The sequence below is a fragment of the Perca flavescens genome, chromosome 22 (assembly GCF_004354835.1).
Source record: "Perca flavescens isolate YP-PL-M2 chromosome 22, PFLA_1.0, whole genome shotgun sequence".
Lineage (NCBI taxonomy): Eukaryota > Metazoa > Chordata > Actinopteri > Perciformes > Percidae > Perca > Perca flavescens.
Genome location: NC_041352.1, coordinates 18209007 through 18265147, shown reverse-complemented (window position 1 = coordinate 18265147; position 56141 = coordinate 18209007). Strand labels below are relative to the sequence as shown.

The 56141-nt window shown below is 38.7% G+C and overlaps 5 protein-coding genes across 12 annotated transcripts; 3 read left to right on the top strand and 2 right to left on the bottom strand.

Moving 5' to 3' along the window:
* Positions 1-2796: 2796 nt before the first annotated feature.
* Positions 2797-6305, top strand: LOC114549293 (kappa-type opioid receptor). Of its 3 annotated transcripts, none has more exons than XM_028569540.1 (3): positions 2797-3041; positions 4911-5263; positions 5624-6305. In XM_028569540.1, exons 1-3 carry the CDS (start codon positions 2797-2799, stop codon positions 6151-6153), a joined length of 1128 nt encoding a protein of 375 aa, XP_028425341.1. In that variant the 3' UTR covers positions 6154-6305. The 3 variants fall into 3 exon arrangements, with proteins under 3 accessions (XP_028425341.1, XP_028425342.1, XP_028425343.1); XM_028569541.1 differs by having other exon boundaries at positions 2834-3031; positions 4898-5263; XM_028569542.1 differs by having other exon boundaries at positions 3007-3026.
* Positions 6306-9640: 3335 nt separating this feature from the next.
* On the top strand, positions 9641-13018 carry chmp5b (charged multivesicular body protein 5b). The gene is made up of 8 exons (XM_028569727.1): positions 9641-9826; positions 10546-10650; positions 11043-11089; positions 11240-11333; positions 11435-11506; positions 11912-12020; positions 12459-12574; positions 12672-13018. The coding sequence occupies exons 1-8, from the start codon at positions 9758-9760 to the stop codon at positions 12720-12722; spliced, it is 663 nt and encodes a 220-aa protein (XP_028425528.1). The 5' UTR covers positions 9641-9757; the 3' UTR covers positions 12723-13018.
* Positions 13019-13061: 43 nt separating this feature from the next.
* On the bottom strand, positions 13062-17027 carry fastkd3 (FAST kinase domains 3). Of its 2 annotated transcripts, none has more exons than XM_028569726.1 (7): positions 16743-17027; positions 14905-16411; positions 14560-14645; positions 13881-14055; positions 13730-13799; positions 13520-13634; positions 13062-13318 (listed from the first exon to the last, which is right to left on the bottom strand). In XM_028569726.1, exons 2-7 carry the CDS (start codon positions 16358-16360, stop codon positions 13220-13222), a joined length of 2001 nt encoding a protein of 666 aa, XP_028425527.1. In that variant the 5' UTR covers positions 16361-16411; positions 16743-17027; the 3' UTR covers positions 13062-13219. The 2 variants fall into 2 exon arrangements, with proteins under 2 accessions (XP_028425527.1, XP_028425526.1); XM_028569725.1 differs by having other exon boundaries at positions 14905-16389.
* A 3835-nt stretch (positions 17028-20862) lies between these two features.
* Positions 20863-23860, bottom strand: myl12.1 (myosin, light chain 12, genome duplicate 1). Of its 2 annotated transcripts, none has more exons than XM_028569162.1 (4): positions 23747-23860; positions 22161-22362; positions 21767-21928; positions 20863-21410 (listed from the first exon to the last, which is right to left on the bottom strand). In XM_028569162.1, the coding sequence occupies exons 2-4, from the start codon at positions 22342-22344 to the stop codon at positions 21238-21240; spliced, it is 519 nt and encodes a 172-aa protein (XP_028424963.1). In that variant the 5' UTR covers positions 22345-22362; positions 23747-23860; the 3' UTR covers positions 20863-21237. The 2 variants fall into 2 exon arrangements, with proteins under 2 accessions (XP_028424963.1, XP_028424964.1); XM_028569163.1 differs by lacking the exon at positions 23747-23860 and adding an exon at positions 23662-23746.
* Positions 23861-27204: 3344 nt separating this feature from the next.
* On the top strand, positions 27205-54370 carry myom1b (myomesin 1b). Of its 4 annotated transcripts, XM_028569157.1 has the most exons (38): positions 27205-27354; positions 27800-28020; positions 29984-30118; positions 30243-30417; positions 32647-32804; positions 32978-33070; positions 34325-34413; positions 35002-35043; positions 36595-36756; positions 37707-37868; positions 39211-39352; positions 39908-40107; positions 40546-40599; positions 40699-40823; positions 40905-41088; positions 41181-41355; positions 41441-41562; positions 45773-45969; positions 46073-46199; positions 46451-46635; positions 46728-46842; positions 46930-47086; positions 47170-47276; positions 47380-47424; positions 47513-47649; positions 47759-47903; positions 48532-48591; positions 49051-49118; positions 49216-49329; positions 49922-49981; positions 50233-50320; positions 50406-50444; positions 50532-50637; positions 50913-51076; positions 51305-51341; positions 51557-51579; positions 51952-52007; positions 52591-54370. In XM_028569157.1, exons 2-38 carry the CDS (start codon positions 27869-27871, stop codon positions 52849-52851), a joined length of 4461 nt encoding a protein of 1486 aa, XP_028424958.1. In that variant the 5' UTR covers positions 27205-27354; positions 27800-27868; the 3' UTR covers positions 52852-54370. The 4 variants fall into 4 exon arrangements, with proteins under 4 accessions (XP_028424958.1, XP_028424959.1, XP_028424960.1 ...); XM_028569158.1 differs by lacking the exon at positions 49922-49981 and having other exon boundaries at positions 27206-27354; XM_028569159.1 differs by lacking the exon at positions 27800-28020 and having other exon boundaries at positions 27207-27354.
* Positions 54371-56141: the final 1771 nt, after the last annotated feature.

Below are 56141 nucleotides of genomic sequence, written 5' to 3'. Positions count from 1 at the left end.
TGGGAAAGCTTTTTTCCCTTCCTTTCTTAAGATTTCACCTTTTTCTTCTTCTTTCAGAGCCCCAAGACAGTTCAGTCAGCGACTGTGAACTTGCCCCGACATTACAGAGCTATCTATATTACAGCCAGTGAAAATTGCCATTCCATGGAAAACAAATGAAGTAATGTCTTTGTGGAGCCAGAGGAAAATAATTGACAAATTGAAGTTGTCTAAATAACATTCAGCACATTTAAAGATCAGCTAGCTTTAGGGAAAACTTGCTGCATGTTTATAATGGCTGAGATTTGCCTCAATCCATCAAAAACTCAACATTAACAAACTATATAAAAGATAAATACATTCATAAGCATAACAGTTAAAAAAAAATGTTTTACTGGTAATAAAATAAAAAGAAGAAATTTCACAAAATGAAAATCAATTATTGTAATGTTAATATGTATATCCATTTCCCTAATTCAAATAACTCCAACTAATTGGCCTGATTGCTGCAGCGATAAATGTCTGAGTATAAAGAAATGTAATGGAAGCAGATACTCAGAGCAGAAATGAACTAATTCAGTACTTAGTTTGAGTCAGCAGCGGCAAAACTGTTTAAAGTAATGTCTTTCTGCAATAATAACTTTTGACTTTTCATTGGTTTTCTCCTTATATTCACCATAATTACTGACAGAAACTCAGAGATCCATTTATTCTAGAGGGCCTTGAGGAATCAGCAAATGAGACCTTTTTACATCCTTAGACATTAGCTTCGCTGTAGTAGATATTACTTTGCCGAGCGATGACATGCTGAGGATGACTCACATTATGATCCACTATAAATCACTGTTGCATAATATTCACAAAAAGCATCAATCTAATGGATCCAATGTAAACATTAATAAGTCACTTTTTATTTTTAGTCTGATTGTTTCATGTAACCTCTGCAGCCCGTATCTTTGATACAACTGATGAAAATGATCTAATGTGATGAAGAAATTATGAACAAGACGAAGAAGTTATAAACAAGACAATCTTGGCTTTCAGGATAGAAAAGAAATCCACTTGCAATAAAGTTTTAATTAAACAACTTAACCCTTGTGTTATGTTGACATTTGCCATACTTCTTCATTGTTTGGGTCCCACAGACCCACTGCTGGATGTCTAAAATATACATTTTAAAAAATATTCTGACCTTATTTAAACCCAATAGGCTATGTGGAATATATTGAAGCTCTTCCTTTTGACACAAACAGCTATAGTCATGTGACATAGAGCATGTTATTACACCAAATAGAAAAATATGTAATGGTGTAGGATATATGTTATATGAGCATGAATAAATATATATGTTAAGGGATTCAGAGAATGCCGGACCCAAATGCAGAGACAGCAGGCATTGATGAGCTTGAGGATTTAATTCAATAAAATCCATACAAACAAAATGAGTCCTAAATACAGCAGGCAAAAGTAATCCAAAACATAGTGGGAGTCAAAAAAATGGGAATCACAAGAAACAGGAACACCGAGACAAAAAGGTAGACTACACACACACAATCCAATACAGAACAATGATCTGACACTAGACAAAGACAACACAGAGACTAAATACAAAAGATAACAAGGTGAAACAAGGAACAGGTGACACAAGGACTCAGGAACAGGTGAAACACATCAGGGTGGGGCAGATAATAACAAAGCCGGGAAAACACAAGGCAGGAAGTAAAACAAGACATAATGCACCTCACACATTTGTGCAACACACTTCACTTACTATCATAATACTATGTTCATTTACAGCCTGTGATGCCAGTATTGCAGAATAGAGAGTTGTTTCCTGGCACCTATACTGCAGGGCATCCTTTAAAAAAGACTCAATGCATCAGGTTGGGGGAGATACAAGCAACATTGTGCATTAGGTACAGTATATAAAGCTATTTTTCCATGCACCCTTGAACAAAACGTATATGTTAATCAGCATTTCAATGTGAACAAATTTTTTAAAAGTAAGAAAAATCAAGAGAATTACAGTAGTAGGCGATGTTAACAAAGCAGCAACATTCAGAGATCTGAGGCTGATTGTAATGCTCAGGGATGTCTTGGTTAATGATGTTAACAGTCGTTACTCCCCTGTGACATAGGATTGTAGAAAGCTGTGTGCCTGCCTGCAGGTTATTGTCATTGCTCTGTCATTTCATATTTTGGGTGAAGGTTGGTTGGCTGGTGTGTGTGTGTGTGTGTGTGTGTGTGTGTGTGTGTGTGTGTGTGTGTGTGTGTGTGTGTGTGTGTGTGTGTGTGTGTGTGGTGGATCTAGCCTGACATGCGCACCGCCTCTCCATCAGTGCGTGTGCACGAGTGTCCGCAAAGCCGCTGCTGCTCCTCTCCGCGCGCAGTACCATCCAAAAACTTTGATGAGCTGTAACCTTTACCAAGGAAACAAAACAACCCGAACTGAATACATAAACAATATATATACATATTTTACAGGTTGCGTCCGCTTATTTGGGTCGATCAAGGTGAGTAACCTGCGAGCTTCAAATTTGATGTGTTGTCGTTTTTCCTGAAAGGCTATAGAGCTCTTATGTGTTTATTTCCGACTATATGCTTTGCATGATCTACAAGTTTGCTTCTGAACCGAAGTTAAGTCTGTAAGGCTGTCATGCTTTTGAAGTAACGTGATGATGTAGGCTATTTTTTTTTATTTTAATTTTTTTCACGTGCAGTCACACCGATGTGCACCACATCACTTATTGCCATACAAGCATTTTTTTTATTATTTAATGTCTTATTTTAAAGCTTCTTTTTTTTAAAGGTGTGAAAATGGAAAGCACTCCGGTTGAAATTTTCAAAGAAGACAATAAGTGCTTCTCCGCGCTGTTGGAAGACTGTCCGGTGAATTCTTCAGCCTGGGTGTCCGGATACTCCGAGAGCCGCAATATGACCCACGATGATAGCTGGGAGGCGGAGGGCATGTCTCCCATCATCCCCATCATCACTGCAGTCTACTCCGTGGTGTTTGTGGTTGGCTTGTTGGGCAACTGCCTCGTCATGTATGTGATTATCAGGTAAGGTCATAAAAATCCATACAATAGTGTTCACAATGGCAATGCACTTTATATAGGAATATAATAACAATGTTGATTTAAAGTTGCAGTTTGAACTTAAAGGAACATTTTTAACAAGAAATGTTCTGGAAATTGAGAAAATATGGCTACTAATCTATTTTGCCATGGATGCCTAATTATGTGTTTTTAGAAACAGAAAACAACCGAGGTCTATGCAGAAGAATGTGTTCCTCCAGTCACTGTAAATGTTATTACTTGCGGAGAAGGCACTGGCACCAACCCTTGGGCTTTTACAATGACCTCAATGCCATCTGGTCTATGTCATAGTTGTTCTTACTGCCTGGATGCTCTCTAGAGAGTGGTCCTCTGCTCTAAAGCCCACTTCTACATCTCATCCAATGAGCTAGCATGTTACCTGTTAAATGGCTGGGATAACATCTACATATATACATGCATTTTGCTATAAGTCAGAAGAGACAAAAAGTTGCATTTTGACAAAAAAAAGGGTTGAGATCAATGCTAATGCATGGCAATTGTTTCTGCCTCCTTCAAAGTGGCCAATTTTATGAATCCAATAACCCCCAAGCTCCACAAAATAATAATAATATTCTGTACATTTCTCCTGGTGGACATGATATTAATCATAGTTGAAAGCAGTGGTGCTTTATCAAGCTGATAGCCTGCTTGTAGCTCATTGGCCATTATTTATGGTGTGAGAGCCAATAAATCTCCTTTGATGTAATATAAAATGCAGCAGTGGCATCCAGAATGCTTCAGTTGGTAGACAACAATTACCTCAAATCAGATTGATTGTGTCTCTTGTCGGTAGAAGCCAATTTTATCACTTCAGTTACATAAAAGACTGTATGTTATACTGTTTAGTTGCTCCCTGGTGGAGGATTAAGTCAAAGTCAAAAAGCATTTTATGTTGATTTAGAGTAAACAACACCTGAAATTACCCTCATCTAAACTCCTACAAAGTCAACATAGGCCACATATTAGATGCTGAGCAAAGCCATTATTAGAATTACCTGACAGGGAAGTGCACCCTTTATGGCTTTAAATGGTGTACTGTTAAAGCCGCTCTAATACATTTTTTTACAACCACAACAGTGGATCAAATACTACATGAAGGGGGTCGCTCCTGAACCCAAAGATAATTATCCCCCGACTGCAGTCCCCCTCAGCTCTAAGTAGTGTTTTATCATCTCATTGTTTTGGTATATGTTTTGATTCACTCTCACGGCTCTCATCAGTGTCGTTTCTAGTCACAGCAGGCAGATAAAGCTCAGATGAAACCACTGAACACTACCTGCTCAACACCAAACTACATTGAGATGAAAGGCCCTCTTTAGAGCCAGTGTTTGGTTTGTCCGTTCTGGGCTACTCCAGAAACATGGCGGTGCAACATGGTGGACTCCGTAGAAGAAGACTTGCCCACTCCATATGTAGATATGAAGGGCTCATTCTAAGCTAACATAAACACAATGATTCTTAGTTCCAGGTGATTGTACTCTAATGAAAACATAGTTCTAAATATTATATTCCCTTTCTGCCAATAGATCCCCCTAATTCCCACATGCTGGTCCTTTTAACGCTATCATAATTTAATGAAGGGGAAAAAAAAGTTGACCACACATGGCCTGCAATCAGCAGCATACTATAAATAACAATAAAGTGTGAGTCAGAAAAATGGCATGACGGATTCAAGGAAGCAGCGGGGAATAATGGACAATGTTTAATTTATAATAAGACAAGAAGAGCCAACCAAGCAATAAACGGCTGCTATATCTGGATGGGTGGTTAGCTCTGGTCATCTATCTCCTCCTCACTATCACAGGACAACCTTGTGTTCTGCGTGTTTAACAGGTACACAAAGATGAAGACAGCCACCAACATTTACATTTTCAACTTAGCCCTCGCTGATGCCCTTGTCACCACCACAATGCCTTTCCAGAGCACGGACTACCTGTTGAATACCTGGCCCTTTGGTGAGGTGGTCTGCAAGGTCTTCATCTCCATCGACTACTACAACATGTTCATTAGTATCTTCACCCTCACCATGATGAGTGTGGATCGCTATGTGGCTGTGTGCCACCCGGTGAAAGCCCTGGACTTCCGCACTCCAATCAAAGCCAAGATGATCAACGTGTGCATCTGGATCCTGTCCTCAGCTGCAGGGATACCTGCTTTTATCCTGGGTGGCACTCAGACGAAGAGTGGTGAGGAAGTGCTTTAACCATCCCTGAATAACGTTGAAAAGCTTTTAAGTATTGGTGACTTACTCAAACCATATGCCGATAATATTTTAAGAGCAGAAATATATTCTTTCATCCGTCAGTGCGGAGTTTTCCATTAGCCACACATCATGCACCTTCCTTCCTAAATACATAGATGATGTCAGAAAAAAGCAGAGTTTAGAGCAAAATGTACCCTTTTGAGTGTAGATTAGCTGTTCCATAACCGTTTGCTAAATTGACAGCAGAAGGGCACAAAGTGGGATTTTATTTGTGATAAAGCAAATGTGCACTTCATCACGTAATTCACATCTCCCTCCCTCCCTGTCTCCTTTGCTCCTGCAGACATAACTGAATGTGCCTTACAGTTCCCAGAGCCATACGTTTACTGGGACACACTGATGAAGATATGTGTGTTTGTCTTTGCCTTCGTCGTGCCTGTGCTCATCATCACCGTGTGCTACTCTCTCATGGTCCTGAGGCTGAAGAGCGTCCGAATGTTGTCCGGTACGCGGGAAAAAGACCGCAACCTGCGGCGGATCACGCGGCTGGTGGTGGTCGTGGTCGCTGTGTTTGTAGTCTGCTGGACTCCCATTCACATTTTTATCCTGGTCAAGGCACTTGTGAGCGTACCTGAAACCACCGCCATCATGGCCGCCTACTTCTTCTGCGTGGCTCTGGGCTACACAAACAGTAGCCTGAACCCTGTCCTGTATGCCTTTCTGGATGAGAACTTCAAACGCTGCTTCAAAGACTTCTGCCTCACGGCCGAACTGAATGGGGAGAAGGTGTCAGGAAGCAAGAAGAACCCCAGCAGTGTGCGTGAGGCCGCTGTTGCCCTGGAGAATTCAGATGGGACTAGAAAGCCGACATGACTAGCAGTGGAACTGTCTTCAATTTCCCACATTGGAAAAGAAGACTCACATGACCTGGGCCTAACCCACGTCACATCTGCAATGTAGTTTTGACTCTATTGCAGAATTCATTTGTATTATCACTTGGGGTTTAATCAGTGCCACCATTTATATGATTTAATTTTAACAGATCAAATTAATTATAAGTTGTGTTCCACTTTGATTCATTTGATCACAATGTGATTAAAGTTTGTCTTTATTTGTCTTTGCCATTCTCTGTCCTGCTAGAGAGTATAGTATTAAGAAATAACTGAACTTATTAATAAAGATTATAAGTCAGTATAGGTGATTTATTAATTTTTAATAGGCGGACGTTTACCCATGACTAGCAAACTGCCCCATGATCATCTCTTTTGGAGAGAAAGTCACAATTGCAATGCTGTCTGCTACTTCAGTACCATGGACAGCATCATGAATTGGTCAGTACACAGTACAGTTTCAGAGTCATGGTCGGTGCCATAGATTATAATTTGAACAAACCTAGTCAGATAAAGGATCAGTGAGACAGACTAGACTAACATATTCAGCCACTAAGGGATGGAGAGGGATGGCAGGTTAATATGCCTTCATTTTGGTCATTTTGCTAACAAGAGGGATGGCATCCCCCCTCAAATCTCCTACGGACTATAAGTTTTCCTATAAGTGGGACATCCCCAAACCACGTAGCACATCCCAAACAATATTGCAAAATGTCAACATTTCTCAGGAAAATTGTTGATTATTTAATAGAAAAATTACAAAGAGATGGATGAAAAATGTAACCTGATTGGATCCTTCACAGTATACTTGTTACATCAGTGTTTTTATGCTCATTTATTTGCTTTATGTTTCTCCAATTCTATCTTTTCCTGTAATTTCCTCCAATAATGTTTTTATTGCCAAATGTGCCTTTGACAGTCCAGGATAACACGTTTGTAGAAGCCAAAAATGATTTCAGTAATGATTACTAGGGTCAAACAGCAGCTGTTTTTTTATACCACAATGTCACAGAACTGAGTCATGTTGGACTTTGATGTCACTGGGAGGTAAACAAAAAAAACATAAGTATCCAAACTGCATCAAAGGAAGTTTATCGATGAGAAAACTTAAAAAATCCTGGACTTGAATGTGCATTTAAAATTTGACAGAGGGCTCTCTATCAGCTTTGATTCTGGAGTTGTGTACAGTTTGATAAGTTGTTCAATTAATGGTATATAATTTAATCACATGTGCTTTGTGAAATGCTTGTGCTATTATTGTAGGGAGATGTTCTCATCAGTGCAATCTGAAAACATGAGTATAGCTGTTTAAAGTTGGTTAAATACAGTGTATTTATTCATCTGTACAGTTTGATAGTATGTATACATTATTTTGTATAGACAACAAAATATATTGCACAGACATCATTGAAAAATACTGTATGTGTAGCATGTCAATGATCATTGCTATGATAGTATAATGCAACATAGGCAGCCTGTATGCTTGATGGACTCTGCTGTTATTTCGAATGTACTGCAAATAGATTCTGTATTATATAAACATATGATTACCCATGGTATTAACTCCTGTAACTCATAGCTAATTGTTATGTAATTCAGTAGTTAAATCCATTTTCATGAACATTTTGTTTCCCTCTCAAGTCCCTGAACCAGAGCTTTGTTGTTTTGGGGCTTACTGTTAACAAATCTCTATGTATACTGGCATAAAAATATATAAAGCACATAAGTTCTGTTACTTGACAAAACAATAAGAGACATTATCCTAAGGAACCACACTGTGACCAAGACATTGTTATTTTATTCTTAGTCTCTGTGTTACTGTTTAAATCTGTTGCTGCTGTATATTGTCTTTGACTGCTGCTAACCGAATGGCAGATGTATTGATCAAAACATCCTGTGTGTAAAGCACTTAATATTAAAGCAAGTTTAACAAATCCACTTTGATTCTCTTCTCTTGCAGTGACAAGCTCACATCTTGTTATCAGTTTTCATTTGTAAATTATCTGCAGTGTGTAATTGTGATACTCCCCTTAGACACCATCAGAAACGTCTTTCTGTGTTTGCACTGCATCATTACTTTTTAATATTTTATTCTAAAAGAAAGAACTGTCCCTCACAGTGGCTTATTTAAATTACAATTTGACAGATGAAGAGCAGTTTTTGTTTGTAGAGATGAGTTTAAGTGGGAGGTCGGGAGCCCACTGTAGGTGTAGATTTAATGTTTTATTGTTTGCCCACAGCTCCCTCCAGAGGATGGAAACTGTAATTTCAAAAAAAAAATACATGTGGTCTGATTAAAAAAATAAATCTTCCAATGATTGATAGTTGCATGCACATAACTTGACATAAGCAGATGGTTCACTACAGCCATCTACAGCAGCTTGCAGCAGGTGGCCAGACTGAGGAGAACATGGACGTATTTGCCATTCTTCTCCTCCCCTTGCACAGTGTACATCATTTCTGGCTCTAGGTTTGCTGTGAGGTAATTCATTAAACACATCAAATATAGAAATATGCAACAAATAAGCACAACATCAGCTAAAATAATGAATGTCTTAATTCGATATAGCCTAATTAAGCAGAAATTTCTGTAAGGTCCTTATCATGTCAGTGATTTATCTCCACACTCCACAACAAAACACAAACCAAGACCCTTGGAGGTCTGTCGATCTAGGGCCCAGGGTCAGTTTCCTGCTTTGCCTGATTGGTAATCCAGAAATAAGGATATTAATGATATACAAATATTAAATAATAAAATATTGAACATTAGATTTAAAAATTGATCAAATCTTCTAATCTTTTGGTCTTTTAATCTGTATAATGAGTAAGGTAGACTACCCTAATATTTAAACACACTTTAATCTGAGAGTTCATCCTGATTTTAATTAATTATCTTTTGTTTACTTGAGTGTTAACTTCATTTTTTTGTTATGTTATTGAAATCTGCTTGACCTATTTAGTTCTGGTGAAGAAATAATACCTTTAAGGCTTTGGCAATGGACACAAATCAAACATAAAAGGATATGGGCATTGAAACCCCACCCCTAATTAGTGTGCTATTTTATATTAACTATCTGCGTTGAATGTTTAGATATCTTTAAATGTTATCTACGTGTCGTTATTTCTTTTTTGATTACTGTTTGCAGCCAAAAAAAAACTTTATTTTTTCTATGCGGGCTGAAAAATATTATTTAAATAAAAAAAAAACATCGGTCTATTTGTAATGCAATAGAATAATAGCTGACGGTTAATACCAGTAGGAGGCAGTAATGCAACATACGGGATGCCAAATGCAGTAAGCGTAAAGCCAATGACAGTAGCCTATATGAACAGTTTATGCGTAAAACCAAGAAATTCTAGTAAAACTCGTTCTCCATTGGTAAAAAGAAGTGGAGTGTCAGTAGGCTACTGACATGGAGGAGAAGAAGAAGAACAGGGCGCGGCTAAGTGAGCCAAGTGAGTCACCTGACTCTTCTTGACGTCACTGCTCAGTCTCTTCCGGGTGTTTTCCTTCAGCTGGACGGTGGACGGTGACAGCGAGCTACCTTAGCTTTTTTTTAAGTGTTAAAGCCTTAATTTTTGCCGAAATGAACCGAATTTTTGGCAGGGGGACACCCAAAGCTCCGCCGCCAAACCTTACGGACTGCATAGGAACCGTAAGTACATTCACAAAGTAACTTTTTGAACGCTGTCTTGAACAAAGTAAACAAAGATGGATCCCTTCTCGGTTGGGTTAGCTAACTTTTATGAGCAAAAAACAGGCCACCGTTTGCCATATTTATCATTCATTATAAACAAGCCTTATAGTTAATAGTTGTTGCAATATTGATAGCAGACATGATTAGATCATTGGGCGTTTTTACCTAACACAATGTAACGTTAATGGTAGTATCGGTCGATAAACAAAATATTTAACCAAAACAATAGGTTGATCTGTTAAGTAATGAATCAGCATTATGTAATAGTGAGCAGGAGTTTGAGCTTTTTCACTGGCATACACCAGAAACCAATGTGGCTCTCTCAGTGAAACAGCTGACATTAACCAGTTAACCAGGTTATGCGTCTGGGCGGAGCTCAACCAATCCAGACGATATTATGATGTTGAAAACAAATACAGTCTTAATCTTTTTTTAAAACCAGTTTTTATTAGCTTTTAGAGCTATTGTTAGCTAACTGGGCTAAAGGAAGAAGCACAGGATATTATGAATGGTGCTCAATTAGCCTTAACAAGCTACTGTGTAGTGTATGTGTACTTAAAGCATTATATGCAAATCATTAGTTCAAATTGGCTATGTTTATTCTGAAAGGCCTATTTTTAAGATTATCGTACCGTTATTAATCAGAAGTTGATGTCCTTATCTCTGTTATTTTTAAGGTTGATTCTCGTGCGGAATCTACTGACAAGAAGATTGCCAGACTAGATGCTGAACTTGTGAAATACAAGGACCAGATGAAAAAGATGAGAGATGGGCCCTCAAAGGTGAGATTTATTGTCTAATGCTGCTGTAAATCAAAGAAGGGAATGGGCTCTTCTCTTGAAACCCTTTAGGGTGCTGCCAGCCCGGACCAAATTCCACTCACATATCCGTAAGGGAGCATTCCAAACTTGAATCCTTTTTATTATAACACATACATAAGCTGGGAAAGGCAGAGCTCGACATGTGGGTGTGTGTGGACTGTTGGCTATTCAAATGAAACATTTAAGAACAAATTAATGAGTTCTCATTCTTTACTTTTATGATATAAAATACGGTAGTTTTGCACAAGATCACCAAATACAGATCCTATCATTATTATAACAATATGATATCCTTCAGTATCATCAGTTGGTATCATTTGTTAAGCATTCTCAATCATTTTTTCATTTACCAGAACATGGTCAAGCAAAAAGCTATGAGAGTTCTGAAGCAGAAGCGAATGTAAGTACTTTTATTTCCCAAAGTCATATGTTTATAATATTTAACAAGTCAACTTAACCTTGAAAGCTTAAAATGTTTTTCTTATTAACCAAAGTTATTCTCGTCAACTGCTGTGAAAACCAAACTTTATTTCATCATAATATCTTCCAGGTATGAGGGCCAGAGAGATAACCTCATGCAGCAGTCGTTTAACATGGAACAAACAAACTACACACTCCAGACCCTTAAAGACACTAAAACCACCGTAAGAGAGTAAATTATCTACCAGATATGATTTTCTTCCACCGGAAAGATAATATCAGAACAAAATGGGTCTTCCTGTTAACATTTGCTTTTTCCTTTCAGGTTGATGCCATGAAAATCGGCCTCAAAGACATGAAGAAGGCATACAAGCATGTGAAAATTGATCAGATTGAGGTATTTATTTATTTATTTATTTTTACTACGGATTTACTTCAACAGGATATATAACTAAGATAAATGATGTCAGCTGATAAGATGGTGTCACAGTAAATAATTGTGTATATATTTAAAGATAACACACCCCTATTCCCCTCCTAGTGTAGCATTTACACTACAAAAAAATATTATTGTGGACTAGAAGTGTTGAGGGACAAAGGGTACCACACACTGTTCGAATCGCACAAACGGAACATTTTATTAGCAATGAAGTTACTGTGGTAGATGGTTTGTTAGCTTGGGACAGCGTGTGGGACCTTCATTAACCTTTTGTACGGCATTCAGCACAATACAAGTCTTTTTTACAGAGTCGATGGATGAAATGCAAACATTTTAACTCTTTATTTTAATGTAAAAATTCAGGATCTTCAGGATGAGCTCGGGGACATGATGGAGGATGCCAATGACATCCAGGAGGCGCTGGGAAGAAGCTATGGCACGCCTGAAATTGATGACGACGACTTGGAAGCAGGTCAGTAAAATACTTCCAGGATGCCAGGGTTTTTCTTTGATAACCTATAACATATAATGCTGAGGCCACTGTTGCAGCGGTACAGATAGCACAGTCACACAGTGTACAGCTTATGAAGAGGGGATGTTTGTGGTAATTGTAAGGTCTCTGTAAATTACAGTGGCCTAGACCTACCTCTGTAAAATCTGTAAAGTGCCCTGAGATATGATTTGACGCTATAACTAAAATTAAAAGTAATTTTAGCCACTCTGTGTCATATTGTTTCTCCAGGGCTTCTAGTGCTCATTTGACTTTGGTCATACTTTAACAGTAATGATTAAATGCCCATTACTCATTAAAAAAAATGATTTTGTCATCGAGACCCTTCTTTCACACGAGGCGATAGTGCTAATGATGGCTGCCATTTGCTGTTATCTTGAACTGTTGGTGTGTCCACAGAGCTGGATGCTTTGGGAGACGAGCTCCTGATGGATGACGACAGCTCCTACCTGGACGAGGCTTCAACAGCTCCTTCCATCCCAGAGGGCATGCCCGGCGACAAGTCGGTCAACAGGGTACTTCACAGTTTTAGGATTCTTCTGTTTTCTTATGAGTTTTCTAATTATGTTAAAATCTTTTCCATGAATGGGCATTCTTCTTGTTGTGTTTCAGGACGGTGTCCTGGTGGACGAGTTTGGCCTTCCTCAGATTCCTGCTACATAAAGGAGCAATCAGAACACCCGTGCTAGTTTTACATGTATCTTCGCCTTTTTTTGTATTTATCTAACTGACACTCCCAGCCTTAGGGTGCAGCATTGAAAACCAGAACATCTTCTGTGCAACGAATGATGAACTACAACTTCAGGCATCTTTAATTAAAAGTTCACTATTATTATTATATGAGTGAGCTTCTATATGTATCTGAGGTGATTGTTTGAATTGGGATTCTCTTAACTTTGTACAGTTTCTGCAGCGTTTGTCGCCAAGAACAAAATAAATTTTATTTTTCAAACAATAAATTGAAGTCATTCAAAAGCCAGTATTTATACAAAAGCCACTTTATTGTCAACTTAAATATGTAGAAGTGATCAACTAACTATAAAATAATCAATAACTTAAACAATTTTTTTTTTAAATAAATACTGATTTCTTTAAGCCAGAAAGGGCTCAACCAAAGTAAAGACCCCTGATTTAATAACACAGCATACTAATTTGTATCATCACCAGCTCAGCCTGTAAGTGTGAGGGAAGATTCTTTGGTGCAGATACTCCACAACACTGGTCTTGTTTTGCAGTTTTTCAAATTCATAGTAAGGAATCTAGAAAAAAGAAGCAAAAAAATCCAGATTCAGTCATTTTATAAAAACAAAAGATTGAGCATGTTAACAGAAAACTAAATGGGTAAAACAGTCACAAGGTTCCGTGATACCATTTTGCAATAAAAAATTTTGGGCAGAAGATGCTCAAAGAACACAAATTGCTGACTCACTAAATCATAAATGTGAAGATGAAGGCCTAACCTGAACAACTTCATATCCCAGAAGCCTCAGATGTCGCTGCTTGATAGCCTCTTTTCCAAGTAGCTGCCTCGTGTTTGTAGTGAACCTCTTTTGTCCGTCAATACAAAGAGCTATCCTGCAACACACAACAGTGCAATGTGTTAAAATGCTCCAGCTCTAAAATGTAGTACATTAAAAATCTAGCAACCTTGTGTAATATATTACTATTACCTTTTGTATACTTCATCAATATGACTGGCAGGCAGAACATATCCCTCTTCATCAAGTTTTATCTCCACATCTACAAGAACACAAAAAAAACGTTAAGCCCATTTAGGTAGACTACCGGAATCCTTTAGGAGATTTACTGCTCTTATATTACCGAGTGTGTAGCAGTACGGTGTGAGAACTTTGGATCCAAAGTATGAACGAGCCCCTAGCAAATCCACCAGCCCATTTTTCACAGAGTTGTACAGATGTGCGTCCACTGGCGTCTCAAGAGAGCGTCCAGACATGAGGAAAGACTTGACGCGGTATTTGGGAAGGAGCCTGGGACCCTGAGGAGACGACAGAAGGTGTGAAGGAAAACAAATACATTAACACTGTGCAAGTATTGCATAGCCGTTGTCCTAAATTCTTACTTTACAACAAAATCCACAAGTACTTATTTCTGATTTCTTGTGAACAACTAACCAAAATAACATTTTCAAGAAAGCTACAGTGGAGTCTGATGTCAATATCTGTTTTGGTCTCAGCCTTCAGAATAAAAAAAAACATGGGCATCTGTACCAAACCACATAGTAGAGGCACGTGATTCAAACTTGAGTGCTTCAAGATACAATGCCTTTTATTATTGCAACTGGAAATTCGAACCCAACAGGTTTGCATCTGGTTTGTGTTCTACAATCATTATGGTAAAAAAAAAGAAAGTCACCTGTACAGGTTTTATCACAGATAAATGGAATGCACTGAACCTCACATACTGATGACATGTTAAGTAAGAGGGTGTGTATTCAGGTTTCTGACTTTGCATTATTCTTAGCATAGTTTTACATATTTACCTCATAGAAAGGACACTCCAACTTCAGAGTCATGTAGAGCTGGGTCAGCTGTGCCAGGACTATCCGGTCCATTCCTGTGCCCTGCTCTGGAGCACATTCAGTGTTTTTATTTTAGTCAACTGTATCTATATAGCCCAATTTCACAAATCACAAATTTGCCTCAAGAGAAAAAACTCCCCCAAAATAGTAGATAATAGACCAACATAGTAAAATGACTGTATGGACAATCAGAATGACAAAATTATAGTTGAATTGCAAGATAAACACACAATACATGCAACATCAGACAATTATTTGTTTGTGGAAAGGTTATAAATATTGCAGGTGTCTGACAGGATGTTTTACCTTGCAGTTGCTGGAGGAAGTAACTGCTGAAAACTTTGGATACAAAATTAACAGGGAACCTCTCCACCAGGGTGCATGAGTGGAGCAGGTTAAGCAGCGTTCGGGGCTGGAAGTGTGAAAAGCGTGTACGCAGGATGGTTTCAACTTTCCTGAATACCTCGCCAGCGTTGGGAGGAAGGTAGCCAAGTTTTCCGAGAGCCATGATCTGCCTGGCTACCTGGCTGGTGCTGTAGTCATCTGCTCTGTACACAAAGCTCTCTGCAACAGCATCAAACACAGTCGGGGACAGGATGTTCCTCCGACCAAAGAACTGAGCCACCTTGGTAACTGTTTCTGGGTGGGAGGTGAAGGCCATAGTGGGCACATACCTTTCCATCGCCTCCACAAAGTAATGATCGCTGTGACCAAAGTGCATTAGTGCCCCAAGCACAATTGTGAGCTCCTCATCTGTGAAGTGAGGTACATGCCGTACAGCCTGCTTACACAGATTGATCACAAGAGGCATGGCCTGTGTCTGGTTCAGGGTCACAAGAGCACTGAGCAGCCCACTGACAGCAGGGGGATCCATGCGGGAAGTGACTCTCACGGCGTGGGTGTGCATGGCGTTCAGCAGATTGCGGAATTTTCCATATTCACCCACTCCACCTTGCAGAAATCTATAAGCAGCGATGAGATCTGCTAGGCTCCACTTGGCAGGCTCCTGCTTCTGGATTTGCTCCATCACCTGCTCCAGCATCATACAGCCAGGACCCCCCACAGCCAGCATCGCTTGGCCCAGGGTACACAGCTGCCCTACACTCATCTGCCCTCTGTCTAGCCTCTCCTGGCTCTCAGACACCAGCCGCACCATCAGCGTGCTCCAAGGATCCAAGAAGAGGCGAGTGCAAGCAAGGAGAGCTGATACTAGCCCAGCATCCGTCAGACGCCCAGAGTCCTGCTCCAGCTGGAAGCACAGAGCTCTGATGGTGTCCTTCTCCAGCACTGTGGGGTCCTTCAAAGAGTTACCCTCCTGCTCCAGGTCGGCCACACGGTGAAGTGCTGCTGCAGCCATGGTGTCAGAGATGATCTCCACTGTGCGCAGTAGTGTGAAGACCTGCCGGGAAGAGGAGCAGCTCCCTAGACGCTGCTGGAAAGCCTGCTCCTCTGCAGCTGTGGGCCGGTGCAGCTGGGTCAAACGGAACCGAGGGCCTGAATCTCTGTGGAGTCCTACAGAGCTGCTAGCGACGAAGGTCGGCTCCTTCACGATGGTGGTCAGGCTTCTTATCCCGCAGGCCGACTGGAGCTTTTTGCTGCACTGTCTCTGAATGGCTGAGGTACACAGGCAGGCTACACATAAGGGTAGACCTTGACTGCTGAAACTCAGGAGCCTGGTGGTGCACACGGGTCCAACAGCAGGGTAACGTTGAATCCCGATCTGCCCGAGAAGCGGACATCTCTGGATCAGCTTCAGAGCCATAACCCTGCACCAGGACTTTTCAGGCCCAGCTGAAACAATGAAGAAGAAAAACTTTAAAAAAAAAGAAAAAAAAAAAGAAACTGTTTTAAAGGGTTTACTTGAGGGCAAAGCACATATTCACACTATGTAACAAAATCAGAGAACAGAACTACTAGCTAGAAATTTAAGTACTCAGATTTTTGTACTCAGACTGTTAGCTATGTTAACTAACGTTACCCAACCTTGAGGTTGCTGTTAGATAATGTTAGCTACTTAGCTGCTAGCTTGCTGGCTAGTCTAGAAGAGTCACACCGCTCTGGCTAGCGTGTTTTAAAGGCTGACGGCTAGGCTCAGAGAGACAAATAAACAAGAAATGACAAGATGAAACTGGCGAAATTCATACCTGGACATTCCGACAACTGAAAAGGGTCACAGAACCGGTGACAGCGAAGATGCTTTCCTAACGTGGTTCCAAAGGATCGTGAGGCATTCAGGGAACCTCGTTTTTCGGTAGTTGTATGGCTCAACCCAGTGTTTTCTTCGGAATTAAACTAGACCACCTAAAGCTTTTCTTCCACGGGGACAGAAGAGAGAGAGAGATGTTTAACTTTGGCTGTAAAACGCATACATTTAACGTAGCCTAAACCGCTCCCATGATCTTCGCACCTCAAATTTTACATCCCAATTAATGAACTGAGATATACGGCCACCACGTAACCATAAGTCATAGATATATCTATATCTATATCTATGACCATAAGTCATTTTATTGACCTTTTTAGCTTTTGATGGACGTTATGCGCATCAGGTGTAAATCCTATTTTTACCGACAGCAAATGAAGGCAACCCAGTTTCACTTAGAAACTTTCGTTCGGACCACAGTATATGGTTCGGTAGATTTTTTTATCAAATGCTTCCGACTTTGTTATGACATACTATTATTATTACTTTTTATATTTTAATGGTATACTTTTGTGATATTTTTATAGCATACTATCCTATAACTTTTACATATATTACACATATTACTATACTATGATTTTATATTTTTATGACATACTACATTATTACTTTTTATATTTTTATGACAAACTTTACTATGATTTTTCTTTTATGAAATACAATACGATGACTTTTTATGATATTTGTATGACCTACTATACTATGGCTTCTGTATATTTTTAAGACATGCTTTGGAACTCCCATGACTTTGTTACGACATACTATACTATGACTTTTACTTTTTTTTCCAACAAACTATAGTATGACTTTTTTTTCCGACATACTATATTATGATATTTTGACATACTATACTATGACTTTTTTTGACTTTTTCGACAGCTGGGGAAAAAAGAAAGAACAAAAATTCTGGTTTTGGATTGCTGTTACAGAAACACTCTGTTAAACTACTGTCACTGAAGGAATTCTTACTGAAAATACTCTTCATGCTGTCATCATTCATAATATTCTCTGAAACAGAAAAGAAAGATTTTTTTCACATTTTATCTTCTCATTATCCATTTCTATTCTTTTCATATTCTTTGTTTTGTTTTGTTGGTGGAGTGGAGGTGTTGCACAGTAGGTGGCAACATTGACAATGTTGCAAAAAAAGTAATAAAAGGTCATAGTATGGTATGTCGACAAATGTATAAAAAAGTCATAGTTTGGTATGTCATAAATAGTCATAGTATAGTATGTAGAAAAGGGCTCCTGCTTCTGGATTTGCTCTATCACCTGCTCCAGCATCACACAGCCAGGACCCCCCCACAGCCAGCATCGCCTGGCTGTCATAGTTTGGTATGTCATAAATAGTCATAGTATAGTATGTAGAAAAAGTAATAAAAAGTAATTGTATAGCATGTCAATATGAAGTCAAAAAGTAATAATATAGTATGTCAAAAAAGTAAAAAAAAGTTATAGTATAGTATGTTGAAAAAAAAGTCCTAGTATAGAATGTCACAAAAAATAATAGTCATATTATAGTTTGTCGAAAAAGTCATAAAAAGGTCATGGTATAGTTTATCGAAACAACATCCTACTATAGTGTGTCTAAGAAGTCATAGAATAGTATGTCGAAAAAACTGAAAAAGTCTATGTCTAAATAAGTGGAAAAAAGTCATAGTATGTTGAAAAGAGTGGAAAAAAAGACAGTATAGTATATCTTAAAAAGTTCAAAAAAAGTCATAGTATAGCATGTTGGAAAAAGTCATACAAAAATCAGTATAGTACGTCGAAAAAAGTCATAAAAAAAGTCTGTTTAGTTTTTTCGGAAAAATAAAGTCATAAAAAAGTCATATTATAGTATGTTCAACAGTATGTTGAATAAAGTCATAGTATATCGACCAAAGTGGAAAAAAAGTCATAGTATAGTATGTCGAATAAAGACATAGTATAGTATGTCAAAAAAAGTCGGAAAAAGTCATAGTTTAGTGTGTCGAAAAAAGTGGAATAAAGTCAAAGTATAGTATGTTGAAAAAAAGTGGAATAAAGTCAAAGTATAGTATGTTGAAAAAAGTGGAAAAAAGTAATGATATAGTATGTCGAAAAAAGTTGTAAAAAAGTCCTAGTATATTATGTCGATAAAAGTGATAAAAAACATACAAACATTTGACATACTATACTAAGAGTATGTCAAAAAAAGTCATAAAAAACTGTCGGAAAAAAGTCCTAGTATAGTATGTCGACAAAAGTGGAAAAAAAGTCACGCTATAGTATGTCAATGCTGTAGTACATTTTTTAATAAAAAGTCATAGTATAGTATGTCAAAAAAAAGTCACGGTATATATGCCTAATAAGTCATAAAAACTCATAGTATAGTATGTAATAAAAATATCATAAAACATTATAATATAGTATGCCATTAAAATATCATAAAATTGTATAGCATTGTATGTCATAAAATTATAAAAAGTCATAGTATAGTATGTTATAAAAATTTTAAATGTCATAGTATGGTGTGTCATAAAAATATAAGTCATAGGATAATAAGCCATATAAATATCATAAAAAGTCATAGTATATTATTTCATAAAGATATCATAAAATGTTATACTACAGTATGTCATAAAAATAAAAAACTATAGTATATCAAAAAAAGTCATAGTATAGTACGTTGAAAAAAGTCATAGTTTATTGTGTCGAAAAAAGTTCTAAAAAAATCATATTATGTAAATAAAATTCATATTATAGTATGTCGAAAAAAGTCATGGTAGTGTGTCAAAAAAAGTTGAAAAAAGTCATACTATACCATGTATGTATATGTATGTTTGTAAAAAAAAAAAGTCAGAAAAACGATCGTATAGTATAGTATGTTATAAAACTATAAAATGTCATAGTATGGTAAAGTCATAAAAATAAAAAGTCATAGTATAGTATGTCAGAAAGTTTCATAAAAGGTTGTACTCTAGTATGTCATAAAAATATCATAAAAAGTCATACTACAGTATGTCATAAGAATATCATCAACGGTCATAGGATAGTATGTCATAAAAATGACAGAAAGTCATAGGATAGTATATAATACAAATATAGAAAAATCATAGGATAGTATGTCATATAAATGTCAACAAAAGTCAAAAGTATGTCCTAACAAAGTCATAGTATATTATATAAATATAGTCATAGCATATGTATATATGTAATTAAACATCATAAAAAATCATAATATAGTATGTCATTAAAATATAGTCATAGGATAGTATGCCATAAAAATATAGTGATTGTTTAGTATGTCATAGTCATAGTATATATAGTATGTCATACATTTTCATAAAAAAGTCATTATATTTTATAAAAACATTTTTCTATTTTTTGTCAAATAGTATAGGGTTTATGTCTATATAGGATTAGTGCTTTCATAAATATCAAGTCATAATATAACAATATAACTGCCCTCGTGGGATTAAGTAATTTAATTGAATGTTCTTAAATATCTAATACCAGTATGCTATTAAAAGCCCTTTTCAATTTCCACCAAAAATCTGGGGATAAGTTTCATTTCACTCTAAAGTAATTTAGAGTGAAATGTGACTATGCAGCGTGACTTCATCCACTACAGGGCACAGTTAAAACCTTCCCAGGACATCAAGTGCCCTCAAAAGTTTATAAACTCTTTCCTCATTCAAGTTTAGGCATTAACAGTATAAACTGTGTACTGCTGCTAAATTAATTGCACCCCGACACAATTATAGGATGGGAATTACCTTTATTATGCTCGGCTGTTAAAAAGTGGGTTTTAAGGTCCCCTGAAGGGGATCATGGGATTGGGTTTCTCGGGTTGAATTTAACCATCTGACAAAATGCACCCTAGTTTTCAGTGTAGACTGTATTTCTGTTAACTGTGCATTTGCTTTTTTCCCCAGAAAGAATTCAGCTAGTGGTAGTCGGCAAACGTTGAATGAATTTGGTGAGGAGGGAGTTGACTTGTGAAGACTTGAAAAGTACACAAAAAAAAAAAAAAAAAAAAAAAAAGTGCTTTAGCATTTTAGTTATGCCACAGGAAAAAGAAAGAATAAGGCAACAGGTATTTCAGTTGTCATTTATGAAATTGAAACAGTCAGCAAAATACAACTTGATAGAAGACTTTATTTAGAAAGTTTATATTATAAAATGTAAAAATTCAACTAAACCTGATCACATGAATAGCAAAGACTTATCCCTTAGAGTTTCCAAGGTGCTGCCACTTCACATCTTTACATGAAAGGAAAAAGCATTTTTACAACCAATTACATTTTTCCTTCCCATTAGAGATGTGTACATTTGGCAGTACTGGAAGTTCACAGCAAACAGTGGATAGTTATTGCTTTGGTTTGTTTAAAATTGGGTTTATACTGGAGAGTTGAGACATGCAGCACGGTGATCTAACTGACGGAAGAGGCGAACAGGGTGAAAGTGGCTCTTTAATCGTCCTTGTCCTTGGCACCATGCTTTAGGATGCGTGTGAACTCCACGTAGTTGAAGTTGCTTTTCTTGTCGATCGGGGCCTCCCTGAAGAGCTCGTCCACCTCCTCATCTGTAAAGCGGTCACCCATTGTTGTGAGCAGCTCTCTGAGGTATTCTTCCTGGATGACACCTGAGGGGCAAAATCAGATAAGGTTTAGTTGGAATAAACATTGTCCTGAAGAATTCCCTTTTGCTTGCAATGATAGCATTACCATCTTTGAGAAACCATTTGTTTGAAGCTGGATTGTTTTAGGCAAAGTAACTTTATCTGTCAAATATAGCTGTAATTAAAAGTGCTTTTTATAAAAAAAAAAAAAAAAAAAAAAAAAAAAAAAAAAAAAATATTGGAACAAAAAAACAAACAAGCAAAATAAAATTCACGTCTTATTTTAAGGCTCAGAGAGGAAAATGGCCGGGTATTTATTAGGGCAAACTAGGATTCTTGTGAGTCTATCAAAAGGAAAAATTACAACTGTCAAAATGTACCTGTCCCCTCCTCATCGAAGCAAGCAAATGCATTCCTGATCACATCCTCAGGGTCTGTGCCATTGAGCTTCTCCCCAAACATGGTGAGGAACATGGTGAAGTTAATGGGTCCAGGAGCTTCCATCATCATGGCCTCCAGGTATTCATCAGTTGGATTTTTCCCTATATAAAAAAACAAACAAAAAAACAAACAGGTATATGCACGTAGTCTGAAGGGTTTTGAGTACAGAAGTGACATTAACAACTGATGAAACTAGTTTCAAAACAGCAAACTGGAAAGAGATGTAGGTGCAGACCAGCATGAGTTAAGTGCATAAGTGCTTACAGTTTCTTACAAAGTCTGGTTCAGCTCATCCTGAAGTAAAAAACAGACTCAAGAGACTCTCCTACTCACCCAGTGAGGCCAGCATGTCATGAAGGTCCTCTTTGTCCACAAACCCATCACGGTTCTGGTCAATCATGTTAAATGCCTCCTTGAACTCCTGAATCTGAGACTGGTCAAACATGGCGAAGACATTGGAAGTTGCGCGCTGAGGGCGCTTCTTCGTGGTCTTTCCCTTTGCTCTTTTGCTAGACATTTTGACTTTTTTTTTAACCTATGTAAATAAATAAATACATGTTAGATTATACATCCCACAGCCAGGCATTATGACAGCTAGGCGCTTACTCCTTAAGACAAACAATCAAATCAGTGTAAACAGACAATAGGGACAGAGGAACAAGACAAAAGGCCAGATAACAGACAAAAGATGACACACAGGGAGACCATTTGATCAAAGGTAACATGGATCATGCCGTTATAATAAGATGTCGTCATTTGTGCCTACAACTCTGTTGCAGGGTATTTTAATTCTCTGGCAGCAATTCCCCAGTGTGGTGTCCCTCACTGGGCTATAAATGGAAATGTTCCCCTTCTTTCTAGGTTGAACAGCTCCCTGCCTTTATGAAGGCCAGAGAACTACTGATGTGAGGACAGATGCCCTTATCAGGCAATGTCTTGAATGAAGACTTTAAACTATCTACAGTCCCATCTTTATGTTGACACTGCATTTTTGCCACTGGGTGTTGATGTAAAATGGACTCAACTAGTACTGTGTACAATTTGGCTTTGTATTGAGACACTGTCAATATGGTGAGCTAACTATTATTTAGGAGACTGGTAATAAAAAAAAAAAAATTAAAATGTATCCGGTATAAAATGCGTCAAAATATTGACTGAAGTGTTCCTAATAAAAAGGAAAAAGGCTAACGTTATGGTGGCATTTTCTTAGTTTGTGCGCACAACCCGTACAAATCAATAGTTAAACAAAACCAACTTATCCTCACGTTAAATTGTTTTTAATATGGAAGCCCATTTCCGCCAGTGTGATGAAAAAAAAGAAACTCCTGTAACGTTATAACGTTTAATGACAACCGTTCTTACTTAGCTAGCTAGCATCTGAAAATAATGATAGAATCTCAAAATTAGCAAGTATCTCAACACAAAGAGAAGCTTTCTCAAAATATACTAAGTTATTATTATTTACAGGATCTGATTTTTTGCATCATATATTGGCGGAAAACAAGTCCTAGCGCATTATTATTAAGTACGTACACAGCCTTAATGGTTTGCGGCCTAGCTTGAGTTAAATTATTGTGCAGACAACTGTGAACGTTAACACCGAGCAGCCGCGGAAGTTACCCAGGTTTACAGGTAGAGTTTACCTTTATTAAAATAACAATTAACATAAGTCAAAAATACACATGTAATAACAACCGATTTGGTTTTAGCCATAAAGTGATTAGCCGCGCAGCTAACATTTAACGTTAGCAGTGTTTTCAGTGCAATCAACCATAAAAGCAAAATGGCACGACAGCAATGTTAATCGGATATACATTTAATATTGGTAACTTACCAGCTGTGTGTTGTCCTAATAGCAAAACACGTATAATGTAAGGAACTGTGATATACAGAAAAAGGAGATTAAAACACAGCCTTACCTGACAACAACCCGATACTTATCAGCTAGCCCGATGCTGCTCTTTTTCTCAACCACCGCCCTTCACTTCCTGATAATGATGTTGGGTTCCGTACAAACATTCAGAACAAACCAACTAAAGAAAATAGGGGGAATCATTAAGTATTAAAACAATGGTACGCTCTTGAAAAAGAATGGATATGTTGTTTCGGTGTGAATACTACAATTAGATTATTCTTTATTTAACCTTATTCGAAAACAGATCCTAATGTTTCATTATTAGTCGTAATAAAATACATAATGTACCCTTACATCCCCGGTGGAGTAAATGTAACTTCCACAAACACTCCCTTGCCTGCGTTGACATTCCTGGATATGTCCTTTTAAGGGAAGAAAGAAGACATCCTATGTGCAATTAAGGCAAGGAAAAACTTAAATGATCCCGGTGTGGGGGGGAAATGGGCGTTACTATCAATACGGCAAACATATCAGGAAATTGATATGTAGTATCATATTCAATTGTTTTATTATGCCACATAGTATGCCAGTCACATGCAAATAATAGTTAATTATTCCCTATTGACTTGATACTGTTTTTCAGGGATTAAAGCAGTCTAAAGTATTGCTTTTACTTTATTAGGGTCAAATTAAGCACTCAAATACCTAATTTGCATCTCAACTAGGTGTCATTTATGCTCTTTTTGTAGCATGTGGCAGTTGTCTTAGCTTGTTTATGGTGTTTGTGTTGTATTTCTTGCTGTAAAAATGCTGTTATGCTGCCTTCTCGACCAGGTTTCTCTTGCAATAAGATATTTTAAACTCAATGTGACTTGACCTGGTTAAATAAAGTGAAAGAAAAGGAAAAGAAAAGGCAGCTCTTACCATTAAACCTAAACAATAGAGGGACAAATGTTGATAGGATGGATAATAATAGATAACAACAGTTGGTGCAGTACCTCATTGCTGTTAAGGAAGGCTTAATGCTGCAGGGCTTCACAATCAAGAGGTTAAACTGTTGACTCACGGGTTAAAACAAGCCACATCTGTCTTTTTTGTCCAGTTGTCATATCACTTTCAAAGTGAGTCACTCATTGTAATGCGATAGGCCTATTTTGTAACTAAACAAGACACCAGTCTAGAGCTTTATAGTCCTAAAAAGACACGACCATTGTTAATGATGGTTACAATAGGAGTTGAATGATTGAAAAAAAAAATAATAACTACAGATCTCACTAATGGTTGTCTGGTCTTTCAAAGGAGGAGACAAAATACTAAACAGAGTATACTGTAGTGTCACCATAAACCACTAGAGTGTGCTAGCTTCATAGAAAACCTTACCTTTGCTCAGTGATATTATAGACCGTTTCTTCTTGAGGTCATTAACAGTTTGTCTCATCATGTTACCCAATCCAATGTGAGAGCTCATTTAATTTTTTCATGTCTAGAACTGTTATCTTAAACATTCAAGTAGCTTCAATGTGTGGGAGCCATACTAAGTAGAGCATAAAAATACCCCTAATAACCCCATGAGACGTCCATACAGTTGGAATTTCCTGGACAGCTGAACCTAGTGGTATGGTGCTAATATAAATGTGATTCATTACAAGCCTGATCACTTGGAAAATCAAACTAGTGTGGAATGGGCACAATATTAGAAAACCTTTCAATATAATGCCATATAACACAACTTCATCACTATCTGCTAAATTGTCTCAAAATGACCAAAGAGTTGAATCAACACCTTGTGTCAACAAAACTGAACATTATAGGCTTTACAGCTGCATTAAATTATACAGATGTACTCACTGTAATGAAACATTTTAGTTATAAGGTGTTACAATTGTTACAATTCTGACAACATCAAGCACAAAACAGAATCATGTGACATACGATACTCTATAAATAGCATAGAATGAAATCATTTTTTGGCTTTCTTTGTTTTTACGCTTGATATGAAACTACAGCCAGCAGCTGGTTAGCTAAGCTTAGCGGAAACAGGGGAAAAGAGCTAGCCTGAGTCTGTCCAAAGGTAAAAAAAATAAAAATAAGATAAATGATATGATGTGAGCTCAGCATTAGGCAGTAACCTTTGGACAGAGACATTATTTATGCTAAGCTAAGCTAACGAGCGGTTACCAGCTGCTACCTGTAGATTCATATTTACCTTACAAACGAGAGTGGTATCAATCTTCTCGTTTAACTTTTGGCAATAAAGCAAATAAGGGTATTTCCCAAAATGTCAAACTATTCCTTTAAGTAAAAATATAGTCCAAATGCAGTTGCATTACAGCACTACAGGCTTAACTGCTGCTTAACAGCAACTGATTGTAACAAGCTGTTCATATCGCTGTTGCTTTTCTGATGATTAGTTAACTGTCTTGCCTCTTAGTTAATCAAAGCATAATGTTAGCCAATTATTTATATATAGTGGCTTGTGTCATCTTACGTTACACTTGTAGAATATATATCCCAAATTCATTAGACAGCATGTAGTGTTATGGCTCTGCTTAATGTATTGTATTGTTCTCCTCAGTGTTGATCTCTTTTAATGGGTTTGCACTTCAGATTGCTGCCATAACATTTTGCCATGCTGACTGTTGTGTCATGTGGGACAGTGGTGGCTGAGGGCCAAAAAAGAATAGTGTTCAACACAAAGGCCTTAGAGGTGTTCACTGACATATTTTGGCCATGGAAACTTACCAGGTGTGTGTTGTTGTTTCCAGAACAATGTCCAAATATCTGTGGTATAATAAATCAGCATGCTAAATGGCCTGTAGCAAACTTTATTTAAACAGGAAAGTCTTTTCTTTACAGGATAACTTTTATACATTCATGTCATCATGGCACAAGCAGTCTCTCATAGTCTTTGATATATTTAACATTATCTTTTAGTAGCTGTTTATGAGCAGAGGGACAAGATGGGACATTTGTGTAGTAGGACCGAAAGAGAGAACGACAGTAATTGGCATGTGTTGCATGTGAAGCAAGTAACAATAGCATAGCTAAAGTTAGCAACAGTCACAGCTGAGAGTGCTGCGCAAAAAAGTCAAAACAAAAGCTGCTGGGGATTAAGCAGCGATGGCATACTGTGGGCTAAAAGCCAGCAAGAACTTCATGTTTGTGTGATGGACTTAAAAAAAAGGGATATTGAATTAAAAATAAACCAATCCGGGGATCACTGTCTCTGGAAAAGTTGGACTGTGAGGTGCTTTTGTAATGTGCCATTAAATGTAGAAACTGGATAAAGGAGGCAAAGTAAATTAAAGAATGTGGATAAAACTTGGATGAAAAAATATGGAGAAATAAAATACAGAAGTAAGCTTGTGCTGTGTTTACCTGCATATCAGGCAGGAATGCTCATCGGCAGAGACCTGCACCCATAAATGTGTTGCCCTACAGGAGTTAACTTGCCCCCCACACTCTGTTCTCAGCTATATTTATCTCCACCCTCACCATAAAAGGTTGTGACTGCTGCTTGGACACTCTGGTAAGGGCCAATATTATTTTGGTTGTGTAGAAACTGCAGCCCTGTACGCACCTACCTGTAGGTTTCCTGGGATATCAAGCTTTAAGTGTGGAGTTGCACCATCTTTTCCTTTAAAGTTTGGAGTTTGAGACTTTTTGTTCAGGGTAAGTGTCAACAGTTGTGTGGGGATACAATGTGATAAGCCAGGTTGTAGTTGTTGCATATGCCTGTCTAAGCATGCTGAGAAAGTGCCTGATTAACTGAATCTTATATTGTGTCTAGCTAGCTGATGTTACAGGTTTGGATGTTCAATTTCATTATGGTTAAAAGTATTTTCCCTGTCGTTTTCTTTTTTGATCAAGAAAATATACTTGTTATTGTCATTACAGTACATACGTTTTCCATAATATTATACAGTTGATTCATTTAATCTTGAGAGCTAAATTAACAGTCCATGTTCAACTATAAAGTGCATGTTAAAGTAAATAAAAGCATGGCCAGCTTGTTGCCAATTACTGACTTCAACAAAAGTCTGTAACGTTTAAAATTAAGTGAAAGTCATGATGAACCTACAGTATAATATAATATTCAATCCACCTGCTCTTGAAGACTAACCACACAGACAAACAGATCAAAAAACTCAGAAACCCTGGGCTCATACCAGGAGCGGCCTGCAGCATGTCTGGATCTATACCATTCTACCAGAAGCACCATCGCCACTATGACCATGGCTACAGAAGCAGGGAGACAGAGTCTAAACTAAGCCAGTACCAGACCAGCAGCAGATATACTGCTGGCAGCAGCACCTCAGCCATCAGCACGAGTAGGGGGTAAGGAAGAGGAAGAGGATCATACCTTTATCAAACCACTTCTTTCTCACAGGGATGCTCCCCTTAACACCATCTTCCAACCCAACTGATCAAATTCACCTCCGTCAACCCTTGTTGGATCACTTCACTGTCACTGCCCTGGGATCATCTTTCCTGCTTTGCTGCCATATTGACACCAAAGTAACCATCCTTTCCTCATCTGAATTCTCTTTTATCAACCCTCACACACACACACACACACACACACACACACACACACACACACACACACACACACACACACACACACACACACACACACACACACACACACACACACACACACACACACACCTGAGGATAATTGCTGAGGATAATTGCTCCTTACTGATTGAAAACAGCTCAGAATCATGCATGAAGCTTGTTTGCATGAAGGCTGAGAGATGCCCTGTTTGCCTTTGTGCATGCTGAGAAAAATCTTACCTGTAACACACCTATTCCTAAATAACTAAAATGATTATGAGAAATAACCTTTTCTTTTTTATCTAGTTTTTGCTGCACACCCCTTTGTTGGATAAGCTGTAAGGGAATGCAAATGTTATGTAATGGCTGAGTTATGGTATATGGCATAGACTGAAATAGAATCTTGACCTTTGCATACCAGGATGGAGGGAAAGTAGCAAGTGACAGTTTGTCAGTCTATCTTTAAAACCTGGTAGCATTTACATTTGTTATTATATTGTGGAAACGTATTTGCTTCCCTTTATTTGCAATAGACGCAAGTTGCAGTTCATCAGTGGTCATTTTTGTTTCCCTGATTTGTGAAGTCCCAGTTGAATGCATTGGTCAGCTGTCCAGTGTTTCTAGTAGAGAATGGGTCAAATGAGGCTTTGTCAGTGTATGTGTCTGTTGTTTAATGTTTGAATAGTACATTAATAAAGGAACACTAATTTTGCAAGGAAAAAGTAAAAGAGTTTTGAAAAATTAACAAAAACTGCAACAAAAATTAAAATGATAGCTGATTCTCCAAACTCTTTGATGATGTGGACCCCCTTTTAGAAATGTGCTTATCATTCTTATTTTACGAATAACAAAACATCCAGTTTATGGCAATCCAAAACATCCAGTTTATGGCAATCCTATCTTTTACAGTGTCTTTAAATACACTGGCCTGGAGAGTGTGAACAGGTCAGAGGGCTTAGGTTTTAATAACACCATCTGATCTTGGCCTTTACACTCATGTGGCTGGGCAGCCCACCAGCCACCAAATCTGTGATGAGGAGATTATGATGTGGTGAGAAGTTAACAGTCAGTGTGGTTGCGATAATGTTGTTATGGCAAAGATACTGCATTTATATAGACATGAACATTGGATTTGTTATATGAAATAACCTTTGCTGGATATCAGTAATGAAACCGAAGCTATAATCTGTTTTAATTGGAGTTGTTGCAACCTTGATCCTGGAAAGTTGAAAGAGAGTAGATAGTCAGAGTTACGTGGACAGTGACTCAGATGGATACAGGAAATGTAAGGGCAGTTGCCCTGTCCCCCTTCTTGCCTTCGCCTCCTTATCAGGTTCTTGTTATCTCATACCTTTAGCTCCCAGCCCAACTCTCCGAGGGCTGCAGATAGTGTTGCCACAGACAAACTGTGTGATGTTCTTCTATTACTTCTCTTGTCATCCCTTCCCTAAATGTATTTTAAGAAAGCACATAGAGTGAGATAATTAATGATTAGATTAGGGTCTGTTAAGGATTGAATAATTACATGGTGCTCATATTGTCATATCAGATGGCTTTTGTTGATTGTGAAAATGCAATTATTGTGGAGGTGTAAATATAATCAAAACTAAACTACCTACACTACTTTCCCACTGAAACTTCATCTACAACTCATTTACCCTGGCTTCATCCCCACATGTTGATGTTATGTTATTAGTTGCACTGGCTGGTTGAGTGCCTGATGGTATTCTATATGTCCCAGACTTAAAGTGTCTTCACATTCTGGGCTGGAAGCGAGCAGACTGAGCCCTGTACCCAAGAGAGCCAAGCCAACTTACTTGGCTGTGGATAAAGAGAACCAAATCATCGGCTATGTAGTGCCTATCTTCAGGGGCAGGTAATGAGTTCTTCATCGTATGAAAATTGAACTTCCAGAATGTTTTACAACAAAAGCTATTTCAGTTTTAATGGTGTGCCTTACTCCCCACATCCATCCCTGGCTCTGTTCTACAAACTCCTAGTCAAGAGTTTGTTACAGGATTTTCGAATACAGAGGAAGCAAGGGTGAGGGACACTGCTGCGTACATGGCCCGCAGGGATTTGTTCACCAGTGGCTTGGAGATGGAGAGGTCAGAGCAGATCTCCAGGAGGGAGACCATGCGCGAGTCGGCGGAACGCATCTCTCTGAACAAAAGGGTCAGTGGGGAATTCTACATGTAGCTCTTTTGAGGTCATACAGGAGGCCAAATGCTTTTACAACAACACGACTGTGTATTACTTTTACATCACAGAACATCTGTGACATTATTATGACACTGTCATACAGTATCAGTGTCCAGTTTAGTCCTTAGGGTTTGTTCTGATGTGTCTTTGCAAATCAGTATCCTTCATGACATCACTGATTGGCTTTTCATACACACAACATCACTGTAGACAAGACGTCACAGACTGGCTTTTGTTACTTGTGACATCGCAGCAGACAATCTCAGTCATGACATTACAGATTGACTTCTCCTACTTTTCAATTCACTGTAGACCATTCTCTTTCAGATTGTTTTTTGCTTGTTGCTTGGGTTAATTGTGACTTCACAGTATACCCACTCTGCTTTTTTACATCATAGAATGGCTTTTGTTGTTTGCAACATCACAGTAGACCGTTCTGTTTCATGGTATAACATAATAATAATTATGCTATACATAAACATTATTTGTAATTGTGACTTTGCAGCAGAAAATCTCAATCATGGCGTCACAGATAAGCTTCTCCTACTTTTGACAGGACATGACATCATAGAATCACATTGTTACTTGTGACATCACAGTTGATCGTTCTGTTTCTTGACATCAACATTTTATTTGCCCCCATGAGGAATTCTTACTAATGACAACAACACTGTCGGTGCGGCCACATGATACAAGCCTTATGTGATTGCACATGCGCTCCCACCCCTCCTCAATGCAGTTGCTAGCAGCCAAGGAGGACATGGAGGATTAAAAAAACACAATGGACTCTTCAGAAGAGTTAATTATCTTCACTTGAGTATCTACACAATCTTCTGAACATAGCCATACTGAGAAATACAGACAGAGTTGTGTGGACCTGTTAGTCTTAATTAGCTTTGTAGCAACTCATTTGGCAAAGGCTTGAATGTAACGCACGTTTATTAATATCAAAAAGTGACGCACTAAAGCTTTAATATTAGTCTACATAACACAAATGTTATCTACATAGTCACATTACTGAGCATAATCTATTGCAGTTCTGCTTAGGAACACCAAGCACCTGTGAATAAGTAGTTGTTACTACTACTTACACAAGGAAGTTATTAATGCCCCTTGTGGTAGAATTTTGCTAAATTGAAATCGTCTAGGTCACATTCAAGTCACAGGTTAAGCCCAACATGTTCAATTTGGAAACACTTCATCACAACCTGTGTAGACAGAGTTAGGGAGACTGAGCAGCTGCATGATAACAAAAGTCTTGGGCCTGTGTATCTCTGTCTCTCAAGGTCCCTGGAATTAGATAAGGCCCCCCACACACAGGGAAGACAATTGAATAAACACACACACCTAAGGATAGGCTCTACTGCAGTATGGTCAGGGTGACATTGTTTTTAGTCTGTGCTGAGGTGTTTGGGTTCATGATTTAGAAAGCACATGTGTTCACAGTGCCAGTAATATCTTTGTTTGCATTGAAGGTTATAGAAAGCCTATATTTTGGTAAACAGCTAAATTTAACTACTCCAGCATAAGTTAAATACTCCTTGGAAATGAAGATATCCTCAGAGTTTGGATTACACTACATGAAACTACACTGTGGTTAAATCGTACTGCAAATTGCACTGTTTCATCCTAATTCTCTTTGATCAAGATTCATTAAATGCTTCTACATAAGTCATGAAAGTCTCCTGAAACTTCTTCAAGTCTCCCAGTTTTGGCTCTCAAAAATTCTAAGACATCTCTGGGTGATTATGTGAAGTAGTAGCCGGCCATTCATTAAGCATCATAAATCATAATCACAGTCTGTCTCCACTCTGCCAGATAGCCGTTCTGCTGCGTGACAAATTCCTCAGGAGATCATGTTTCTTGAGACACAGGGAAGCAGTTTCCCAACGGTGTTGTCATATTATGTGTTGAGTTACTGGATGCACAACGAGACAGGCTCCTCAACACCTCTACTATTCATAGGACATGAACAACACACACTCATACTCATAACACGTGTCACGTTCAAGCATGTGTAAAACAAATAAAGACATGTTGGGATCTTGCTCAGTTTGTGTTTGTAAAAGCTTGGTTTTTGCCTCAACCATGCATTGTGAAATCCTGGTGAAATTATGGGGATTTTCTTTTTTTTAAGCTTATGGTTGGCAAAGGTACAATTTTCCCGAGTGATTTAATGCTTAAGTACTATTCTGTTTGTAGATCCATGAACACGGGGAACACTTTAAGCGCATGAACGAAGACAGCCTGATGCACGCCCCAGAGTTTGTGATTAAACCACGGTCCCACACTGTGTGGGAGAAGCAGTGTGTGCGACTGCATTGCACTGTCAGTGGCTGGCCCGACCCACGGGTCGTCTGGTAGGTCACAGACATACATCACCTATAACATAATCTCTAATATTTCCTTTCTGTTCCCTCAACATCCTACTTATTCCTTTATTATTTTCCCCTTGATTCTGTTTAATCTTTTTCAAGTGTTTTCTGTTTCTTCTGGTCTGTTCTTTTTCATGTATTCTGCCTCCCATTACAAGGTACAAAAATAATGTGGCAATTGACCCGATTGGCAATGCTGGGAAGTATAAACTTGAGAGCAGATACAGCGTGCACTCACTGGAGATTAACAGGTAGGTGTAGCTTCTCCTTTCCACAGTTCTCAAAATAAAGTATTCTCAAAAAACCACTGAAACATCTTGTTTCATAGTTCAAAATTGTCATGTCACCACCATAATGGGTTTTGTAAATCCAGAGGAAGCATTGCAAAAACAATTCCAGAATATGCATGCACTTAGCTTGTGTAGACTTATTTTTCTTGTGTTAGCTTGGCTTGTTATAAGCTCTTTTTTCACAGGCTTTATCCAGAAATATTGCAGTTCTCAGGCCCTATCACTTGAGTTTAATGCAGCCAATATTATTATTCACCTTGATAACAGACCATAGACTGTAGAAAAGCATGGAATGGAAGTAGTTTCAATAATATCTCCCATTGTATTTCGGAAGAGACAATTTTGAAGTTTACATTTGGGTTAACTGCTGTCTGCCATTTTTGGCACTTAACTTAGCTCCACTTCGATACGATGGACGGGGTACATAGTTAACATTCATATATCTGCCCCAGAATTCAAGCACAGTCTTTTAAAAATATGTTTATGTACTTACATATACAGTAGCATATAACGAGAGATTAATTCATAATTTATACTATTATTTAAATGGACAATTATCCAAATTACCAACACGCAGGAGAATGAGTGAATTAAGTCGTTAATTTGGACTGTTTAAACATAACCAGTCAAATAATTTTCATACAGCACCTTACTTTAGCGCACTGGCTTCATCTTTTAGTCATGATTGTACCCAGTGGAAAAGAACCAAAGCTTCTGTCTTTGTATGTGTCATGGCCATGTTGATATATGCCTTTGGCCCTGCATAACTTGTCCAAACAGACAGACTGTGAGCCGGAGAAGAGCCACACTATTTCCCAGGCTTCCACAGATAACAAAGAGCCTGTCTAAACATAGTTAAGACCATTTCAACATTTCAACAAGCAGCCAAAACTCACAAAGAGGAATTTACAGTATGAGATTATCTTTATGACGTTTTAGTGGAATATGTCGGCTCGACTCAGCTGTAGATACTTTTGTGTACAGCGACCCAAACCACCTGGTGCACATGACATCACCAGCGGTGTCTAGTTATTGCCCGAGTATTCCTGGCCAGGAGTTATGGAAGGCTTTACAGTCGGGGCTCACATAGTTGGTATTATTTACATGGTTGATGAGGGCTGAGGTTGAGGTGGGGGTTGGGCACTGTACAAGTTAATCCTTAAAACAGAATGTGCGAATCATGGACATTTATCATCTGATGCTCTCCTCTTTCAGATGTGATTTTGATGACACGGCGCAGTATCGCGTCTCTGCCATGAACTCCAAGGGAGAGCTGTCTGCATATGCCTCTGTCGTTGTTAAAAGTGGGTTTCACCAATAGAAGTCTTAAAAACATCACACCCCCAATGCTCTCGACACGAGCAAGCTCTCAAAACTGTTTTGTCGTGATCACAAAATTATTTTAAATCACAAGAAAAACAAAGTACAGCTCACTATAAGTCAGTACTATCAGTGTATAAAGTTTCTAAGTTATTCTTTATTACTTTTCAATATCTTTGCCAATATTACTTTATTTTACAAAATTGATATTACATTTTTGTTATTCTATAGGCACTGGTGTTAGCATAAATCCTTATACACTTTACATTGATTTCTCTATTGTTTTATTCTTATGTTGTTGAAGTTTTTAAACAATCTCTGGCAAGATAATTTTATTCAGGATTAATAAAGTTCTATCTTATCTTATCTTAAATGTAGCTTTAAAGGTTTTCTTGTTAATAGCTTCTATAAAACTGTAATAGGTCTCAAACACAGGAACCAAATGTAATTTAAGTTGTAAGTGCCATTATGATTAGATGTGAAAAGTGATTTCTCATGTGATTTTGATATCTTGTCAGTATAATACTGTTAACACTATATGTGTGTGCTGTAATTGCTGCTATTCTCCACAGGGTTCAAAGGGGAAATTGATGAGTCCCTGCCATCCCCCAGACGTAAGTGTGAATTTACTGTGTATTTGTTTTAATTTCCAATTGTGCTGTATTGTGGAATTTAAAGCTGCATATATTCACTTATGGCCACCAGGGGGCAGATGAAGAAGCTGAAAGACACAGCCTTGACACATTTTTTTCTAATTAAGTTGTTACGGCTTACGTGTTAGAAAAGTTGCTTATCTACACATTCAGCAGATGCTGAGCAACATTAGCACTCATTTGGAGCTATGTTTTTAGTCACCTAAAGATTATAAGTCACTCTCCTTACAGCTCTGTTTTGGTCTCTTGAGAAAAATATCTGTGTCTTCAGCTGCAACATGTTTGATTCTCTTCACCAGCTTGCTAATTTTGTCTGCCTGCTATGTGGTGCTGTGCCTGTACCGTACAGCTGAGATTATTTGCTGAAAACATCTGCCCTCTGTTCCTGGAAGCAATGTTAATGAGAGCAATGAGACTAGATAGCAAATATTGTGGCAAAAACAAAACGATGAGCTAAAAGAAGCTGAAAAAACTCCAAACAATTATGTAATAATGCTCTGTTGGTTTGTGGCTGATTTCACATAGCATGTAGTCATTTGATTCAAAGTTAAAATAATGCAGCTTTAATGTTAGCATTATGCATTTATCCCAAAAATAATTTAGTATTATTAACATTATAATGCTAACTGCTCAAACATGACTGACTGCAGCGATGTGTTGGGTTGGGGGCTGTTAAGATGGGTGGGTGCTACTGCACTAACAACTTTTCTGTTTCCTTGATGCTACGGCGACAATGCAGGGGCCAGTACTGAAGGTAACAGGGTCACTGGAATCTGGTTTGAAAACATTTTGGTGAACTTGATCGTTTTCACTGACTACATGTCCATGCATGACTCCTCCTGTCTGTGTAGAGTTCACGGTATTCTCCTGAAGTAGTTCATATGGAAAAATCTTCAGATTTTTCAGCAAGTATGCAACCTTGTAAGTTTATGTTCTCGTTAGGTAGAAGGACTGTGCTGCTGTGAGAAGATGCATTTGCATAAAATGAGAGTACATGTTGTTGTCATTTGATAATAATAGAGCCTAAGTAGGCCTACAATGTATTGGGAAAAGTAGCAAACTGTTAAAAGTATTTCTTTTTATTTTAGAGAATAAAATAATTGTATTTTCAACTATCAACAACTAAAATCACTGGATATTAAGTTAATTTTTAATTTTCACATGTCTGCTGTGCTTCACTGTTTAATGCATGATAAGTTGCAATACTTCCCCCACTTCTTTTTGAGAGCACTGTACTGCAGTTTCAGAGTAACTCTTTTTGTCTGTTTTGTCCTTTATTCTTACAAACGTGATACATGTTCTCTTCTCCACCTTCTTCTGTCTGGCTGAAAAATTTTGATCCAGCTTATTGTTTTTTCTGTGGATATGATTATTGATGTGGTAATGTTCTGTCTCTTTTACAGTGCAGTGTTTTGTTCTTTGACTTGATTTGAACGCTGTTTTTACTTGTTATGCGTGTCTGCACAATAATGCCAGTCGGAGCTCTGATTCTATTTCATGCTTTGTCTGTAGATGGCCCAGTGTCTGAGTATGGCATCAACTTCCAGACTCACATTGTTGATAAATTTGGTGTGTCGTTTGGAAGAGAGGGTGAGACCATGAGTCTGGGATGTACGGTCATCATTTACCCTACCCTGCACCTCTACCAGCCAGAGGTCCAGTGGTACAGAGACGGTAAGAAGATGACGCAAAATTGTGGATTATTGCAGATTTAGCCACTCCAAACCTAGTGCCTGTATCCAGGGACGTAGCACAAAATTCTGGGCCCTGTAGAAAGGCATTTCCTGTGGGCCCCTCCCCGCATCCACAGCTATTCATTCAAGCATCTTTTTGGGTACTCAGTCCCCTTTTTCCCCCCAGTCGGACGTCCCTGCCTGTATCAATATCACTGGGATAAGACTTCAACAGTTGTGGAAGAAGTACTCCGATATTTTACTTAAGTAAAAGTAGCAATACCATAGTGTAAAGATACTCTGTTAATAGTCCTACATTCCAATTTTTACTTAAAAGTATTGGCATTAAAATATACTTAAAGTACCAAAAGTAAAAGTGCTCATACAGAATGGCCCATTTCAGAAAGATATGTATTGTTAGTGGATTATAATTATTGATGAATCAATGTGTTCATCACTCTAATGTTGCAGTAGGTAAAGATGGAGCTAATTTGAATCTCTTTATATGCTGCTGGTCAGCTTGTGAATTTTTTATCTTAACCAATAATAATACATCATAATTTATTTGTTGATTATATTTTCTATTATTAACCTGAATCTGCAGTCACTAAAGGTAAATATAGTGGAGTAAAAAGTACAATATTTTCCTCTGAATTGTTGTGAAATTTAAAGTAACGGAAAATGGAAATACTCAAGTAAAATTCCTACCTCAAAATAGTGCAGTACTTGACTAAATGTACTTAGTTACTTTCCACTACTAGATTTTAAATTCATTATTTACCTGATCTGAATACATTACATTATTTTTTATTAAATATTATTTTGGTTGAGACAATAACTAAAAGTATGAAATGATCCATGTGCATGTCTCTGCTAGGTATATTATTTTATAAAGAAGGATTAGATTAGTAATGCATGTTACTGAGCCACCCTCCATCTTTTTTCCCTCAGATGTTCTGCTGTCTCCTTCTAAATGGAACCACATGCACTGGAGTGGAGATCGAGCCACGCTGACACTCACACACCTCAACAAAGAGGACGAGGGGCTCTACACCTTGCGTGTCACCACCAAGTCTGGATATGAAACCTACTCCGCCTACGTTTTTGTCAAAGGTGGGTGCACCTTCCCTAACTTGTCATTAAAACGTTAGATGACTCTCAGCTGCTCACTAGATAATGGATTATAATCTAGTTTGTGTAAAGATGGCTGCTGCTGCTGTATGTAAAATATCTAATTTGGGAGATTACAGTCCCAAATCCGTCCAGATCCAATGTTGCTTCCAAGACTGAGACTCCTTCAGAGGTGTCAAAGCTCTGACTCCTTAGTGATTATCGATTAAACCTCAATAAAGCCTGTTCTAACACCTCACTTCATGCACATTAGGAAAAAGTCCTCAAGCCTTTAATTCTGTAAAATGTTACGTATCTAAGATGTCTCCGAACACATGAAACCTGATTCCCCCCAGCTTTGCTTTCATCAAGTATGTCATTAGATCATGGTCAAAGGCACAACAGCACGTCCTCTGGCACCTGATGACAACACCACATCTAGTAGTCAGTGTTTGAATGTAAGTGACTGGTTTTAAATAGGATATATCTAATAGAGACAACAATAGAGTTCCAACTCCCAGGCATCTGTTTTAATACAGTGGAAAAAGCGGTCAGTGAAGCCTATCTTTGCTGCCTTCAGAGACAATCTGACCTTTAAAGCTTCAGCTTCTACACATAGACCCTGTTGTTGACTCTGTTACAGCTCAGGGTCGCCCAGTAAAGAAGCGGTTAGGTACAATCTCCTAAGAGCCTGACTGCAGTCAGGCTATTCTCAGAGAGCTCAGCTATGGAATGAGTCTGGCTGTGAGCGCGCAGATAGATACTGTAAATATCTGCTTCAAGGAGAAACAATAGGCTGCCCTGTTTCCTTACTGTTCTTTGTGGCTCTTTGTGAGAAAACACACTGTCTGATTATAACCATCTTCTCTTTATGTATCTCTCAGTATGCTGTTATAGTAGTAATTAGTATTTAAATAAGTATTTTGTAATTTTTTGACCTGTTACATTTTTAAAAAGTGTCATTTTGTTGATGGTTTATGGTTGTATAATGCAGGCTGCATATGTACATGTAACCAATAATGATATGCCCTTACTTTATGATGGAACTCTTGGAGGCCTAGCTTTACCCCTTATGTTTCTTTAAGAGTCACCTCTCTTATCCCCTTTCACTCTGGGGGCGGGCTGCAGCTAATTCTGTCCTCCTGCCACTGATTGCTCTCGGTTCTCTTGTGTTTGACTTGATGACCAGAAACATTCCAGGCTTCATGCCCTGTAGCTACACAGTTCCGCACAGATCACTTTCAAACCACCAGCTACAGTAGAACAAAAAACAAGAGTGTGTAAGACAAAAGAGAGTATGCATCCTGGCAATCCTGATGGTTTTGTTACTGTTTGTTTGTGTTAGATGCTGATGCTGAGGTTGAAAGAGCTCCCGGTGCCCCTCTGGATGTGCGCTGTCTGGATGCCAACAAGGATTACATTATTGTCACCTGGAAGCAGCCAGCGGTTGATGGTGGCGACTCCATCCTGGGCTACTTTGTGGACAGGTCAAGCAATATGTCGCTGCTAAACATGTCTGTCAGTTGTCTCATAGCAGTGGTCATCTGGATAAAAACCCTTAAATAGTTAAGGGAATGGGAGAATCACAGTTTTAAAATACAGTAATGGTCTGTGACATGGTTAGTGATTTGACACTCCATAGTAGGTACTAAAATCCATGAAAACGTCACACAGCACACATGAAGCAGCTACATTGGTTTGCTTTAAAAGCTAAAACTTGATATATACCACAGAAATCAGTACCAACTACAGAACTTCTTATCAATAACAATAAAAAATTAAATAAAAAAAGATAAAAGAGGTTTTTAAAACCAGGTCAGGTGTGAAAATAGAGTAATACCAAGACCACTGCTCATCATTAAAACTATTCCTAAAATAAAAACAAAAGCAAGAATATCACTGACATTGACATTGACTGATATTTTAAAATCAAACAGCTGCACTAAATCCTCTGCACACATTATCCCACAATTGTAATTACTTGGAAGCATTTGAATAAAAACTTAAGTATATTAACAATTATTGTAATAAAATGTGTACAGATGTGAGGTTGGAACCACCCACTGGATCCAGTGCAATGACACTCCGGTTAAGTTTGCCCGTTTCCCCGTCACTGGCCTGGTGGAGGGCCGTTCCTATTTGTTCCGTGTGCGCGCCATCAACAAGAGCGGCATGAGCCGCCCGTCCCGAGTCTCTGAGCCAGTGGCTGCCATGGACCCATCAGACCGCGCCCGCATGAGAGGTACTGCAGCTTTTCCTGTATGTCTGATCACAGCCTACCAGTCTCCTATCCACATTTAAATAACCTTTATTAACACAGGAAAGTAAAAAATAGTAGAATGAGAGTAATAGCATTGTATTTGTTGACAGATACATTGATATCGGCACATAAACAGTGATTCAATTTATACTTTTTTAAATTACAATGTATTAATTTTTGTACAGAATTTTTTCTATGGAATAGGTGTTTTTTAATGTTTTAATAAAGGCGTTTCCTATACTACTACCTAACATAAAATTCTGCTCAGAAACACAAATAATTTGAAAATGGACCAATTCAAAATTTGTAGAATATAAATATAATAATAATAAAAATATAGAAATGTTAAAACCTAAAACAAAAACTCCTGATTCACATCAGATTCCTAACTTTTGATGATGATCATCTACTTGCTGTCAGGTACATCTGCTCCTTGGACTGGCCAAATCATTGTCACAGAGGAGGAGCCTGCAGGTAGGACATTTTATACAACACAATGAGGCCACATTTCATCATTTACCTGCTGCACTGCTGCTGTGTTCAGGGACCTCATTCTTTATCTTTGACCATCAGAGGGCGTTGTTCCTGGCAGACCTCTTGAGCTGCAGGTGACAGAGGCAACCAAGAACTATGTGGTGCTGAGCTGGAACCCACCTGGAGAGAAAGGCCTCGAGGGTGTCATGTACTATGTGGAAAAGGTAAATTATTTATCAGCATTTTCTTACATGTTACCTGTGAAAGGAAAAATCCACACTAACACCTTGTATCTTCCCTGTCAGTGTGTTTCGGGCACAGACAGCTGGCAGAGGGTGAACACAGAGATCCCAGTCAAGTCTCCTCGCTTTGCGCTGTTTGATCTCGCCGAGGGGAAATCCTACAGCTTCCGGGTCCGATGCTGCAACTCTGCCGGTGTCGGCGAGCCATCTGACCCAACGGAGGCCATCACTGTTGGCGACAAGCTTGGTCAGAAAACACACATACATGTATCTTAACAGCAGCAATGTTACGTTCTCAGTTAATTTGACCAAAAACATGTTAAACGTTTTGGTCCACAGATATCCCATCTGCCCCAAGCAAAGTTGTTCCTACCAGAAACACAGACACATCAGTGGTTGTGTCTTGGGTAGCATCCAGTGAGGCCAAAGAGTTGGTGGGCTACTACATTGAGGGGAGCATTGAGGGCAGCAATGTGTGGGAGCCATGCAACAACAAGCCTGTAAAGGCTACCAGGTAAAATGAATCCTCTTTCTTTTTAACCAAGGTTTAAATCTTCCACTTATTTTATATAAATGCATTGCCCCTATCATATTTGCAGGTTCATCTGCCATGGTCTGATGACGGGAGAGAAGTACGTGTTCAGGGTGAGGGCAGTAAACGCAGCAGGGCTCAGCCAGTTCTCCCCGGAGTCTGAGGCTGTGGAGGTGAAGGCTGCTATAGGTGAGTAAAACTGAGGGTTCACATCTGAATACAAAAAGCTAATGCAGGAGTTAGAGGATACTGAGACTTATAGATTATTATTGTATATTCAGATGTGTGGCTAAAAGGAAAAATGTAGAAAAAAAAAACTAATTTATGTAAGTAATGTTTAAAAATCAGCAGTTGGTGTTGTAGCTTGCATTTCTGAATTAATTAATTTTGTTATTAATTAGAGTATTTTTATAACATCCTTAACACAGAAAATTATGTTAGGATATATTATGTTAGCAAATGACTATGATATTTAATTTCTCATAAGAAATAATTACGCTATCTTTGTAAAGGTAATTTTACTGAAAAAAAATTAAGGGCTTCTCCCTAGACTATTTTACACTGACTTTTAATAATCACAGGGCAACAGCTAAATTAGAAAAAAATACAATCTCCTGAATTTTAGCTTATATAAAAGACACCTTAGTTCAAAAGCTATTCTGGGAAATGTAGGAAACCAGAGCCTGAAATCTGAAGTAGAGGTAGGTGAGGCAGGTATAGGGGAGTTCACTAAAAAGAGGAAATGTCACCACAAGATGACTCCTGAAATGCATGAACACCAAAGAATGAAGATTGGTTAAAATATTGGCCCTAAGGGTGCAATTGTCCTTTAAAGTTTGTCTACATTTTTAAGGGAAAAAACGTTACAAAAGACATGCAAGAATTGGCATTTTAACATGATGTTGTCTTTTGAGAGATGTCTTCAGTTTTATATATCATCAGCATCTACACTCCAACACTTTCTCCACCATGGTTCCACCCTGTCACCCTGTCACATTATGCTGCACTGTTATGTGCCCCCACCTACCCACCAACCTGTCCAGCCACATCCACCCTCCCTCCTCCTTCTCCCTGCACAGCCTGAGGCGGGGTCAGGACTTGTAGACTTCCTCTAATTTGGGTCAGTGCGATCCAATTCAGTGGTCGTTACAAACCAGCCCAATGTCACACATCACCACCCCCCATTTCCCTTTCCTTTCCTGGGCACAAGGCGTGTCGGCAACCCCACATGGTGCTAAAGGTACCAACACACACACCTCTCCCAGTCCATCGGTACCCTCCAACTGCACTGAGTTTCTCTGTCTTAATCTCAAAACAGCTAACCTGGCAGTGGAATTGCTTTGTTGGATAGCCAACCAAATGTTAATGCATAGACTATGAATTATTTATGAAATTAGTACAGTTAAAATACACACAGTCCCATGACACATACACACATTGATGCCAGATTAGCCTTCTTTCTGCACTTATTCTCAGCTACTGAGAAAAAGGAGTTTTGAGGCTTCCTATAAATGTGTCACATGAACCAAAAAAAAAAACGTTCCTACTGAATATTTGAATTGTTTCACTCAGATCTCAAACACTGTACACACACTAGGGCTGGATGACATGGCTGAAATCACTCAGCATTTTTCAAATAATGTAAAAAAGTAAAACTCTACACATTAAACATGAGTTCTATTTTATTAGTTAAAAAAATCATTAAAGAAATAACTTACATATATTCCATACTTACAGTACATAGTCGATAAATGATAATATTGAATTGGAGCACATACTGTGTAAAACAGACCAATCCTGCTGCTGTGATAATTGTCAGAGTCATTCTTTCTGATCTCCTGCATGTGTTCCCTAAAGTCTCTCTGCATTATAACCAGCATAACAAAAGCCTTTGGATGCCTGACATTCGATGGCCAGCTTTGTTTTGAGTGGCATGCTCCGTTTTCCCTTGTGAAACACACTCACTTAGTGTACAATCAGTAAAAATGCCAGTGTGTTTCTCTGCAGAAATATTGGTACATAATCATTTCTACTTTGTTTAATTACAAAGAATGGAATGGGCTGTACTATACTACCATCTCTACTACAAAACCCCAATCTACTGTACATTTAAATAGAAGAAAGGCTACAGCTCATATGAGTTATATCATTCAATCTCAACACACAAAATTTCATATTTTCAGTATAGAAATGTAAGAGGTGATGGAATCCATTGGCATTGTTACTAAAGTACAGTGTAGTTTCATAGAGGGTTGGTGCAAAGCCTGCACATCCACTGTCATTGTATTTCTACTTCACTCGCCTGCATGCTCCCATAATTGCAAATGAAGCCTACTCACCTCCTCACACGGATGTCACTTGTTGGTCATCTTGTCTTCATTTTTCACTTCCAGTCAGATGAGGACATTTTACTGTATTTGATAGGCTGATGTACTGTTTCTGCTCATCTTCTCTTTGCTCTCTGGATGTTGTGTGATTGAGAGGAGCTGTGACTTGTGAACCGATCTGTTGCCTGTTTAAAAAAATAAAAAAAACTCTTCTGCTTTTCTCTGCTAACTCCTGTAGGGGGCGGCATCCCTCATGGTGTGTTGCCGGAGATGGGGCCGGGGGGTAACGCTGGCCAACTAACCGAGCACAGGCCACGCTGGACGGGCACGCATGAAACTGTCCAGTCCCTCCCTGACACTATGCAAAAGCGCAGTAAAGCTCAGGCTGACACTGAAGCCAGGCAGGGGGCCGGGGCGGCTAGCTCGACCCTCACACAGCCCGACCCTGTGGATAGTAAACGCAAGGGGGGCAAGAGTGGCAGTGTGTCCTGGGCCCCTGACCTGGCAAAAGACCTGGTGTCAGAGTCTGTGTCAGACTCAGTTTCTGAATCACTAACTGACATAGCCACAGCTACACACTTAGACCCAGTCACTGCAGAGGTTCAGAATCAGGCTGTAGAGACAGCAAATGAGTCTGATGCCCAACAGGCATGTAAGTTCTCTGTAGATGCTTCTGCTAATCGGGAGAAAGCGACGCCCAGGAGAGAGTCGGCAGGTGAGCACCGGTCACAGATGGAAATCTTTTCGTCAACTCCACAAAAAAACAAAAACATTTCCCCCGACTTAGAATCCATGAAACTATTCTACCCTGACTTAGAGATTTCCCTTCTGCAAGGTTCTACTTTTACATTTACATGCTTTTGACACAATGATCAATAAACAGTGGGTGAAGTTATCTACTGGTAGTCTCTACTCTTTAAGGTAAGTAAATCAACACCAAACTTTAACTCAACACAGTCACGCTTCTTAATGGTTTTATTGGCCACCACTTTCCCACAACCTCCTCCCTGGGTGGCTCAACATCAGTCACCTGGCACTTCAGGACCTGCCATCATATTGAGTACCCAGAGCACATTAACACACACATACAATTAATTCATGGCAGGAGCCGGCTAGTCACACCCTGTACTTGAAAAGTGGGTCATCCAACCAACACAAGAGCAGGACTCTTGTGACCTGAGACCCTTTTGGTAGCGCACTGTGTATTCCTTCAGATGTCCACCTCTTTGACACTTTGACCAATTTCTCACCCCTAAATAGGGGACAGTATCAAGTTGACGTGACTATTTGTGTACGACAGGCCAATTTATTATCACCATGTTACATTATCCTGCTTTTAGAAACCCTTAGCTCACAATTATTCCTTCTCTCAAGTCCCAGAAATCACTGTGTCCTTTGTTGGAATTTTCCTACCTATATAACTAGCCTATTTTACCCCTTCTAATAGTATAAAAATAGTTTGACATTTGGGGAAATATGCATATTTGTTATGTGTTTCTGGGCAAGTTTAAAATGTTATATCTGGTTCTTTGAATCTGTTCAAAAACTGAAGTGTAAAAGTGATGGAAAAAAATTTGTTTTACAGGGGCTTATGTGTCTGACCTGTTTTTAGCCAGGCACATGATTTCCTGGCCTGTCTGGTTTTCACACTTTGGTTTTTGCATGAATTAAACAAACAAGATACAACATGCTAATTAGTGAGCTTTACCTTTTTGGACAGAGTTAGGCTAGCTGTTTCCCCCTGTTTCAAGTATTTATTCTAAGCTAAGCTAACCATCTTCTGGCTTTTACACAATCGAGTGGTGACTTCAGTGATGCTTGGGCCATGGCAGACGTTGAGCCAATACCTGCTGTAACTAGAAAAATAAATCAGTAACGGGACGCTGAAGCTCAACATCAACAATAAACTAAATAAAAAAAGAATTTCAAAGATTTCAAAGGATTATAAATAAATTAGGAGAAGTTTGGGAATTAAAAGTATCATCTCATTGTAGTGCTTCAGTTTCCCATTACAACACTGTGTTCCCCTAGTGAGGCGTTATGGTGTTAATTTGTGTTTTCTGTCATCTCAGCATCCCCTGCTCCACCCTATGGCATCACTGTCCTGGAGTGTGTGTGTGACTCCATGGTGCTGGCCTGGAAACAGCCAAGCTTCATTGGCGGTGCTGACATCACTGGCTACTTTGTGGATTACCGTGAGGTCACTGATGGCGTGCCGGGGAAGTGGCACGAGGCTAACATCAAGGCTATCAGTGATAGGGCCTACAGGGTGAGTTATTCAATTTAACAACCCAAATACAGGGTTCAGTTGATTAGATTTTAAAGGACAATTCCATAAGTAAGGTTTTGTCTTCATGTCCCCTTTTCTCCAGGTGTCTGACCTAAAGGAGAACAGGAAGTACCAGTTCCAGGTGCGCGCAGCCAACATGGCAGGTGTGGGCATCCCTTCACTGCCCAGTAACACCTTCCTGTGCGAGGAGTGGACCATCGCCGTGCCAGGTTGGTTAGACGTCCTATTTAACCCCGTGAAAGGATGATGAACTATGACCTCTTTTTAGACAGTCTTTGTCCGCATTAAATCAAGGAAGAATATGGAACAAGAAAGGAGTGTGCAGACATTTTTCCATTTTACTGTGTATAATTGTTAACCCAATGCCTGTGAGGTATTTATGAAACATATTTTAACCTATTGATCAGCAGTTAGTTTTTAGCCGGTGTGTGTTTCTCATTTCTTCTGTTTTGGACCACAGGACCTCCTCATGACCTGCAGGTAAGAGAGGTGCGAAACGACTCTCTGGTGTTGCTATGGAAACCACCTGTGTACCAGGGCCGCGATCCGGTCAACGGATTCTATGTCGACATCAAGGAAGCGGACGCACCAGAGGAGGTGTGGAGAGGAGTCAACAACAAGGCTACGGAGAAGACGTACATCAAGGTCGCCATCGTCCGGCTGAGCACTTCTTCTTCTTCACTTACATGTGTGGCAGCAGCTGGTGTGTAATCTGATTATTTTCTTTCATTTTGCAGATTAAGAATCTGAAGGAAGGAGAGAGGTTTGTGTTCCGTGTGCGCGCTCAGAATAAAGCCGGTGTTGGAGAATGCTCAGACGTGACAGAGCCGGTCCCAGCTCTCACCAAACCAGGTAGGAAAAAAACGTTTGATGGTGAAGAACTGCAGGTGACGAGCTCCTTATGTCAAGCTGTAACACTATACCGTCTCTGGGTTTCAGGCACCAAGGAGATAGTAGTCGATGTTAATGATGACGGCATCGTCTCCCTAAACTATGAATTCTGTGACTTGACCCCCGACTCTAAATTTGTGTGGTCCAAGAATTACGAGGAAATCACAGACCAATCCCGCCTGACAATAGAGACCAAGGGAAACAAGTGAGATGACTTTTTAAGTGATCAACACACTATCACTTAATAGTCTTATTTATTATAACTCCTATGCTGTGTTTACCCTGCAGATCCAAAGCCATTTTCAACACTCTTGGGGAGGAGGACATTGGCATTTACTCATGTCTTGTCACCCACACTGATGGTGCTTCATCCAGCTACACTCTCTCTGAGGAAGGTGGGTTACAAAGTCACACGTTTCAAGAAGTAAACGTAATAAAACAACTTCAGTTTTGGGCTTTTTATCCTATTTATGAGTCTCTTTTTCATATCTTTGTCAGAGTTGAAAAGGCTGCTGGAGGTCAGTCATGACCACAAATTCCCCAGTAAGTGTAATCACAGCTGTTTTCTTTTTAAGTATGTCATGGACTGGACTGTTTCTTTGAGCTGGCTCTCACTCTATCTTCAAACTAGTTATTCCCCTGAAGTCAGAGTTGGCTGTGGAGCTGCTGGAGAAGGGTAAGGTTCGCTTTTGGCTGCAGGCGGACAAGATTTCAGCTAACGGCAAAGTTGATTATATCTTCAACGAAAAGGCTGTCTCCCAGGGGGAGGTCAGTGAACAGTTTGTATTCACAATATATATTGGAGTTTTGTTTTTTGTGTGATTTTGTTTTTTGTGAAGGCAAGAAAAGTTGTAAGAGTGCTGTCTTTGTTTTGTAGAAATACAAGATGAACTTTGACAAGAACACCGGCGTGATTGAGATGATCATGGAGAGTCTGACTCCAGCAGATGAGGGCACCTTCACCTTCCAGTTGCAGGATGGGAAAGCTACCAACCAGTCCAGCTTGGTACTGATAGGAGACGGTATGTTCAGTCAAACAATAACATTTTTATTAAATTACAAGTTCTGTTAAGATGGAGTTCAGTGAGAGTTTTGTTTAATTTCAATACTTAAATCATATTTTTGGCATAGAAATATAAATGAGTTGTGCAAGAAATCAGTTGTTGGCAGCTTCAGTTTAAACATATTATTATAACAGTAGTATGATTAAGATTTACAGGCCACTGAGTTCAGTAAGCTCAGCTCAACATGCAATCTGTTTTTTCAGTTTATTACAACTAAGTTGAAACAATTATCCTATTCCAATCATTATTTTGTCAGAGCATTGCGATAAAAGACCTGCAAACACTTCTGTTCAATATGAGTGAAAATGTTTAACGTTTAATGTGACATTATCTAAAATATGTTTATTTTAAAAAGCGCTTCCCTAAATGCAAATAAAAAACTGGTCTACTCATATGACGATTGGGCCAGTTCAAGGCTCTGATTGTCAGTCCAATGGCAATACTGATCCCAAACTACCGGTACATTCATGTTATCACATAATTAAACAGCAACCAAACATGTATCACATGTTATAGATATCATGGATAGATGAAGCGTTGTTTTGAGCCATAAAATGTTAACATTGTAAACTCTTTTTATTTGCAGTGTTCAAGGAGCTGCAGAAGGAATCAGAGTTTCAGAAGAAAGAATGGGTCAGAAAGCAAGGTGTGGGACACTCACTGCAGCCCTAAATACTCACGTGTTTATTGCTGCATACTCATGTATTACTCATGTATTTAGAGCTGCAACTAATGATTATCATTATTGATTAATCTAGTGATTATTGTCTCGAAACAATTAGTTGTGTTGTCTATAACACGTTAGAAAACAACAAAAAAAGCCAGAGTTGGCATCTTTTAATGCCTAGTTTTGTCCGTTGCAAAGATAGGAAAGAGAAAAGCAGAAAAATCCTCACACTGGAGAAGTTGGAACCAGAAAATATTTGGCATTTTAGCTTAAAAATGGACTTAAACAATTAACTAATTATGAAAATATTTGCAGATTAATTTCCTGTTGATCAATTAATCAAATAATTGACTAAACGTTTCAGCTCTACTTGTGTCACTGTTGAACTACATTTACATGATACGATTTCCATTTTTGTAACTGTCATGTTTGTTCCAGGTCCTCACTTTATTGAGTATTTGGGTTACGAGGTGACACCAGAGTGCTGCGTTATACTGAAATGCAAGGTGAGACCGAACTGTAAAGGGTTTTCATGCTGCTTTCTTTTTAAAGAAATACTTTGAGTTCATTTTAATCCCATCCTTCTGTTGTGATGCATTTCAGGTCGGCAACATGAAGAAGGAGACCTCTGCGCATTGGTACAAAGACGGACGCGAGATCAAATCAGACGAGCATCTCGGCTTCACTGAGGGAGTGCTGAAACTGGAAATTGCTCAGGTAAGAATATGAGAAAGGAAAGCTGTGTGAAGTGTACATCTATGTATATATACAGTATATACATGTATATTTATGTACTGTATAATTGTCAATTCGTTTGCATATATATATGTTAATGTGGAATCCTTGCATAGTTCTGTTTATGTCTACATTTCAAAAAACATATGGATCCTTCACATTTTATGGCATTCTTTCCCTTCAATGCTGGCCCACAAGAATCAGGTCTTTGAGTAAGTTGGAATTAAAAAAATCATCAAAAGGGAGTTGTTAAAACTTTTTTTTTTAACTAATTACACTAAAATGTTTTATTATAACAACCAGCATTACTTGTCTTAAATTTTTTTTTTTTACATATCATATTTTAATTCCTAACTATACAATGAAATGAATTCATTCCGTTATTGCTTTCTTTCTCTAACTGTTCTGTCTTCTTCTACTCTGTTTTCATTCAACCCTCTTTTCTATTCTACACCTCACAACTCATTTCCATCCCACTGTGTCGTCTCTAAAAGTCTGTCCCAGTGTCATTCAGTAACCTGATATTATTCCAGGTGGTCTAACATAAACGTGATGTCACATGTGTCCATTTCAGCGCGACTCCCCTGCAGACACAGCAGACTATGCCGACGGCCTAATCTGGAGAAGACTAAAAGTGTGGAACAGTTATCTGTTGTCGGCACGGGCCAACGGCCACTTCTGGTTTTGCCGTTCTGCCTGAGAATGCTTTATTTATTCATGTTTGTTTGTTTGTCTGTTGGCTTTTTTGCTTTTGCGTCATATATGTGTTTTCTGCAGCACCCGTAGCAGAAGAGAAACGCTTGCCTTTTCAGATGAATACAAATCATATTCTTTGTTCGGTGTTGTTTTTACGACTGAATTTGACGTTCCTGCTCTCTCTGTCAGATTTCCAAGAAGGATGCTGGTGTGTATGAGGTCGTTCTGAAGGATGACAGAGGAAAGGACACTTCTACGTTGAATTTGACGGATCAAGGTAACCTTTGGGAGTCACATACTGAGATAACCAATCACGACTGTAGCAAATGTATCACTTAGGATGATGATTTGTTCTCTTTAAGGTTTCAAGGACTTGATGAATGAAGTTTTCAGTTTCATCGGTAAGAAGAGAAACATTTTGTCCGTACACTGGTGCTTGATTCATTTAAATTTTCTGTTTGACCGGAAAATAAATATTTGACTTGCAGCCAATTCGTCCACTCCTCTGAAGATCACAAGCACAGATCAGGGCATCCGCCTCTACACCTTTGTCAGCTACTACAACGATTTACTCCAAGTGACATGGCACTACAAGTACGTTCTGAGGCTACGTTGCTATCTGTGCAAACATGTGTATATTTGTTATTCAAGTTATTTAGTTACAGCAACTCTAAGCAACGCAATTAAGATGATCTATTTAAGAAAGCTGATTCCTTAAAAAAATATTTGCATTTTTAATTACACTTGAGAATAAATCACTTAATTCTAGTACTTTCTGTATATGTGTGCCCTTTTTACAATAGTGAAATATTTCAGTGCTTTGTCCACCTGTTGTCTTATGTTTCTGTGTTTCCACGTCTGGGATTCAGGGATTCAGCCATTGCCTTTTCTGACCGTATAAAGAGTGGTGTGGTGGGAGAGCAGCTGTGGCTGCAGATCACAGATCCCACAGAGAAAGACATGGGCAAATATGCCATTGAGTTCAACGATGGAAAAGGTGGCCTGAGAAGGACCGTTGAGCTGTCTGGTCAAGGTGAGACCATCAGCATATTTGAATCTTCTCTCTTAGCCACACTGATTGTATGTTTAGGATAATGTTTGTTTTACTATTTCAGAGAGCAATGTTTAAAATGTGTTTTTTAGGCATTAATGACTTCCAATAGACCTCTTGTACTTTTTTTTTTTTTATTTGATTTTTTGTTTTGAATTAAGTGTATCCTACTCAAGCCTTCATATTCCAACAACCTTTTTTGTTTTGCAGCATTTGACGATGCTTTTGCAGAATTCCAGAGACTCAAGTAAGTTACTGACTACGGGACCATGTTACTGGCTTTAGAGTATATAGCTGCAATCACAGCATGCACATTTTGTCAATTTAAACCTACAGTGATTTGAGGAATTACATGAAGGTCTATGCATGCAGATCAAGCCTTAACTTTGACTTCTGATTCTGAGCACCTTTCATCTAATTTGTTGTTACCTCTTCTCTTTCTTTCTTTTTTAACTTCATCAGAGCTGCTGCTATTGCAGAGAGAAGTAAGTTTTTGTGTTTACATTGGCTTTGGGTTTGTCAGTTTTTAGGCTTGGATGAGGTAACTGTTGAATCATCAAGAAGACCTGTCCTTCATGTATTGCTTAAAATACTGTATAATGGAGTTTCAAATGCTACAACTTGGATTTTAACTCAAAGACCACATAACCCTTAGTCTTTCCACATAATACATACAGAGTCCTGTAAAAAAATAAGGGTCCACTGATTACGTTTAAAGAATATATATATTCCCATGGGGGCGACATAAACTACACACTATAGCTTTAACATGTAGCTAACATGGTCGTTTTCTTTCGATTACCATAGAAATGAAATGTATTTGTTGTAATTATTTAAGTTAACATTGTTTCTTTCAGGTCGTGCTCGAGTAGCAGGAGGCCTGCCTGATGTGGTCACTATACAGGAGGGCAAGGTAAACTGTTTCAGCTGATATTATGTGGCCTGCACCTTAATGACATTTATAGAGAGACTGACTCTATGTGCCTGAACATAGTCTATATCCACAACGTTCCACTGCAGGATTGCTCCGTTGCTGCTGGAAATTCCGCCGAATGTCACTCTTTACGGCCGGCTATCCATTATTTTCCGCTTTCTTTGTGTTGGAATTTTAAACTCCAGTGGATTTATGAGGACTATGGTTAACTGCTCCTCGATCTCTGCAGGGTAAATCCAGACAGCTAATTAGTCCAATCTGAGTTTTCTGTTGCACAACTAAAACAACTTTTGAACGTACACGTTCCACCGAAACAAGTTCCCTCTCAAGGCTATTTTGCAGCAGCATGGTGGCTCTGTTCGGCACTTTGTGCCGCCCATGACAATTGTGATTGGTTTAAAGAAATGCCAATAAACCAGAGCACCTTTTTCTCCCATCTTGGAATGCTGTGTGGACTAGCCAGACCCTCCTCCGCAGCACTGTGGAGGAAGGTCTGGCAAAGCGAGACTAGCCTGAACATACTGTATAATATTCTGGTTGGTGCATGTTATCCTCTTACCAGGCTCTCAATCTCACTTGCAACATTTCGGGCGACCCTGTGCCAGAGGTCACATGGCTGAAGAATGACAGGGAGATCACGTCCGACGACCACTGCATCCTCAAGTTTGCGTCAGGCAAGTTTGCCAGCTTCATCATCACCGGCGTGACCACGTCGGACTCGGGCAAGTACAGCATCCTGGTGAAGAACAAGTACGGCACAGAGAGCGGGGACTTCACCGTAAGTGTCTTCATCCCTGAAGAGGCGGGCGGCAAGAAAAAATAAAAGCGGTCCAAATCTTGTCGTAAATATGTATAAATGAAAAACACTGGAAACAGTTCAAGGAAAGAAACAGGCTTGAGGATGTGTTAGATGTTTTTGTGTAGACTATAAACATAACTGTAGGGGTGCTGAATCTGAAATGAAATTTCGACTGGAGAGAAATCCAGTGTGGTGAAATGTTGTGACTTAAAATCATAATAACATATATTATGGTCCAATAATAACAAAACTCACATGTCACATTTCTCACAAAAATGTTACTGGTGCAATTTTTTTTGTTTTTGCTATAGTGTAAAGTTGTGACATGTTGTGTTGATAGGATGCAACACTCAATCATAGGAAAAGAAATCATGAAGTTAAAATGTGAAATGTCTATTAGAAAGCCAAATGTTTTTACATGTTTTATCCCATTTGCTAATCCTGCATACTTTACTGCCAAGCAACAGTTTCAACAGCTTTTCTTTCAGGATGCAATTTATTTTAGTTTATTATTTGATTATTGAAATCTGGAAAGCATTTTGCAAGGACTTGAAACATGCTTGAGATACTTAAATTCAGGAATAACCGTGATGAGTCATCTTCCGTTTTGTGCTATAATTGTTGCATGTAGGAAGTCATGGTGCATTCATGTGCTGGTGGTAATCTAGAGCATCAGAGTTTTTTAATTCTGCTGTCAAGCTTTCTGCTTTCAATAATGGCGGCAGAGTCATTTTTGAAACTGTGTGTCCTGTATTTCAGACACAGGTAGACAAAAGCAGGCTTCTCCTATTTTAGATTGTACCGGCTGTGGCTAGTTAGCTAACTTAGTTAATGTTAGCTCTGTGAGTTGGTTGCTCAATGAGTTGGAAACGCCATCTCCGATTGACAAAAAAGTTTGCACCCTGTTTGTATTGTCAAACTGTATGTTTTCACTTTGAAAGTAACAAGAGAAACGGCTTTTAGGAGGATGATGTAACTTAAAAGTAACGCTATCTTCCCCAAAACTTACTAAAGAGCAGGACAGAGCCACTGACGGTACCCAAAACTTTGATAGGCTATAGCATCTAGGACTTGTGTAGAAATACTACATACAAGCTAGGCGTAAATTTTTCTTTTTAACATAACCTGGACCCCAAAAACTATGAGAGCCTATGCTCCTCCCTAGCCTTGGAAGTAATGCTGGGTAAAAGTATAAGTAAACTAAATTGGTTGCAAATGGGCTAAAACATGCATTGTGTCATTTCATCAGATTTTAAATTTAGACCTGTTTAATATTATTCATAATCATTTGAATGTTGTGATCATGACATCACTTCCATTGTTTCCCAGACTGTAGTGAATACTGTATGTTTGCCCACTGCCCATTGTTATGAGATCCCCTTCACAGCCCTTGATTAATGATTATGATACCTCCTTCATTATGATGATAACGATGGCACTGTAATGAAGACTGTTAGATCACTGTTCATTAACAGTGGATATCGCATCACTTCCTATTCCTGTTTCTTGATGACACTAATAAAAACGAGCATGTACTTCCCCACTTCCTCCTCCTCCTCTTCCTCTTTTTGTTGTCTCACTTTGGTTTGAACCCTCCACCCTTCACTATTCACTCTCTCGTTTCAGTTGACTCTACCCTTTTTCCCTCCCAGTCACGATTTTTGTAGACTTGGACTGCCGAAGATCAACCACCAGCATGGAGACAACCCCTCTCTTTACTGTAACCATCATGGGCTTGATCGATGATGCTCTGGAAATAAAAATAAATAAATAATCAACTTTAAATGAGCACAAACAGAGCAAACAAAAGCTCACCTGATTGGAATTGAGAGAAAACTAATGCTGTTTCCCCTTGTTGTCTGGTCACCAGCATCTAACAGTACCATACTGTAGAAATACATCCAAGATTTTTCTATGTGAAAAGTAAAAGTGAAAAGTATAGTCATTTTCCTCATCAGTTTAAAATTAGTGCTTTGCCAAGAAATACTCCAGCACATAAGCGCCCATTTAAAACAAGTTTTTGTACTTTTTAAACAAACAAGATATAACATGTTATTTAGTGAGCTTTAGAGACACAGTTAGGCAGATTTATTGATCTTTGAACAGAGCCAGGTTAGCGGTTTCCCCCTGTATAGGCTATAGTCTTTATACTAAGCTACATATATGCATTATAGGGTGTCTTTACTTTCATAATTTGGGAATCACTGGTTTTAAAGTGGCCAAAATAAGACAATAATACTTAATTTGAAGCAATATCCTTACTTGTGTTTCAGAGTCAGTCAAAGTCATTTGAAAAAGATTGGATAGAATACAACAGCAGCATCCCTCTGAAATAAAATGGGTTATAAAATGTAGAATATCAGGTGAAGACATTTATTAAAGTTTGTAGTTGAGTGTATCTGGATTACTTTGGCATTCAGTGATAGGTCTGACCTCACTGTACGTCCTGGGTAAGTAGCTGACATCATTCTTTGGCTGCTTTGTTGGTTAATTCTGGTTAGAATAGATTTTTGTGGGTTGTTTTTTTTTTTTACACATGCTGACATCTAACTCCAGTTTCTCTGCTCTCAGCTGGAAATCACAGAGGGAACACCTGACTTGGGGGTGACTTCATACTCGACTGACGCAGAGGGAAATGTGGTGTTTGGCCCAAACACCCCTAAGGAAAAGATGAAAACCACAGTAACTGGGACGAAAAAGCAGAAGGGAAAGGGTGTGAAATGAATGTGTGATGTCTGAAACATTACAGTATGCCGTAATTTTGTCGAAACTGAGATCAAATGTTTACTCATGATTGTTCTCTTGCAGATTCTGTAACTAAGACTCTTCCAATGGAAAAGGTTGAAGACAAAGATAAGGGGAAGGTTACAGTTGAACCCAAAGCTTCAGATTCAGAACAAACAGAAGATGCAAAAGAAGAAGTTGCGGAGCAGCCTTTGACAGCTGACCAATCAGAAGCTCCTGAGCAGCCTGCAGACCGAGTGGAGGAGCCTGGACCAGTAGCTGAAACACAGCCAGAAACATTGAGTGAATCTAATTGAGAAAAGTATTGATTATACTCACATATACGTACATATGCTACAAGTTTGATGTGGGCTTTTGAGCCTTTGATTGCTGTGTTTCCAGTTTGACGTTGCATTTGTTCACATCAAATTTTAATGATGAGGATATTCCACATTTGTGTAATTGAAAAGGTATTTTATGGATAGACAGGATTAGGAATGAGTGACAGCTCCGGTTAGACGGTTTAGAGTCAAAGCGAGAGAGGCGAGATTCAGATGGTTTGAAACATGCGCAAAAGCTGTGGTCCGCTG

What these genes read in the sequence shown, in the direction of transcription:
- LOC114549293 (XM_028569540.1), top strand. Translation starts at nt 2,797, where the DNA reads ATGGAAAGCACTCCGGTTGAAATTTTCAAAGAAGACAATAAGTGCTTC. An exon ending in GTCATGTATGTGATTATCAG is followed by an intron (nt 3,042 to 4,910) that starts GTAAGGTCATAA and finishes CGTGTTTAACAG; the next exon opens with GTACACAAAGATGAAGACAG. An exon ending in TGGCACTCAGACGAAGAGTG is followed by an intron (nt 5,264 to 5,623) that starts GTGAGGAAGTGC and finishes TTGCTCCTGCAG; the next exon opens with ACATAACTGAATGTGCCTTA.
- chmp5b (XM_028569727.1), top strand. Translation starts at nt 9,758, where the DNA reads ATGAACCGAATTTTTGGCAGGGGGACACCCAAAGCTCCGCCGCCAAAC. An exon ending in TTACGGACTGCATAGGAACC is followed by an intron (nt 9,827 to 10,545) that starts GTAAGTACATTC and finishes GTTATTTTTAAG; the next exon opens with GTTGATTCTCGTGCGGAATC. An exon ending in TGAAAATTGATCAGATTGAG is followed by an intron (nt 11,507 to 11,911) that starts GTATTTATTTAT and finishes GTAAAAATTCAG; the next exon opens with GATCTTCAGGATGAGCTCGG.
- fastkd3 (XM_028569726.1), bottom strand. Translation starts at nt 16,360, where the DNA reads ATGGCTCTGAAGCTGATCCAGAGATGTCCGCTTCTCGGGCAGATCGGG. An exon ending in TGGAGTGTCCTTTCTATGAG is followed by an intron (nt 14,056 to 14,559) that starts GTAAATATGTAA and finishes TCGTCTCCTCAG; the next exon opens with GGTCCCAGGCTCCTTCCCAA. An exon ending in ACCGTACTGCTACACACTCG is followed by an intron (nt 13,800 to 13,880) that starts GTAATATAAGAG and finishes GTGTTCTTGTAG; the next exon opens with ATGTGGAGATAAAACTTGAT.
- myl12.1 (XM_028569162.1), bottom strand. Translation starts at nt 22,344, where the DNA reads ATGTCTAGCAAAAGAGCAAAGGGAAAGACCACGAAGAAGCGCCCTCAG. An exon ending in TGACATGCTGGCCTCACTGG is followed by an intron (nt 21,929 to 22,160) that starts GTGAGTAGGAGA and finishes TTTTTTATATAG; the next exon opens with GGAAAAATCCAACTGATGAA. An exon ending in CTTCGATGAGGAGGGGACAG is followed by an intron (nt 21,411 to 21,766) that starts GTACATTTTGAC and finishes TTTGCCCCTCAG; the next exon opens with GTGTCATCCAGGAAGAATAC.
- myom1b (XM_028569157.1), top strand. Translation starts at nt 27,869, where the DNA reads ATGTCTGGATCTATACCATTCTACCAGAAGCACCATCGCCACTATGAC. An exon ending in CGCCTACGTTTTTGTCAAAG is followed by an intron (nt 37,869 to 39,210) that starts GTGGGTGCACCT and finishes TGTTTGTGTTAG; the next exon opens with ATGCTGATGCTGAGGTTGAA. An exon ending in AGACCGCGCCCGCATGAGAG is followed by an intron (nt 40,108 to 40,545) that starts GTACTGCAGCTT and finishes ACTTGCTGTCAG; the next exon opens with GTACATCTGCTCCTTGGACT.